This window comes from Lynx rufus, unplaced genomic scaffold, assembly GCF_022079265.1.
Source record: "Lynx rufus isolate CCGP_SWC_20201006 ecotype Redwood Valley unplaced genomic scaffold, mLynRuf1.p SCAF_5, whole genome shotgun sequence".
In the NCBI taxonomy this organism is placed as follows: domain Eukaryota; kingdom Metazoa; phylum Chordata; class Mammalia; order Carnivora; family Felidae; genus Lynx; species Lynx rufus.
This window is the reverse complement of record NW_025814867.1, coordinates 54,224,007-54,296,095: the sequence shown is the minus strand read 5'-3', so window position 1 is coordinate 54,296,095 and position 72,089 is coordinate 54,224,007. Positions and strand designations below refer to the sequence as shown.

The following is a 72,089-nucleotide window of genomic DNA, read 5'->3' as shown; positions in this document are numbered from 1 at the left end:
GCCTGGGTGGCTCAGTTGGTTAAGCATCCGACTTCAGCTCAGGTCATGATCTCGCGGTCTGTGAGTTTGAGCCCCGAGTCGGGCTCTGTGCTGACAGTTCAGAGCCGGGAGCCTGCTTTGGATTCTGTGTCTCCCTCTCTCTCTGACCCTCCCCTGTTCATGCTCTGTCTCTCTCTGTCTCAAAAATAAATAAACATTAAAAAAAATTAAGTAAAATAAAATAAAATAAAAAAATTAAAAAAAATTCACATTGTAAGAAAAAAATCGTAACTGCGTGGTGATGGATGTTAACTTATTGCAGTGATCATTTTGCAATATGTGCAAATATTAAATCATTATATTGTACACCTGAAACTAATATAATGTTCTATATCAATTATATCTCAATTTTTTGAAAGCTGATGGCTCCCAAAAGGTGGCATTTGAAATAAAATTCTTCTTTTATTTTTTAAGTTTATTTATTTTGAGAGAGAAAAAACATGAGAGGGGAAGGGTCAAAGAGAGAGGGAGAGAGAGAATCCCAAGCAGGCTCTTGATCTCACGAACCTTGAGATCATGACCTGAGCAGAAAACAGGAGTCAGACACTTAAGTGATTGGGCCACCTGGGCACCACTGAAATAAAATGATTCTTAGTGATAAAAAGTAAATGAAAGGGAGACTAATTAGGATTAATTAGAGATACAGCTGGAAAGGGCTGTGTGAAAATAAATTCTATGTCTGTCTGAGTGTTTAAAATTGCATAGGTAATATCTTTTTAGGTAGTAGTATTAAATTTGGGCTCAAACTCAGCATTAAGGCCATCATGACAACGATGCCCACATGGTTGGTAGATTTTTTTTCCTCTGAAAATGAGGTTTTGCAGCTAACGTGAACTTCTCTGGACTGTTAGGAAACCCTCCTCACTCTTGTCCTCAATGCGCTGCCGCTGCCGCTGTAATCACGGTACCAGCTGCTGCTGTGCTTTCCTTGAAGGCCTAGAGACGAACCACAGGTGCCTCCCGACGTTGGGAAATCACAGGTTGTCTTTATCATAACACTGATGAGGGCAATGCAATGGGAGACAACAGGGGGCTGTTTAAATTCTGTAGCTATTAAGATCCCAAATCAGAGAGCGTTTGAGCTCGCCTGTAGGGCACTTCTCTGTGACTGCGGCCTTCTCTTTTGGTGCTTGAGACCGAGAATGTCTGAGCAGGGAACCTTAACTTGAGCACCAAAGATTGACATAAAGTTCATGTTTCGTCGCTTCCTCTTCAGATAACCTGTTAATAATGGCACAGATTTATCATCTTTGATCCTTTTCCTGTATTCTGTCAAAAGGAGATTGATGTAAGTATATAGGCAGAGACCCAAAGAAGCTCAACTTTCTCCCTCCCTCCCTCCCTTTTTTTTGGTAGGTGAGCACTTTATCACCTCAGATTTTTCAGCTTATGGATTTTAAGTATGTACTTCTGCATCTGAATGTTTCCTTCTATCCAACCTTTCCAGGCCAACATTATCTTGTGTAGAGTGCACGGGGCACAGCTCACAAACCCAGGTATGGCAAGTTGACTGTCACTGCTGAGGCTGCCATTGTTTGGCTCCTAAAGCTCTCTGCCACTTCCCGGCCGTGCTGAGTTACAGAAATCTTTGGCAGAGTTGGGAACCCATGGGCCTCTAAGCCAGTCTCCCTGCAGAAATGGATGTAGCCCTTTTAGTTAGGTGCAATAGCTTCTTTATTAGGACCTGAGTAATCTGTAGTTTAAAGTGGCTGTCAGACTTCTTTCTGCTTCTCCCAAACATTCAGCCTCTTCCCTTATACGTTATTTTCCTCAATGGGCTGAGACTCTTTGGAAAACAGAAGCCAGTTAGGTCTAATAGGAGCTCCTTCTGCTCTCTTGCTGTAGAATTCTTTTCAGGTAAGGAGGTAGAGGGAAAGACACAGGTGGAAAATTGAGTAGCTCAAAGCACTATTTAGTCACAGTAACTAATTCTAGAGATGACACTAAAAATTAAAAAAAAAATTTGATCAAGACTGTTATCCATAGAGTTTAGATTCACAGCAGAATTGAGGGGAAGGTACAGAGATTTCTTGTATATTTCCTGAACCACACCTACCATACATAGCCTCCACCATTACCAACATCCTCCACCACAGTGTTACTGATGAGAGATAGAAGCAGAAAAACGTTCACCTTTAGCCCAGTTGGCTGACCTGTAGCCACAGGTCCTGTCCCTGTGCTACGTCAATAAACTTACTAAGTTGCACCATACAATGTCTTAAGAATTCTTTCTTGGCAGTTGTGCTCCACAATCCCACGGTATTTTTGGTGGCCTGTATGGGGACAACGGGGTGAATCCAAGAGCATCAGTGCAACTTGGTAAGTCTTCTTTACCCCCAGTCTTTGTTTCCTTCCTGTTTTTTTTTTTTTTTCTTTATCAGAGATGTCCTGAGTAGTTTGACCCTTTGGAACATGTCTTGTTTGAGTGCTCAAGAGAGAACCTCTTGCCTGTGGCCACACTGTGGGGAGGAATGGACTCTTGCTTCCTGACTATTACCTCAGCCCTAACAGCACTAAGCTCAGAAATCAGATTCTCCTTGTTTTTTTTTCTGTTCTTTTAATGCATGTATTCTTGTCAGGCACAGGACAGCCACATGTGTCATTAGGATGTCCACCTATCTCAAGACTTCTGTGTAAGGTTTCCTCCTAAATAACTCGATGAGCATAAAATCCAAGATAGGTCTGACTGCATGCTTCCCGAAAAGGATTGGCCAGAACTATTACCCAGTTGGGACACTCACCCAATAGGGGACTGCTCCCTTGGGACTGGATCATGGATAAAGCTCATGGATCGTGGATAAAGCCTGGATTAGATAGAAGTTCCATACTTTTGTTTTTTTCCATGTCTCTCATTTGTCCTTAACCCATGGGTTGTTTGGCGTTCTTGATCCTGCTCTCTAGATTGAAAGTACTTCTAGCTTAGATACAGGATAACTTAATATGATGTAAAATAGCTGCCCCTTCTTGGCAAAGTCCAGGACCTTTACCCTATCCATTAGTACTAGATCTAGAGGCTTACAAAGGGTATTATTATTGGTCATCAAATATATCAACTCCCCCAAAATGGAAAGAGGCAGCCCCAGTCTCTACATAGTTTCAGTCCATTCACTGGCACCCATGGTAGTCTAGAATGCAAAGGGGAAGTGAAGGGAGGTCGACATCCCTTCTCATGTAGTACAAAGTTATCAGAGTAGTTGAGAAAGAGGGATGCCTCCCACCACTTGGAACCCCAGGACCTTTGGCAATATTCCTAATGGGATCCAGTCAGAAGCTGAGGGGGATTTTGGTAATGGACTCCTACTTAGTTGAGGTACTCTCCTAGTTTTGTAGGAATTGACTATGGGATCAACTTCCTCAATTTCAATTCCCCTTTGGGCCGTCTCCTAACACATTGGAGTCAAGTTGGACAACAGGATTTAAAGAAGAAGTTCCCATCTTCTTTTGTAATAATGCCTGGCCTCAATATTCTCTGGAGGATGATGAAAAATGGCCCATTAATGGGTCCTTAAATTTCAATACTATTTACCAATGGGACCTTTTTTTGTAGGTGTCAGGGAAAATGGTCTGAAATCCCATATGGTCAGGCCTTTATGGCCCTGTACCAAAACCTTGATCTGTCCATAGTCCTCTAGGGGGCCTAAGGATACCCCCTTATCCTTAGGGATATGGATATGACCCTCCCACCCTGAAGCTGCCTCAGGCCCTTCTACTTCTGTTAATCTGCCACCTTCTCTGTGTTCTGTCCTGTTCTCTCTGTGTCCCACCCCCTGCCCAGGTTGCTGCTAAGATCCTGTACCTGCCTCCCTCTGTTTTTGCCGAATCACTCATCTCCTCTTTGTTTGCTTCTTTTGTGTGTCAAATCTGGAATATATCTTGAGAGGACTGGATGAATGTTGCCTGACTCTTGATATACGTGGGGTTTCCTGCCTCCTCTATTTCCCAGGCTAATGGCTATAATAATTGGAGTCGAATGTCTGGTTAGTCTACCTCGGGACAGGGACTTTAAGGAATATTCCCAAGCAGATGCTGAAACTCTGTTCGTTTCCTGGAGGTTCCCTGTCTTTTCCAGCCTGGCATGGATTGCTTATTTTCACTTTTTGTGTGTGGAAAGAAAATGTGTGTCTGTTCATCTGTCCAAGCTGACAAGCTTTAGGACCATGAGTCCTCTTTCTTGGCACCCCCCCCCCCTGCCCCCCCCCCCCCCCCCCCCCGGGCTTTTATCCACCTCCCCACCTCCAGCCTTCCTGGCCTAACCTCACTTCTTCTGCAGTCCCTCCCCTTCCCCCCATTTCTGCACCATCATGCACGGGGCTTGCATAACCTGCTCCTATACCATCCCCAGGCCTCCCGTGCCAATGGCTCCTGCTCCCCTACCCTCGCTATCAAGGAACAAAGAGCACCCCTCCCTGCACTTAAACTGCCCACTTCATTTCCCTACTGGTGCCCCAGGTGAAAATTCATAGTGAGGAACAAATTGATTAACTTTTAGCTGGCCCCAGGTGCAACATAGTAACCTAATTTAAATTTGTTAGTTTAATTAAGATAGACATGTCTTTAGAGTTACCAGCATTAAATGTAAAACTTGTATCCTACCAAGGCTTACTAAAGTGCAAATAAGCTCATGTTATGTCTGTTGCAATCTGTCAGGAAAAGATGGCTTACTACGATAGCTAAATTTGTGTGTCTCGAAGTTCTCATGGGTAATCGTTAAAATAGCTGTCAGGGGCGCCTGGGTGGCTCAGTCGGTTAAGCGTCCGACTTCAGCTCAGGTCATGATCTCGAGGTCCGTGAGTTCGAGCCCCGCGTCGGGCTCTGTGCTGACAGCTCAGAGCCTGGAGCCTGTTTCCGATTCTGTGTCTCCCTCTCTCTGCCCCTCCCCCGTTCATGCTCTGTCTCTCTCTGTCTCAAAAATAAATAAATGTTAAAAAAAAAAAAATAAAATAGCTGTCAAAATATTTGGGAAATTGGAGCTTTAAAGTTTGTCTAAGTTAGATGACAAATTGGGTTAAACTCGGATATCTAAGTCTTTTCCAAATAAGACAGAATACGAAAGTATTGGTTACTGATTGTAGGTTTGTCTGCTTTTACCTTCTTATTGCAGAGAAACTGAGGATACTTGGGTCTGTCGGTAAACGTGCTTTATGCTTTATTGAGAGATCATAGTATGGAAGAACATGTTTTAAGAAATTATGAAATAGGGGCGCCTGGGTGGCGCAGTCGGTTAAGCGTCCGACTTCAGCCAGGTCACGATCTCGCGGTCCGTGAGTTCGAGCCCCGCATCGGGCTCTGGGCTGATGGCTCAGAGCCTGGAGCCTGTTTCCGATTCTGTGTCTCCCTCTCTGTCTGCCCCTCCCCCGTTCATGCTCTGTCTCTCTCTGTCCCAAAAATAAATAAACGTTGAAAAAAAAAAATTAAAAAAAAAAAAAGAAATTATGAAATATATTTACAAATTTCATATCTAAAGAATTCTGGTATAGCAGTTTGCAATTGGTTACTACTTAATTTTCACTGGACACTAAAATTTCTAAGAGTTAAAATTCTGCTAAATGTCATGAAGACTGATGGAAGTAAGAGAAGCAACTCTGTGCAAGAAAAGATGTGTTTTTAATAAGAAAGACAAAAGGAGTGGAAATACATAGGACATAGGAAATACTTAGGACAAAATCTGAATGAAAAAGGAAGTTGTAGAAAGTTTGTAAGAGAAATCTTTGGAAAAGAATTTTATATGTGGTCAGTACTAAGGTTGAAATGAATGGATTTTAAAAGTATACTGGTGTAGGATTGAAATTCTGCTTTCCTCTCTGTTAAAATGACAGTTTTCAGAGCTCCTGGGTGGCTCAGTTGGTTAAGCATCCAGCTTCAGTTCAGGTCATGACCTTGCAGCAGTTTGTGAGTTCGAGCCCCATATCGGGCTCTGTGCTGACAGCTCAGAGCCTGGAGCCTGCTTTGGATTCTGTGTCTCCTCTCTCTCTGCTCCTCCCCTGCTCACACTCTGTCTCTCTCCCAAAAGCAAACATTAAACACATTTTTTTTTAAATAAAAAAAATAAAATGACAGTTTTCTTAGATTGTTGGACTGCTCTTGATAAGAATATGTAAACAAAGTTTTTTCTTCTCTTTACTTCATCTGCCCAGAAAACCAAACTTCTGTGTTTTGCCTTTTTAGGTCTTTGATTACTTAAGAAAGTTAAAACTTCTCAATGTTAAAGGAGTTAAGTTTTACTAACAATTGTATAATCTTTTGTAGAATCCCTTATTGCCACCTTGGTTAAATGTAAATATTGAATTTTTAATGATCTATAATCCAATTGAGGCATTCGCTTTAAAACTTTCTGAGGTTTTGGGGTGCCTGGGTGGCGCAGTCGGTTAAGCGTCCGACTTCAGCCAGATCACGATCTCGCGCTCCGTGAGTTCGAGCCCCGCGTCAGGCTCTGGGCTGATGGCTCAGAGCCTGGAGCCTGCTTCCGATTCTGTGTCTCCCTCTCTCTCTGCCCCTCCCCCGTTCATGCTCTGTCTCTCTCTGTCCCAAAAATAAATAAACGTTGAAAAAAAAATTAAAAAAAAAAATTAAAAAAAAAAACTTTCTGAGGTTTTTAACAAAATCCCCTCAGATTTGAATTGTAAATGAAGTCTTTTTTACTAAATAGGCTTGTTTATTTTGTATGTTAAGTACTTGGAAAGCACTGTCAAACCAATAATAATTAGTCTTAGGTTGTTGCTCCAACTATTCTAGAAAATATATGAAATTCCTGAAGTTTTAATATCTGCTGGTATAAGGTCATTACTTGAATTATTGAAATGTGCATTACAAAAATAACCGGATTTCCTTTTCAAATGAGCTCTCATATCAGATCTTTAACCGTGTCCATTTCTGAGTTGTTTGTGTGTTTGTTTTTTGGTCATTTATGGTTATTGTTCTGATGCACTTGCAAAATCTGTTTTGTCTTCAAGGAGATTCATAAAAAGGACTTTTGACAAATACAGGTTTTTGATACCTGTAAAATCATAAAACTGAACTGGGTAAGAATTTCCAGAAGTAATGGGAAAGTTGCATTCAAACTGAGCAAAAATTAATAACATAGGACTGAATTAACTGAGAAAGATGATAAAATATTCCATTATGGACAAATGGAAGCATTTAATTTTTTTTCCCTACCTGAACCTTCTAGAATTCAGAAACTGAGTATTCTTTCTTCCATGGCAATTATAATTATTTTTGTACATTGAATAAGCATCTATTCTTCTTGTAATAGTACACCACCGGAAACATTGGTTAGATTACCAAGGCTTTGACTGGAATGTCATATTTGAGAAAGACATGCAGAGACTGAGGTATGACCAGACAGCTCTAAGGAATTAATGCTGAGTTTATGGAGCCAATAAAGCTCCTTGAGAATGTTAGCCTGATACCTTGCTTACAGAGTTCCCAGCAACCTTAACAGGTGAGTAGAGAATGTTACTTCCTGCATGGTGCAAGAAACCTCAGGATATTTTGAGGACCTTGAGAAGAGGGATACACCCAAATCTATAGGTATTGCAGGAAAGTCTGATGGCAAATATTTAGCTTGGCTCTGGCCTCAAGAGGCTATTAAAAGTTTAATCTAAAGATTCCTTATAGGGGCACCTGGGTGGTTTAGTCAGTTAAAAGTTTGACTCTTGCTTTTGAGTCAGGTCATGATCTCACAGTTCATGGGATTGAGCCCCCCATCAGGCTCCCTGCTGACAGTGTGGAGCCTGCTTGGGATTCTCTCTCTCCCCCAATCTCTTTGCCGCTACCCCACCCATGAGCTCTCTCTGTCAAAATAAATAAATAATAATAACAAAAAAGGATTCCTTATATAAAGTCCTAGCAAAGCAGATTTTAAAGAATCTGTGTGATCAATCACTATTGTTGCTCAGCTTGTGTAAATAATCAGGCCAACCTTGTTATAACTGGACTTGTTTTACAAATGAATTAGTCTTGATTTTGCCCTCTCTAGAAATAAGGGTGAATTTAGAAATATTATCTTTCAATAATGCATCCTTATGGATGTTAGATTCTAGGTTTGATTAATTCTCTTTAAATGTTTGTTGTTTGCCTAAGCTGGACTACTTGAGGAGAATTTCAGACCGATGGCCATAATAACTCATATATAATCTTTCTGCTTATTACTCTATGGAGATAATAAAAGGGACATCATGGGCATATGACTATTTAAACAGCTGGACAATGGGATGGACTCCCCAACAAATGAGTAACTCAGCTATCACCTTGATCAATTCTATGTGGCTGGAATAACAAAATTGCTCCTTAAAAGTCAGAGCCTACCCCACTCCATGGAGTTAACTACGAACGTGCAGAGATAATGGATGGCCCCCACCTTCCTTATAATTGGATTGGAGAATGCACTTGGGGATGCCCTTAACTCCTGGGACAAGTCATCTCCCACTTGCCAGCAATTCCTTGTAATTAGGATACTAAGGCTAGACACCAGGCAAAGAAGGCTTCTTAATGGTTTTATCCCTTAGTCCTATTTGTACCAGGAGCCACCTCTATTGATGTAAAATTACAAGCAGAGCTCTTGCAAAGCATACAGTGGCCATCTTTAACCACACCCAAGAAGTCACCCCCATACCAGCACATATAGGCATGTTTCTATTACTAAAAAGAATGTTTCTTGTTGGCCTATGATAAATGTTACATGGGACTCTCTGAGCCATTGGAGGCCTTTCTCTTATTCTCAAACTCTCAAAATTTTAACTGAATATTCCAACCCACAAATAGGCTCATGGAAACAAATTTCTTGACTACATAGTCCTTCTTAGTGATACACCCTGGAAGGATTATATCAAATATGGGATAGATATATGTAGCTTACTCCTATGATAGGACAACTAAGCCAAAAGGCCCTTTTATGATGGGAACAGAAAAACCATACCCCTGATTCATGATCCAATAGTACTTGCCAAATGGAACGTCTCCCCCCCAAGAAGTCTGTGACCATACCATTATTTTATAGGCAATGTTTTGGTTTGCTACTGATTAGACAAGGCAACCAGGCATCAGATAGCTTGCACCTAATGAAACACAATGGATATCAGTGGTTATGTGACCCAAATTTGTGGCCCTGGCTTCCACCAGGCTGGACTGGAAGATGTACTATAGGTTATGCCCGGATGCACGGCCATAGCACTAGGACTGTCATAAGTCCAGCTAATCTTCCATATTTAAAGCAACGATGGAAAAGATCCATGTTCCATTGGTATGAGCATCTGACATCTATTTTTCTTCCATCAGTAGGTTTAGAAGATGGCACACAGAGGCCCTTGATAAATACACAATTAAGGCCTCAAATGATTCTCAAAATAGCATTACATTATTAAACACTAAAGTAACTCAAATATGTAAAGCAATTCTACAAAATAGAATGGTATTAAATGTCTTAAGAGCAGCACAAGGAGGAATGAATGGCATTATTAAAGTGGAATGTTGTGTCTATGTTCCAGATTTTAACAAAAATATAACAGGATTACTTACTGATATCAATAGTCAAACTATTCCTTCTGAAGACTCTACATTGCCACTTAATGACTGGTTATATTCCTGGTCAGGAAGTGGACTATGGTCTATGCCAAATGGTCTTCTCATTGCTCTTATTTTCATTATAATATTAATACTAATGCATTGTCTCATTTGCTTTGTTCTGTCCTATTGTCAAGATACAAGCAAGCAATTCCTGACTCCTTCACCCAGCTGACAGCTTACTACTGCCCGGATGTTCACTGTGGACTCTACAGCAGTGGCCTTCTGTAATCTACTTGTAGAAACAGATAGTGACCAATTTCAGTCTATAGGGACATCTCTACAACCATCTTTTTCTGTCAGCTTGAAGAAGTTCAGAAGATGAGCCCTTCACCCTTCAACAACCTTAAAGATTTAAGGACCAAAATTGTTAAGGGGAGAAATGAGGGATAGAAGCAGAAAAATGTTCACCTTTAGGCCAGTAGGCTCACCTACAGCCTGCATAGTTTTGATAAGGATCAAATACATGCTGGTTGCTACATTCTTAAAGGGTTTCATGACTGCCTGTACATCTCACCATTAGTTAATATTGAGCTGAATGATAAGTACCAGAGAAATCTTGGGAAAGTAGTTTTAGGAGTAGAAATTTAAAGAAAACATTTATTTAAAAATTTTTTTTTAATCTTTATTTTTGAGACACACACACACACACACACACACACACACACACACACACACTGTGCGAGTGGGGGAGGGGCAGAGAGAGAGACACACACACAGAATCTGAAGCAGGCTCCAGGCTTTGAGCCGTCAGCACAGAGCCCAATGTGGGGCTCGAACTCACAAACCGCGAGATCGTGACCTGAGCTGAAGTCGGACGCTTAACCGACTGAACCATCCAGGCGCCCCTCAAAGAAAACATTTATGATTTAACACTCTATGTACATCCCCTCCCCCTTGAGCACTAAGCATATAACCACCAACTTCATAGAGCAAAAGTGCAGATTTTTCTGCCCATGGGTCCTGACCCCCAGCTACTTAAATAAACTTACTAAATTGTACCACACAATGTTTCAAGAATTCTTTCTTGGACTTTGCATTCCAAGTTCCCACAATAGTACATTTGTTACAAATGATGAATCTACATTGACTCATCATAATCACCCCAAATCCATAGTTAATATTACTGGTTCAGTTCTTTTAAAGAGAATAATTTTTATAGAAGTATAGTGCATTTATTGCTAAGGAAAGATATCCATATTATTTTGACAGAAAACTAAAAATCTATCAATGACACCAGTGTTTAGATGGAAAATGTATATGCATAATGAAGCTGAAATGAATATATACCATCATGTAACGGTGGGAATCTTGGGATACTGGCAGAATCTATACGTCATAAGCAAAACTTTCAGTAACTGGATTGGTGAAGACATCTGAAATTTGGGACTCACGTTATTATCTTGTTTTATGTTATGTTTAATATTTTTCTATAATTTAATGTATGAGAGCCTAATACCTGAATGTATTGGCAATATACAGTATACCAAGGCTGTTTTATTTGGCAGAGCGGTAAATGACTTCTCAGTACAGTTAAAGAGATGGAAGCTGTGATGAGTCTTGAGCTACAGCTGGATAAAGTTTCTCAAGAAAAAAGGGAAGAGGACTACTGAACTGTATGTTTTTTGAGTCTAGGGGCTTAAGAAGATGAAATAGGGTGAAGAGATTGAATCAGAAATCAGGAATTCTGAGCAACAGTCATCTTTAGTCGATTAATTTCATGAAGTTGGAAAAGGAGGTGGGGGAGACTAGGGAGACGGTCTTTGATGAGTCCTGTAGTCCCACTAGCTGTCACAGAGTAAGTTCTCTTTAAGAAAACTGTAGGTAATCAGAAGACCCCTCCCCTAGGCTCAGCCAAGTACTCAGGGTCCAGGTCCGACTGGAGGGCGGGGGGACGGAACTTGCGCACCGGTGTGCGTGTGCCCTCAGGGTCGGTGACGTCCCGCTACCGGGCACTTGTGAGGTAACAAAGGGAGACGCTGCGCGTCAAAGTCCAGAATCTGGACGTGCCGGATTAGCTCCAAGTAAAACACAGTCCTATGAAACGTTCTTGTAGAAACTGTCAGCCACCGCCAGGCCCCAACTCTCCCGGAGCCGCGGACATCTCACCGCCCCAAGAGGGAGCCCAGACCACGACTTTGGCCGCTAGAAGCGCCCGCACGCACTAAAGCGCCTCCTACCGCGTGCCTCCAGAGCTTCTGAGAGGCGGGCCCGCGCCCACTGCGCAGGTGCAGGAAGCTGGCCCAGAGTTTGGAGCCAGGCCCTCGCAATTACGTCTCTGCCTCCGCAGGCGCTGCAAGCAGTTTACTTTTGAACAGGGGCCCCGCGCTCTTTCCCATTGGCGGATGCTACGCAGTTGAATGTTGCCAGGAGACTGCGCCTGCGCCCTGAGGCTCCGCGAGGCCCCGCCCCATCTGGGCACCTGAAATCCCTCAGGGCGGAGGAGGGCGGGGACGCAGAGCATCTCGGGGACGCCTAGCCTGGAGGCCGTAGAGCTGTTTCTGCCTGTGGAGTAGCTCTGTCTCTTCCTCCCCGGGGTGAGTCTAAGGAGCGTGCCTTTGGGTCCGAGAATGCGACTTTGGGTCTCTGTTCTTTCCCTGTAGCACAGGCTGGTATACTGGGTGTATTTGGAGGAGAGTCCAGGGGCTTGCTGATGGAGATGGTGGGCATGAGTACTGCGTTTATTCTCTCTTGTCCCAGGTGGGGAGTTTGGGGAATCTCGTGTTCCTCCCTCCGGTATGGAACTGCATTTCTCTGTGAGGGAGCAGCCCTTTGTGGTGGAGGGTGAGAAGAGCGGCACTCCACAGAACTGGTCTGCCTTGCGTGGTTGGGGGGCGAAGGGCGCCGGGGCGGTGGAAGTGCGTTAGGAGGGAGGCTCGGGAGGATTTGTCGTTAACCTTCGAGAAAGAGAAGGCTGTTATTTTGAGGCCCTTCGTTGTGAGAGGTTCTCCTGAGACTTAACAGAGTGGGTGTAATTATGCCCATTTTACAAGTGTGAAACCTCAGTTCTGAGAGGCATTGGGAAAAACTGACCCAGGGTCGCACAACATTTAAATGGCAGAACTGAGATGTACGGACGTAATAATGATGGGATACCCTAAATCAGAGTTTATTATTTTAAGCTGGCAAGATCTTTCAGTCCCATGGATGTTTCTTGTCTTCAAGTTAACTTTAAGCAGTCTAAAATGAGCGTGAATGTTTGCTCCGTCATCACCATTGTTGGCTAACATTTTTAAGAGCTCGTAAGATACTTGACGTTACAAAAAGAAGTCCTTTGTGACAATTTATTTGGTCACAGAATTGTTGGGCTTTTCAAGGTACAGGTGATACCTCTCCTGCACCAACTGTTGATATTTGTCACTATTTTTATAAAAACACAATGAGGCATAGAGGAGATAAACAGTAGAGTGAAATAACCATTCATATGATGTCATATTTAATACATTTTTTGAGAATGTAAATTGAAAACATTCAGATAAAATTATTTTAATTTTAGAATACGAATAAAAGAATCTGAAAAAGTTGGAGAAGATAAAGTATATTCAGTCGCTAAGCCAGAAGATCAACAAAGTAGGTAAGCTCTGAACCAGTAAGTGAATACAAAATAAATTTTCAGTAAATTTTTACTAAGTGTATGATTTCAAGTGTAAGTTGAGATTCTTTAATTTTTTAAAAAAAGACGTGTTGTATAAAATTCAAGCCGTCTAGGAGGAGCATAAAATGAAAAGTAAACAACTCCTTCATTTGACTTATAACTTGAAGTTAGTCACTTTTGTATACTCTTTCAGAAATTTTACAAGAATTTGTGTACATCTAAACACACAAATGGTATCATCTTATGTATGCATACAGATCTGCAGGTTGCATTTATTGTTACCTGGACACCATTTTACTATCCATTTACATACTGGTTTGCATTTTTTTTGATGATTATATAGCTATCCTTTGAAGTAAGGTACCATAATTTACCTAGTCTGGCAAGGTGAAATTTTGATTTTAGGTAATGTTCAACATTGCCTTTCAGCAGACATATTGCTGCTGGATGTTTTCCACCAAATAGATTTTCACTGTGAAAAGTATTATGGAATAAGCAATGAAAACCTTAATTTCTCATTTCAGTTCCTGGTTAAATTGCATATATATATATATATATAAATTGCATATATATATATATATATATATATAAAATATATATATATATTTTAGGTTGGGGAAATAGGTTAATGTGAAAATACAAGAACAGTGCAAATGGGCAGAGTTAAAGTCCTGTCTGACCATAGGATTTTTTTTTTTAATTTGAAAGTGTTATGGGAATCCTTCATTATTTTTGTATGTTTATGTGTATAAAAGTATTTTTAAAATCTTGCCCGATGTATATAGATGGCGCAATTGTAGTATTTCTAAAGTAATCTTTTTTTTTTTTTAAAGCATTTATTTATTTTTTAGTTTGGAGAGAGAAGCTGGGGAGAGGGGCAGAGAGAGAATCTTAAGCAGGCTGCACGTTTAGTACCGAGCCCAATGTGGGGCTTGATCCCACAACCCTGGGATCATGACATGAGCTGAAATCAAGAGTCGGATGCTGAACCAACTGAGCCACCTAGGCACCTCTAAAGTAATCTTAAATTGCATTACATATGCATAGTATCAGGGCCAAAATATGTGAGAACCAATCAAAATTTTTCCAGACTTATAGCTGACTCACACTGTAAGTTCTAGAGCAAGTCACTTAACTCTATAATGTGGTAAACATAATTTCTCTTCAGAGGTTGTAAAATGTAATGGATGTTTTATTACTGTTCATGTGTAGAGATGAAAGGCATTATTAGTGAATTAAAACTTAAAAAGTAGTTTACACACTAAACTGTTAATAGAATGGAAAATATTTTTTTTTGTATTGCTTAATTCTCCATAATCTATTATGTGTACTGACCATCCATAATATGCTAGTTGGACATTGTGGAGGCTCCATAGGAAATCAGCTTTCTGGAGAAAGACTGCATAAAAAGTTTAGAAATTCAGAAGTGTGTTTATTTTTGACACTGAAACACAAGAAATTTGTGAAATGACTTTTAAGTAGATGATTTAGCCTCAAATTTTTTTCTGAAAAAGATTTATTATATTTATTTCTTGGTGACTTTAAAAAGGGAAGCAGGAAATCTGGAAATAAGTTATTAGTGTTTTGGGGGTTTTAGTACTCACTGGAGGAAAAGAACATTTTACATGGGTTACTTTTATTTTACTTCTTTGCTTTCTAAAAGTGTAAAATAATATAGATTCTACAATTAATTTGGCAGAGGAAAGACTAGATAATAGGCAAAAACTTGAAAGTTTTTATTGTGTTGAAAATATGCATAAAATTTACCATTATAACCATTTTTAAGTATACAGTTTAGTGGCATTCAGTACATTCACATTTTTGTTCAACTTGTCATGATCCATTGGCGTCAAACTTCTTCCATCTTCCCAAACTGGAACTAAACAATAACTCTCCATCTTGTCTCCCTCTAGCACTATTTCACTTTCTATCTTTGTGAATTGTTTACTATCTTCTATTATGCGTATTTTCCACATCCTTTATGATCATACAGTTTTTCTCCTTTGACTTAATAATTTCCTTTTTATTAAATTAATTTTACATTTCTGGGAAGAACCTCATTTTGGTCATTGTTCTGTATTCTTTTAATGTACTCTGGATTTGTTTTTGCTAATACTGTGTTTGGGATTTTAGAACAGTATCCATTTTTGAAATTAGTTGATTTTTAGTTTGTGTTAGTTAGGTTTTGGAGTCTTGTTATATTATCTATCTTCAGAACAAATGGCAAACTTTTTTTTTCTTTATTTTGAGAGAGATGGTGGGGTGGGAGGCAGAGAGAGAGAATCTGAAGCAGGCTCAAGTAACGTGGGGTCTTGATTCTACAAACCATGAGATCATGACCCAAGCCAAAACCAAGAGTCAGGTGCTCAGTTGACTTAGCCACATAGGTGCCCCATGTAATTCAGTCACTTTTCCCAAAATTTAGTTTTGTCATTACCTCTATGTTCAGATGAGATAGTCTGTCAGTTCCATTTCTCAAAGACCTTCCTTTTGGATCTGTCATCTTCTTCCAGATGACTTGTTCCCTATACTTGCTGCACAGTTGTCCTGGATTTAATTTCACCATTAACGGAGTGAGAATTCTTGCTTTTCTTATTTCCCTGAGGTAGATTCTTTAGAAAGGGTGGATGAGTGTTCATTTTTAGGCCTCTCATGTCAACTGTCTTCAGTCTACCCTCAAAATTTATTCTTCTGGGTATAGAATTTTAGGTTGGAAGCCATTTTTTCCTGAGAACTTTGAGGCCATTCCTTCACTGCCTTCTAGTTTCCAGTGTTGTATCATACATACAGCATAGCTAAATCTAAGATACTCATCCTAGAAAATATACATAGGTGAAGTTTTTTTCTCCTCTCCACCCTCCCCAAAAGTCTGGGCTGGATATGGAAAACTTCTGGTGCATAAAATGCTGTACTAGTTTTTGGAAGAATTAGCTTCTAAGCATGATAACCACCCATATCTTATGTTTCTCAGGCAATAACCAGTTATTTTACAGAGTTATTTTCAGCAAGGCTTGCTTCTGTTAACCAGTTCTGACTTGTCATAAATTTATTGCCTAAAACCCGTTTTTAATAACTCAGCAAGAGGGTAGTCTTCCAGATTCCAAGAGTGGAATTTGATTTATGTATCTTCAAGTTATCCACAAATTTCTAATTATATGAAAGTTAACTTTTGAGACCATATTTGCTTTCTATGTGAACTCAAGAGCTGACATTTTCTTTCAATAATGTTGTGAATATCTTCATTCTAAACGAAGTTGAGCTTTTGGGGTCCCCAGATGGGTTCTCAGGGAAAATGTTTTCTAGCTTTTGACAAATAGGGGACTTTGGAGGGAAGGGTTAGATTCTGTTTTAGGCCTAATTTTGGTACTTAAAACATTAAATAATATTAAATCTAAATTGAATATGTGTCTACTGCTCAAATGTTATTTTTTCCCTGCAAAGTGCTGTTTTGTTTATTCCTTCATTATGAATTCTGACATCACTAAAGTCCTCTGAGAACAGGTTTGTTTTTCATGGATCGTTTTTGTGTGATCAGAGCTGTCACGAAGGCTTCCCAACATGCATTCACTTGCATTTACCTGCAGTGAATGTCATCTTCTGTACTGTTGCCCAGTTACTTTAGTTTCCTGGAATGCTTCACAGTTTAAGCTTACTATCTATGTGACACATCTTGGCCCATTAGGGTTCTGAATATTGTCAATCTGAATGGAGTATTTTTTGATAGACTTGTAGACTCTCCTATTATAGCTCTTCCTAAACAAAATAGAGATTTTGCTATTTAAAAAACAAAACTAAGATCTGACATTTCATTAACATTGCTGTCTTAAGAGGGAGTATTTATTCAACCAATATTGAGTAATACCTACTATGTGTCAGGTTCTGTGTTTAGACATAATTCCTGCCCTTATTGCAGGCTTACATCTTAATATATAGGTAAATGTTACAAAATTCTCTTAAATAAACTCCAGTTAAGTGCTGTAAATTGGCAGTACAGCATTCAGTGAGATTAATACGGGATCTAATTTGGGGAGGAGGCTGGGCCCAATGAGACTTGAATAAGAGTTTGATTTCCAAAATGATGAAAGAGCATAGAGCCAAAAAATCTAAAGAGGTTTTTAATAATTAAAAGTACAGAATTATTTGTAGATGTCTTCTTAAACTTTTAAAAGTTAGTTTTGTAGGGGATGATTTGGTGTAACCTTTATATTTTACATGAATGGGACTTGGATTTTTTTGTTTTGCTCTTTAAGGTTCTCTAAATGGTGGTGTAACTTGATCTTTCTCTATCAGGGCTAAGTAGGTCCTGAAGATGGTGGCTTGCATTTGAAAACCGGTACAAATTAAGACTTTAAGAGGAGGTAGGGTGCAAAATTTCAGGCTTCTGTTGTTGGAAATGTCAAAAATATCTTGCCAAGAGGTTACCACTGCTGGGTTTCTTTCACTAAGGAAAGAGGACTGAGGATGTTCTTTACCACTAACACTCTACTGGTAATTCATAGTTAACCCCAATCAACACTTCATCTTGAAAACTGATTTTTATTGGAAGGACTGAGGGTTCAAGCCCTGAATCGGGCTTTGTGCTGACAGCTCAGAACTTGGAGCCTGCTTCAGATTCTGTCTCCTTCTCTCTCTGCCCATCCCCCACTTGCACTGTCTCTCTCCAAAATAAATAAACATTAAAAAAATTTTTTTCCCCTTCCAAATATTCAAATTACTACTTTGGAATATTACACTATGCTGATTCTGGGCTTTAAGCATACTAGTATTTCAATTCAAGAAGCTAGGAAATTTATAGTAGCAGTAATTAGAGAAATTATTAATACTTTTTTTTTTAGAAACTTGTTGAGCCAACTGGGAATATGAATTCTCTTGAATTAAAGACTATAATTTTGCTAATGCCAATTTGTTATTTAGGCGAAATGTTTAATCTTGCTTGTATTTGCATCATTAAAAAAAATCCTAACCTTTAAGTATAATTGATGCATATTACATTAGTTTCAGGTGTACAATACAGTGTTTCAACAACTCTATATATTATGCTATGCTCACACAAGTGCAGCTACCATGCTAATACATGTAATATGCTATTACAATACCAGTGAGTGTATTCGCGATGCTGTATCTTTCATCTTTGTGACTTATCCTACAACTGTAAGGCTCCTAACCTTCCAAGCCCCTTCACCCATTTCACCATCCCACCCACCCCTGCCCTGCAACCACCAGTTCTCTGTATTTGTGAGTCTGTTTTGGTGTTTTTGTTTGCTTATTTGTTTTTTTGGATTTCCACATGTAAGTGAAATCATATGGTATTTAGTCTCATTTCACTTAGCATAATACCTTCTAGGTCCATCCATGTTGTTTGTTGCAGATGGCCAGATCTGATTTTTCTATGGCTGATTGTTATTCCATTGTGTATCTATATATATTATACACATACATATATAAATACATGTATCTATATATACATATGCACATACCCACCAGATCTTATCCATTAACTTATTGATAGACACTTGTGTTACTTCCATATCTTGTCTATTGCAAATAATGCAGTGAACATGGGGAATATATATCTTTTTTAAACTTTTTTTTTTTTAATGTTTATTTTTTGAGACAGAGAGAGACAGAGCATGAACGGGGGAGGGTCAGAGAGAGGGAGGCACAGAATCTGAAACAGGCTCTAGGCTCTGAGCTGTCAGCACAGAGCCCGACACGGGGCTTGAACTCACGGACCGCGAGATCATGACCTGAGCCGAAGTCGGCTGCTTAACCAACTGAGCCACCCAGGCGCCCCGGGGTATATGTATCTTTTTGAATTAGTGTTTTTATTTTCTTTGGATAAATACCTAGTAGTGGAATTACTGGGTTGTATTGGATTTCAATTTTTAGTGTTTTGAGGAACCTCCATTCTGGTTTCCAGTGATTGCACCAGTTTACACTCCACCAACAATGCAGGATTCCTTTTTCCACATCCTCAACACTTATTTCTTGTCTGATACTAGCCATTCTGACAAACTTAAGGTCTCGTGGTTTTTGAGGTGCGTTTCCCTGATGAGCAGTGATGTTGAACATTGTGTCTGTTGGCCATCTGGATGTCTTTGGAAAACTGTTAATTCAGATCCTCTGCCCATTTCTTAATTGGATTGTTTTTTGGTGTTGGGTTAAAGAAGTTCCTGATATATTTTGGATATTAACCTCTTATCAGGTATCATTTGCAAATGTCTTCTTCCATTGCCTTTTCATTTGCTGGGCAGAGACTTTTTATTTTGGTGTAGTTTTAATTTGTTTTGGTTTCTCTTGAGACCTATTGAGTAAAACGTTGCCAAGGCTGATGTCCCAGAGACTATTTTCTGTTTTCTTTAAGGGAGTTTTCAGGTTTTATGTTTAGGTCTTTAATCCACTTTATTTTTGTATATGGTGTAAAGAAAGTGGTTTCATTCTTTTGCACATAGCTGTTCAGTTTTCCTAATATAATTAAAGAGATGATCTTTTCCTTATCATATGTACTTGTCTCCTTTGTCCATAGATTGCCCATGTCAGTGTCCTTTGTGTCTGGTTTTATACTAGTATCATACTGATTACTACAGCTTTGTAGTTGTTTGAAATCTGGGATTGCGGATTATTTTGGCACTCAGGGACCTTTGTGGTTTCATACAAGTTTTAGGCTTGTTCTAGTTCTATGGAAAGTACTGTTGGTATTTTGATAGAGATTACATTGAAGCTATAGATTGATTTAGGTAGTATAGACATTTTAACAATATTCTTCCTATCCAGGAGTATGGCATGTTTTTCAATTTATGTCATCTTCAGTTTCTTCAATTGGTGTTGAATAGTTTTCAGAGTACAGGTCTTTTACCTCCTTGGCTTATTCCTAGGCATTTTATTCTGGTAAATGTGGGTGTTAATTTCTTTCTACTACTTTAATAAACGTATAGAAATACATTAATTTTGTATCCTGCAACTTTACTGAATCTTCATTTATTCTAACAGTTTTTGGGGGAGTCTTTAGGGTTTTCTATATAAAGTATTGTGTCATTTTAACTTTTTCTACCAATATGGATGCTTTTTATTCCTGTCTGCTATGGCTAGGACTTCCAGTTATTTGTGCAGTTTTGATTTTAGCACTTAGGATGTAAAAAGTTGCACAGATTATCATTAAGTAGACTTCAGTAGAACACTGAATTTTACTTTTGCATAGCAACAAACTTAAATAACTTTAATTTGAAGAATTATAAATTAGAATTGTTTAGCATGTTTTTTTGTCCCAAGGTGAGTAAATTTTAAAAAATGATCAGTCTGTTACATATTACGAGTTGTATTACTCAGAAAGCTGCATTTAAAAAATCTTAAACATCTTATTGTCTTTCAAATGACAAGCACAATATATTAATAGTTTTGAGGTTAACACCTGAAACTTTACATAGTATGTACAGGCATCTTTGTTGTAAGTAGGCTTAAAATATTTTTTTCTCTTGACAGGAAATGCACAATTTTGAGGACGAGTTAACATGTCCCATTTGTTACAGTATTTTTGAAGATCCTCGTGTACTACCATGCTCTCATACGTTTTGTAGAAATTGCTTGGAAAATGTTCTTCAAGCATCTGGGAACTTTTATATATGGAGACCTTTACGAATTCCACTCAAGTGCCCCAATTGCAGAAGTATTATTGAAATTGCTCCAAGTGGTATTGAATCTTTACCTGTTAATTTTGCATTAAGGGCTATAATTGAAAAGTACCAGCAAGAAGACCATCCAGATATCGTTACCTGTCCTGAACATTATAGACAACCATTAAATGTTTACTGTCTCCTAGATAAAAAATTAGTTTGTGGTCATTGCCTTACCATAGGTCAACATCATGGTCATCCCATAGATGATCTTCAGAGTGCCTATCTGAAAGAAAAGGATACACCTCAAAAACTGCTTGAACAGTTAACTGACACACACTGGACAGATCTTACTCGTCTTATTGAAAAGCTGGAAGAACAGAAATCTCATTCAGAGAAGATGGTCCAAAGTGATAAGGAAGTTGTTCTCCAGTATTTTAAGGAGCTTAGTGATACATTAGAACAGAAAAAAAAAACCTTCCTAGCTGCTCTTGGTAATGTTAGCAATCTGATTAATCAAGAATACACTCCACAAATTGAAAGAATGAAAGAAATAAGAGAGCAGCAGCTTGAATTAATGACACTGACAACATCTTTACAGGAAGAGTCTCCACTGAAATTTCTTGAAAAAGTTGATGATATCCGCCAACATGTACAGATTTTGAAACAAAGACCACTTCCTGAGGTTTACCCTGTTGAAATTTATCCTCGAGTAAGCCAAATACTGAAAGAAGATTGGAGCAGGACAGAAATTGGACAAATTAAGAAACTTCTCATTCCTGAAATGAAAATTTCTTCAAAGAGGATGCCATGTTCCTGGCCTGATAAGGATGAAAAAGAAGTCGAATTTTTTAAGATTTTAAACATCGTTATAGTTACATTAATTTCAATGATACTGATGTTGATCCTTTTTTTTAACCAACACATAATCACCTTTTTAAATGAAATCACTTCAATATGTTTTTCTGAAGTCTCTCTATCTGTTTACCAAAGTTTATCTAACAATTTGCATGATTTAAAGAATATGCTATGTCACACTTTATATTTACTGAAGGAATGCATGTGGAAAATATTTTCTCATTGAAAATTCAAATCTGAATTGCTTAAATAGGCTTATTCTGTACAGCAGAGACCAACAATTGCTAAAGGGAGAAATAGAGTAGCATGGATAAATAGCAAACTAAATTATCAGAGTTGCAAATACAAATACATAGAAATGTTAAACCATCCATGTGTCTTAGATGGAAATATGTCAGAAATGACACAGAATGTGTCTAAACTAGAATATCTGGTAACTAATACATTATCCTATTTTATTTTGCTTGATGCTGACTTTATTGCTGTGACATTGAAATATTTCTGTACCAATCCTGTCTTTTAGCATTATTATTTCTTTTACATCATCATATGCTGCAGTGGTTGGTGTTGCAGTTCTTTATGTATACATAGCTTTTAGGTTAAAAGATGGCAAAATCCCTCAAGTGTATATATACCTGTATTTTGATGTGGCCCCGGAGCCTTTGGGCAAAACCAGGAGGGTGAGTAGAGGTTTTAATTCAAGCAGCAGTCTAAAAGTGGTAAGGGATTGCTTACATTAAGGTTATTTCTGATCAAACATACATGATACATTAATGTATTTTAGATAAACATTGCATTAAATCTATCAACATTCATTCCTAACAAACTGCTGATTTTGGAAATGTGTTAGGGAACAGTGACCTTTCAAATAATGGTCTTTACTTTATGGTTTGTGTAAATGACTTTTGGTTAGTGCTTTATTTAGTCTTACCAATTTTTGGATAAAAGCTCTAAAAACATGTTATTAGAATAGTATATTGTTGATATATTCCATCCTCATTAGAGTTAGGTGGCATCATGTTAACTATATTCGTCTTAAAAATGGTCTTAAGTTTTCTGCGATTTGCTTATGTGAATATCACAGTACCAATAATTTAATCTTTTCTTGAATTTTGCTTAAATGGGAGTCTGTAGTTATTAAGTCAAATCCCTTTAATTAGTTCCGTTATTAACAGGGACTGGAATTGTGCTTGTGGTAGGACTTTTGGCTCTTTTGTCCATGGAACTGTAAATATAAGGTTATTTGCTTTCCAGAAATCCTAAATCAGCTCCCTAGGAGTCCTACCTAGCTCAGACTTTCAGGTCATATTAGGGAATGCTCCTGGTCCTAGGTTACATATAAAATGTCATGAATTAATATGACTATAGTTCTAAATTACTCCTATTTAAGTTTTGAGAGAGAACATGAGCAGGCTCCAGGCTCTCAGCTATCAGCATAGGGCTCGACGTACGGCTCGAATTCCCTAGCTGTGAAATCACAACCTGAGCTGAAGTCGGATGCTCAACTGAACCATTCAGGTGCCCCTACTGAGAAGAAGTCTTAACACAAAAATGGCTGGCTGTATTAAATTTATGATCAGAATTATCTAGCACAATAAACAGTCATGTGGGCAAAAAACATTTGCAGGGTATTAATGGAAGTGGAGGGGAGAGAGATTGAAGTATCGAAATATACAACATAGTAACTTTACGCTGAAGTTGCATTAAATTTTAGTCACAACACAAAAATGCCATGTATTTTTTGAGTACATGTATTAATTAGTAAGCACTGATATTTGTTAGCTATTATGGGTCAAGCACTTACTGAAGTAGGTATTCTACTTTTTAAAGATAAGGAAACCCCAAAGTAATTTGTCCAAGGCCATACAGCCAGCATATGTGAGAACCCATGTATTATTTTGATAATTATTTTGAAAGTCCTGCTGTCATGGTATCAAAACTTTAAGCCAGTAGTTTTATTTTTATTAAATTAAGGCTTCTAATTTATATCTAAGAATCATTTATAACTAAAAATTGAAGCATATACCTATGAACATTTTAGGTTTGACATTTTGTAACTTGCCAGTTCTTAGACAAAACTACAAATTTTATGTAGTATGCATGAACATAGTCCCGAATACAAATAACTGATTCTTACACATGCTGCCTCTGTTTTGTAATTTTTACCAGGAGTATGAAATTATAAAATTTAAAGTATATAATCTTGATATATTTCTAAGTTTTATGTATAACAAAATATTTTAATAAACTTATTTTGCTACTTTACTTGCACTGAGTGTCATAATAAGGTGCTCAAACTCAGGAGTGGTATCTTTGGAATTCATATAGGTTATGGGAATTAACTCTACATGTAGTAAGAGTTAAATTCCATTTACCACTACTCTCACCCACTGAAAAAGCATGATTATAGTTTTACTTTTCCCTTCTATATAATCTTGATTTAAAACAAATGACCATACTGGAGTTTCAGATTTTACTTTATTTAAGTACATGCTAATGTATTTACATATTTAATGACTGTTATGATACAAACCATCTTTGTTGGATCTTTTTAGTACCTAAACAATCATCATTGAATAGAGAGCTTTTAGTTTTAATTCCTTAGGATCAATATCTAGAAATCAAATAGGGCAAAGACTTTTTAATCAATATCAAGAAATTCCTCTTGAAAACCAAGTGGTTGCCAACTTTCAGTAGCACTATAACACTGAGCTAATGCAGTGTAGAAAATTAAAGGGGGGGGGAACCCCTGGTAATTGGACAAACAGCATATAATTTCCATTTATACTAAGGAAGCTGTTAACCCCTACATATTTTTATGAGGCAAAGATAGTGGGTATTCATTCCTTTTCAACTGATGAGTTACCTCAGATACTGTCTCAGTTTGATGGTTCTCTTGGAAGTTTTAAACACAAGTTTTAGAAAAGCACATAAAATATTTAACTTCTCATCATGCAGAATTCACAACGGTTTAAAAAACAAAACATTCCCAGTGTTTGGGTTGTAGATACAATGATTGTCTAAATTAGTAAATTAAATAGAATACCTTAAGAATTTATTCAATTAAGTAGGTGGTAGGCTTTTCCCGTGTAGGTCAAAGATACATGATGGTATGCTTGCTGCCTCTTGGTTAATACGCTCTAGTTCAGAACTTTATTGCTCATCAATGAACTTCCTTTTAACTCTGCTGGCAACAACTTGGGAATAAGGACAAATCACCTCACCCTGCAGGCATCTTACTTTCTCCATAGCCTGCTGCTGTTTACCAAACTGTTAGATTCTTACAGCCTAAGAAGCAGGTACAGAGAATATTTTATTAGACTTATAACATGTCTCCTAATAGCATAAAAACCAGTTACATGATCCAGTTTAGGAGTATGTACTTCATATTATAATCCTTTACAAAGAGAAAATCTCAATAGGCTGAATCTATGTGAATTCAGTTTGAGGAATCCTGGATATAAACGAGTTCAACAAAGTCCTTTAGATGCGATTTGTTTTGGGTTTACTGCAACACTTTTTGTTATGTTGTATGTCTTGTAAATTCCAATAAGTCTGTCTGAGATCTCAAACATATTATTTCGAAGAGAAATTATTATGAACTGGGCATTTTTTGTTTGTTCCTAAAGAGGAAAAAAAAAAAAATAGGTTAGAAGTGTTCAGTAATAACAAGTATTCCTGTAATCAACATCTAGATTTGACTTCCCTGAAATGGTTTTTTTTTGCAATTCAACAAATCTTTGATAATTAACATGAACATGAGTGATGGCATGGATAATTCATGACACAGTAGTTAAGAGAAGCATTTGGGTTATTTTTGGAAGCATGGTTGCCAGAAGTCTAGTGGAGATAATATCTAGGCAGAAGATCAGAGATTCTAGTTGTGTTTTTTGCTACTTTACATTATCAATTTATATTTGTCCAAAAAGGAAGTACTTGGTTCAAATAAAGGACCTGGTCTCTGATATCATAGGACATGGAATTAAAGTATAGGGGAAAAGCTCAAAAGTAAGAAGTAAGTCCATGAATTCCATGTGTATTGTTACGGAACCTAATAAAATTCTCAGAACAAAAACCTCCAAATGATTACTTACATATATATAAAATGCAACAATGGACACATTTTTAAAATCCAGGGCTGCATCAATTTCGTCCATGAAGTACAGGGGAGTGGGTTTGTAGTGGTGAAGAGCAAATACTAAAGCCAATGAACTAAGTGTTTTCTCTCCTCCTGAAAGATTGAAGATCTTCTTCCAACTTTTCTTAGGTGGTCGAACACTGAATTAAAAAAATCTCTTATTAGTCAAATTACTTGCACAGGTAACGACTTCATGGTCGGTTTTCCATAAATGGCTTCTACCACCTTCCTCGGGGATCTCTAATTTGCTTTTCACAAATCTAAACTTTTTGGGGTTATTTTATAAAAATGTTATTGGAGGATGAATACACAGGAACACCTATCAAAATCTTAAGATTTAAATAGCAAGTCAGTAAATATTTCTTGCTATTCTTCCATTTCCAGCACATATTTTTTTGCTTTGCAATTTTAAAATCTTGATGTTAAGTTGAAATGGCTCAAAAATTAAAAGATGAGGGGCGCCTGGGTGGCGCAGTTGGTTAAGCGTCCGACGTCAGCCAGGTCACGATCTCGCGGTCCGTGAGTTCGAGCCCCGCGTCAGGCTCTGGGCTGATGGCTCAGAGCCTGGAGCCTGTTTCCCATTCTGTGTCTCCCTCTCTCTCTGCCCCTCCCCTGTTCATGCTCTGTCTCTCTGTGTCCCAAAAATAAATAAACGTTGAAAAAAAAAAAATTAAAAAAAAAAAATTAAAAGATGAACTAGACAAATATTGTGTAAAATTAAATATTTGCCGCTTGCCCAAGATTTATGCTAACAAACTGCCAGTATGTAAATGAATTAGTATTTATCATCAAATAAAACACTCAAGCTGTAGCTCTAACCTTCACATCCCACCCCTAAAATATAGAGTCTGGAGAATACGTAGAGATATGTTAACAAGAGGATCCAAAACTCAGTACAAATTACAAACCTGAACATGATTCCTTCAGAGAAAGGATCCAAGCTGTCTACAAGCTCCAGTTCAGCATCACCTCCCAAAGTAAGCATTTGGTAATTTTCCTTTAATTTATTTGTTATTATATAAAAACCTGCCATGAATTCATTAAGCCTTTGTTTCCGAAGATCTTCATATGCCTGTCTAAAATGATCTCTTTCACAAGTAATTTTGTCCAATTCTGCTACCCGCTGTAAATATAATTCTTCCTATGAAAAAAATATCATGAGAAAAATACCTATTCAGTTATTCATTTGAGATGAGAGCTAATGCTGCTAATTATATAAAATTAAAGTTGACAATTTAGGCTAAGGACTAAAAAGAATCTGACTAAATCATTAACAGTTTATTCATACCTTCTTTTTATACTCTGCAATGGCACCAAGGTTTGGTTTCATTTCATGACACTGGGCTTCTAAAAGTGCAATTTGATTTGTTATAGAATCTGGATTCTTGATTGCTTCAAGATCCTGTGGGCTCAGAACTGCAATTTCTTCAAGAGGATTATCTTCTATGGGATGCAATGATATTCTTGAAATCTAAAAGTTCAGTGTAGATGAGCATTAGGGATGTCACAGAACTGTAAGTTATTGTTTAAAAAAATATCAATATGACAAATTACCTATCTACTAAAACAATATATTCTAAGGAATTGTGGCTAATTTCTGTAGCAATTATTTTTCAAAAGACTTCAAGAAAAATATTTCTAGTGTTCCGAAGTGTTCACGAAGTCTTCTGTTAAATCTCTGAATCAGCCTTGGGGTGAAGATGGTGAGTAATGTACCCATTATTCAGATTTTTCTGTATATAACAATTACTATATGTTATTATGTTCTCTATAAATCTAGTGATTTTCTCTCAGAATTAAGAATCATAACGTCTCAAAAGTACACACACACAAAACAAAAAACCGCTCTTTTTCATAAAGGATATTTTAAAGTTACATTTAACTAAATGATAACAATCTTACCTCTTTTTGCCAATATTTTATTTTAGAATTATGTTCAGCAATGTGACCATCTATTTGTTCAAGTTTCAACTTAATACTAAGTGCATCTTTTTGAAGTGCATGTTCATTTTCTTGAATTATTTTTAGTTCTTGAAGTAGATTACGATGTTCTTTCTGGATCTCTGGTAAGGATTCCTAGAAACCAAGAAGAACTACTATAGGTAGGACCCTCCCAAATGGAAAGAACAGGTATTTTCACATTAGAGATGAAGTTAGCAATCTCTTCCTATGTCCCATGCATTTTACAGTTTATTTACAGAAAAGTTACAGTACTCATTTTTATTGTACAATACAGCTATAAAAGTTTTGACCTATTGTGTGCTTATTACTGTGTAAGCTGATGTCACATATCCCAACCCTTTAAATTGTTTCAAATACCATTCACTCCTGTCTTCAAATCTTACCTCTGCAGCATTTGTATTTTTCACAACCTCTGCTGCTTTGTCCTCAAGACTTTTTAGTTCTGCTGTTAAATCATCTACTTCTTTCTCAGTATCTTTTATTTCTTTCTCTGTGCGAAAGACGGAGTCTTGTGCTTTTTTAAGATTTCTAAACAAGCAAAATGATATATTAAAGATGTAGTAACGTGTGATTTATCTTGCTTCTGACAACTTACCAACAAATGCCATATTAATGAGACATTTTTCTATCACAGATGTTAAAATTTATGATTTACTAAAACCATCCTTGAATTGGTTTTTGTTATACATAACACTTCTGAGATGTTGTATATTAACCTCTCAGTATAAGGTGATGAAACTTAGATCATGAAGCAAAGTTGTCCATTGAATTATTATTTTGTCTTGTCTTATCAGACTGGAGATTCTTAAATCTCTACACCCATGAAGTTATACACTCAAATAAAAAAATACCTCCCAGTTAGGGCAACATGTGCTTCCCAAGGAGGGCAACAAGGACTATTTTTTCCCTTAAAAAAGTTACTTCTACTTTGACAAATGTGTTTAGGCAAACTTCTGCTCCTAACATAAACAAATGGCTTATTAGTGCTTTATCTCTGAACCAAATACACAAATAAACCAGATAATCAATATGCAATCTGTTATAATTTTAAGATAAAAGAAACAGTTGTTTACATTTCAACATTTTGTATACCTAAATTTAGCTCTAATTCTTTAGAAACAACAATAAATATTCTAAAAATTAATTTAAAAACATGATCTATGAGGGGCGCCTGAGTGGCTCAGTCGTTTAAACTTCTGACTTTGGCTCAGGTCATGATCACTCAGTTCATGGGTTTGAGCCCTGCATCTGGCACTGTGTTGACAGCTCAGAGCCTGGAACCTGCTTGATTCTGTGTTTTCCTCTCTCTCTGCTCCTCCCTCCACTCGCATTCTCTCCCAAACATTTTAAAAAATTAAAAAAAATAAAAACAAAATCTATGAATGGTTAATAACTTTTTGTTGAATTGGGACAATGGAATAATCAAGTAAACTAGAAAGTTACCAAGACAATTTTGCCAAGAGGTCTCGTTTTTACCTCTTATTTTCCTAAGATCTATATCTATTTAAATTAACAACCATCTATTCCTCTAAGACAGAGAAACAAAACTCTAATTTTTATGTGCACACAATAACTGGGGAGTTCTGTATGTCATGGCATACCTGTTTACCACTTAAAACATACACAAAAATGGTCATAAAATAAATGTTTATAGGCTTCCCTTTACTAAAGTCCTGTTAGGTAAAAACATGTCAGACAGGCTTAGTAAATAACAGTGGAAATGTTTGAAGGGCATTACATTTAAATATAAACCCCTTTTCCACAGTGGAGGTAGCAAGATGACAAGTTAGGTAGTACACATACTCTACCTGTCAGCAGTCTTGATTGCTACTTGGGCTTTAGTAATAGCAGAAGCACATTCATCTAATTGCTTATTTATTTTATCAAGTTTGTCTTGTTGGGCCTTGAGTTTATGGTTATTGATTTCCACGATGATATTGTGTAATCTTTTAACCTCAGCTTCTACTTTACCAGCTCTTTCAGCCACACTGTCATATTCTGAAATAAAAAGAAAGAACTCCATGTTTCTAGGTTCACACACATCACTTGTTAGATGTAAACTTATTCAGTCATATGACTTAACCTGATGCATGCAAAAGAAATTTTACAAATCTGGGCAAAGTGAATCTCAAAAAACCCACTAGAATACTTCCCCCCAAAGTAAACTAGAATACCCCATGTCAGAACAAATGGTATTATAACACATGGTTAAATTACCTGGCTTAGCCATAAGCACAACCTGTTTAATGGCTTCATGCCCTCAGGCATTTTCCAAAAATCTCTCCAACTTTTTCTTACGTACTTCCTTGACTGACTACTGGTCTCATAATGATTTCTGCCCTCAGACTATGTGCCTATTAACTTGTCTGTGATAAAAAAGAACCGTGGTTGTTTTATTTTGCTAACCTAACTTAAAGTACTCCCTCACATGTTGTAACAAAGTGGGGGAGGGAGGATGAACTGGCAGTTTTCTCTATGGCACAGAAAACTAAAATTTGATTTCCCAGATTCCCTCATATCTAGGCTTCAGACATAATTAGGGTCCATTCAATTGAAAAAATTCACATAATTTGGAAGGCATACGTGATGAACAAGTTTCTGCTGGCAAGCAGTGACAGAAATTTGTGTTTTCTTGGTGGCATTAGAAATTCTGGTGTTCAGTCAAAAGCTCTGTGAATACTGACAGGCAATAGCACTAACTTTGATGGCGTGAATTGGAACGGATGCAATGTGCTTCTATTGTTGGTAGTTGCAGTGCCATCTTCCCAATTTGAGAGATGACTTTCCAATTATAAAAGAGGCAGTATAGTTCCTTTGATGGTTCTACAGAATGGCTCTAGATATCATTCTTAGATGTTCAACCTAGAATTTCCTTCTTTAGTTATCCCACCCAGTGATTCTGTAAACAGTCTAATACTCTCTTACACACATACACTACACAGATCCCGATTACACTAGCCAGAGTGGAATCTCTTCTCCATATTTGAATTCTGATCACTATACAATATAGAAAGAATGACAGGTGGCAAAAAGATGAGTTCAAGCTATCTTATGTCTAGAAAGGTAAACAGAAATGCTAACTTATGGAAAGAATCCCACAAAGCTCCTACAGGAGGAATATGGGCATTTGGCATAGGAGGCAAGCAGGATTTGCTGAAAACAGGATTGCATGAGGACTTAATGACTGCTCCCCCTCCACTGTCTCTTCTTCGTCAGGTAGGCTGTTAATCCAACAAGTCTACATATCTCATTAATTTACCATTTCCCCCTTTTGTCCTACATTATCAGAGTTGGATTCCAACAACTCATTTTTTACATTTCTGAAATCACCACTTGGCTCCTGAAACAAAAAACAATTCTTGTCTTCTTTTTGGCCTTCTGTAGCGTCTTTTTGGCCTTCTGTAGCGTCTTTTTATCCTAAGGTTATTAAATACACACATTTAAAAGTTCTATATTGCTAAGACTCGTAATCCCTCTCCACCCCCCAAAATACTCTATTTAATGAATTATTTTGCTCACAGTGGCAATGTTCTCTGAAGTTAAAACTCCATTAAGCTACTTGCGTGCCCTGCTCATTTATGGGTCAAAACACCAGCTACTATGTGTGCTGGCACCACAACTTATACTGGGGGTGGGCCAGAATGCCCCCGGAAAGAGTCCAACTTGCAGAACATTTTCTTAAGTATGTATCTACCATGCATTTCTTTTTTAATATCTATAGTAGCATGTCTACTAGAAGTAGAAGGAAAAACTATGTGGCATATATCATCTATAAGTTTGAAGCCTTTATTCTATAACCACCTCCCCCCCATTCTCTATAAACAGCTATTCTAAAAAATTTTTAATTCTAAATTAATTTTAAATTCTAAAATGAAATTTAATTTTAAAGAGATACTTGCAGAGATGAGTACTTCACAGAAGATATTAACAGTATTGATATTACCCAATAGTGTTAGTCTATTAATAATAGCCAGTATTTCCATGAGAGGAGCTATATATATATAGGGCTCCTAATAAAGTCAAAGCTTCCTTTTCAAGTAAGAATGAAATACAGATTCCAGTAGTCTCTGTGAAAATGTTGTTATAAATGACACACATACGTTTTTGGCTGCTCATCTGACAATCAGGTACCACCAAACCAGTCACAACAAATACTGTGTGGAGAGAGTTAAGCTAATGTGTCTGCAAGAACAAAATACAGATCCAAAATAAATGCAAGGGGGGGAAAAAAAAACCTGTCACATGATGCCACTTCCACCGTACATCACTCTGGTGGCTATTTCTCTCAGAGACATGGCCTATAAGGCCCTACATTATCTGGATTCTTCCGCTAGCCACTTTGGCTTCCTTGTGTTCCTGGAGACTCCTAGCATACTCCTGCCTCACGGCCTATGTACCTCTACGATCTTAAAATGCTCTTCTCCCAAGTATCACATAGCATTCATACTTCTGTTGTGTCTCTGCTTAAGTCTCTCTAGTAGAGGCCTGTCTAACCACTGTGATTCCCTATCTCCACCCTGTCCTGTGAACCCTGATTTTATTATCACTCAGCACCACCCAATACAAAAAGCAATGTATTTGTTTAGCTTCCTAATCTGAAGCGTGAGATCCTTAAAAAGAGGGACTTCATTTTGTTCACTGCTCAATCACCGGCACTTAAACAAACCTGGTCATGGCCAGCAGCAGATGCTGAGTGAATGTTTTATTTTTAATTAAAAAAAAAAACAATTTTTTTTAACGTTTATTTATTTTTGAGAGACAGAGCGTGAGCAGGGGACGGGCAGAGAGAGAGGGAGACAGAATCTGAAGCAGGCTCTCCAGAATCTGACGCAGGGCTCAAACTCACAGACCGTGAGATGATGACCTGAGCTGAAGTCGGGACGCTTAACCAACTGAGCCATCCAGGCACCCCATGAATGTCTTAATATTAAAAATGTAGACAGGGGTACCTGTGTGGCTCAGTCGGTTGATTGTCTGACACTTGGTTTTGGCTTAGGTCATGATCTTGCGGTTTATGAGTTTGAGCCCCGTGTCAGGCTCTGCACTGGCAGTGCGGAGCTTGCTTGGGATTCTCTTTCTCTCTCTCTGACCCACCTAGCCTGTCTCTCAAAATAAATAAACTTAAAAAAGAAAGATCTGGGAAAAAAAAAATAAAGTTAATACGGGTACTGGTGAATATTCAATGTGCAAAGTAGGTCTACTTAATATCTTTTTATCTCTTTTTCTGTTGGAAGAAAACTCATTTTTGGAGCATTTGAATAATTACTACAAGTCCGCCCCAACTAGTTCTTCTTTTCTTTGCTTAATATTTATTTTTGAGAGTCAGACAGAGAGGAAGACAGGATCTAAAGCAGGACCTGTGCTGCCAGCCCAGAGACTGATATGGGGCTTGAACTCACATACTGTGAGATCATGACCTGAGCTGAAGTCGGATGCTTAGCTTAACTGAGCCATCCAAACGCCCTAGCCCCCAACTAGTTCTTTGGTTGGACAATCAGTATGTGCCCTCCTGGGTTCACAAACTGAACTGTAACAGGGGTCTTTCCTGAGGATGTGACAAAAGGCTGTGTTTGCTGTTCACTAGCTAAAATACTGTAAGCCAGGAAGGGATCTAATTATAACCTATCATTCCCCCCTCCTGCAATAAGATGCACATCTGTTTGATTGAAGCTAACATGAAAAGAGAAGCAGGGCTGTTCAAGTGCATGATCAGGGGATTTAAATTTCAAAGCCAATTTTGGCTATAAGCTTATGAATTCCCTTTCTTGCTTTATGTATACTGGTAGAACACTTACAATATTTACATGTACAAAAGAAAAAAGTTCTGGAAGGAAAACATGTTTTTTAAGTTTTCAAAGACTGTTTTTCTTCACGTGTATACCACTTATTTCTTGTGTGCTTTAAAGTGATTTAGCTTCCCCAGATACTCAGTTTCCTAAATCCATAAAATAACTATTATCTTGAAGGGTAAGACTGAGACAAACTACACAAAGTATAAAATTAAGAGCACTGGTTCTGGAATCAGATTGCTCTGGTGTCCTCAATTCCTCTACAAGCTATATATATGACGACTTTGGGCAAATTATATAAACCATTCTGTGCCTTAAGTTTTCTTATTGGCTAAATGAAGTACTTAATAGTACTTACTTTATAACCTTTTAAGATTGAGATCATAGAGGGTGCCTGGTGGCTCAGTTGGTTAAAGCTTCCAATGCTTGATTTTGGCTCACGTCATAGTCTCATGGTTCGTGGGGTCACACTCCGTGTTGGAGCTGCCTGGGATTCTCTCCCTCTCCCTCTGTCCCTCCCCAAATTGTGCGTTCTCTCTCTCAAAAAGAAATTATTAAAAAAAAAAAAAAAAAGAAATAATAGAAACTATAAAACAGAGCAGCTGACTTGCACATAAGTACACAACTGCTATTTTTATTCTACAAACTATTTTAAACATTTCAAATATTAAAAACCTATTTTTGGCAATCTCAAAAAAAAAAAAAAGAAGGAAGTGTGTACCCTTAAACACATACACATACCTTTTTTGAAAACACTAACATTTTCTTCTAGTAACTTCTGCTTTTTCTTGTCAGGGGCTGTAGCAAGCACATTAGCTTCGAGTTCCTTAACTTGGACATTCAAATATTCTTCTTGCTCCCTTAAACGCTACAGAAATGTTTTAACAGTACAGATCATTATTTTAACTTACTATAACAATGATATTTGCCTTAAACACTTTGAATAAAAAAAGACACTTAAAATCTTTAAGAAGAAGACAAATACTAATAGGAAAAGAGCAGAAAACATGAATAGTTAACATAAAACATGAAAATGGCCAACAAACACATGAAATTTGTAATTCATCACAAATACAAGTTAAAATGCCACTTTTAGGTACAGAGTAGCAAACTCACAACACAGTGAAGACTGCCTAGTTTTCAAAGACTTGGAAAAATAATTATTTACATATGCTACTAAAAGTAAATTAATTGGAACCATCTATTTGAAGACAATTTGGCATCATACAACAATACCTTTAACACTGTACACATAGTGGATAATAACCATAATTTTAGTAATCTAACCTAAGGAAATAATTGGGTGCATAAAGATATACCAAACAAGGATATTTTATTTATTTTAAAGATTTTATTTTTAAGTAATCTCTACACCCAATGTGGGGCTCGAAATCACAAGAGTGAGATCAAGAGTTGCATGCTCCACTGACTGAGCCAGCCAGAAGCCTCTAACTAGGATATTTTAAACATAGCAGTATTCATAATAACATAGAAAAGCATTTATCAAATTGTGACATAAAGAACACACTCAAATGCAGCTGTAAAAGTAAATTTACATTGGCTTGGAAAGAAAACCACAATTTACTAAGAAAAATTAACATGACTCAGTAAAAATCTATACACATATCTGTATAAATATAGGACATAAACACAGACTAGGTATTTATATCAGAAAGTTGAAGAATATACATAAACTGTAAGGGCAATCATCTTTTGGATATTTCCGGCAAATTGTTTTTTGTTTTTTAAATCAGTGGGATATGCACTGCTTTTTCATAATTAAGAAACATTCTACTTTGAAAAGAGAATGAAATTAAAGGGTTACACAGATATTAAGGGAAGACACATTTCCAAGGTGTATAAATGCAAACAAAGAATAGCCGTGGCTGGAGGAAAACTGCAACAGGGACTTTAACACTCAGGGAAATGAAATCAAGAGACAGGCCTTCCACCTAGAGAACCATTCTTCTCCCTTATTTTCTAAAATTATAAGCAAACAACAAAACGCTTCTGCCAAATGCTACTGAATTCCAATAGCTTTAGCTAATATTAATAAAAGAGTACCTGGATGCTTGCAGTAAACTTTTCTAATGTATTCTTCATTTCTCGTTCATTATGCCTTAACTTAACTACTGCTTCTTCCAGTTGTACTTTCTGTTCCTGGATTTGCACTGCTTTTTCAGAGTCTTTCTGCAACTGTAATTCCATTCTATTTACCTACAAAGAGTACCAGTGAAATAAGTTTTCTCTAAGAGTCATTTCAGATTAATAGCGAAATCAATTTAGGAATGAAGAAAACCCCAACTTCTGATTTTAAAGCCTAGAACAAAACCAAAATCCCCATTCCAAACCCCAATCCTAAAGCTTAGGAGATGGTCAAACTAATTTCTGTATCACAGAATCAGATGGAAAGACAATTTTAAGTGTTGCACAGTCACCTATTTATACCATTCAAAATTTTAAGTGGAAGGATATAAACTATTTCAAAATATGGGGGAAAAAATCAAGGTACACCTCTTTGGAAAAAGCTCAGTATCCAAGGAAAAAGTATAGTGTTCTGATAACGGAACACAGTAATTTTTTCTAGGCATCTTGACGTTCTCATACTTGTGGGCATGTAAAATATTTTGAAATAAAACTTGGAAATGCATATCAGAAATCTTTGCTATACTTATTTTGAAATAGAAAAAACAATCATGGACTATACCAATTATATGTGAAAAACATTAAATGTTAAATAATGATTGATTAAATTATGAAATGTCCATATGATCCAAATGTAATATTAGAAAGATACATATGTTGAGCACATACTTTCTAAATTAACATGTTTTATTTTTAGAAGTTTAAAGGATTTTACATTTAAAAAATCCCACAGCTTACATATATCATTTATACAAAATCCAATCTGTTAATTTAAAATCTGAGTATCCTTAAAAAGGCTTAATTTTATAGTATGTATGTTACACATCAGAAGGCTTTAAAAAAAGTCTGACTCTAATTTTATATATGCTCACCTCTTCTTCTGAGATTTCAACAACAACTGATGAACCCATCCTTCCTTTCATTACTCTGCTTCCACCACCAGTCATTGTACCTATAAAACAGAGAAGTCAGACTTAGCTGTATTCCAACAAGATTAAATAAACTCAATGTCAGGGAAAGAACTAAAAAATTTTTTTAAAAAATGATGTTTATTTATTTTTGAGAGGCAAAGAGAGAAAGAGCAGAAGCTGGGGAGGGACAGAAGAGAGAGGGAGACACAAAATCCGAAGCAGGCTCCAGGCTCTGAACTGTCAGCACAGAGCCCGATGCAGGGCTAGAACCCACAAACCGCGAGTCCATGACCTGAGTCAAAGCTGGATGTTTAACTGACTGAGCCACCCAGGCGCCCCAGGAAAAACACTTTCATTACCTGATTGTTCTATGATTTGCCCCTGTAATGTCACCACTCTCCATCTTCTATCTTTTTGATATGCTACTCTTGTGGCTTGATCTAAGTTGTCAGCAACTAAGGTATCCCGTAAAGCAAAGTAAAAAGCTTGGCGAATTTTCTCATCTTTTACTTTTACTAAATCAAATAACCGAGGAGTATTTTCAGGAGTTTGAATTTTGGTCATTTTATTCGCCCATACGGTCATCTAAAAGTTAAAAAAAGAAAAAAAAAAAAAAAAAAAGAAAGAAAAACAGAATGTATCATTTCTTCAGGGTATTACTTACATAATATACATATGTAACATGTAAGAACATGTATACAAGGTTCTGAATATCTGCATAATTATTTTACTGTTATTTAAAAAGTATAAAATTCTATTCACAGATGACATGATCTTATATATACAAAATCCTAGGGAATGCACACACACAAAACTATTAAACCTAATATGAATTCAGCAAATTGGTAGGATACAAGATCAATGTACAAAAATTAATTGTATTTGTACACACTAGTAATGAATAACTTAAAAGTGGGATTAAAAAATTCCAATTATAATATCATATTAAACAAGACAGAAAACCCCAAAAAACTTAGAAATACATTTAACAACAAAAGACCTATACACTAAATGCTGTAAAATATTATAGTATGAATTTAGACCTAAATAAATGGAAGACAGCCCCAGTTCCTGGATTGTTAAGGTTTAGAATTGTTAAGATGGCAACCCAAATTGATCTATAGATTCAATTCAACCTGCATCAAAAATCCCAGTTGCCTTCCCTCTCCCCCCCAAACTGACCCACTAATCTTTAATTTTTTTTTTTTAAAGTTTATTTACTTTGAGAGTGTGCATAAGCTGGGGAGGAACAGAGAAGAGAGACAGAATCCCAAGGTTGTTCCACACCATCAGTGTATAGCCCAAAGGGGTGCTCGATCTCAAGAACCATGAGATCATGACCTGAGCAGAGATCAAGAGTTACATGCTTAACTGACTGTGCCACCTAGGTACCCCTGACCAGCTAATCTTAAAATTCATATGGAAATTAGAACAATCTTGATATAAAAGAATAAAATTAGGAGCGCCTGGGCGGCTCAGTTGGTTAAGCGTCCAACTCTTGATTTCAGCTCACATCATGATCTCATGGTTTGTGAGACTGAGCCCTTCATCGGGCTCTGTGCTGACAGAACAAAGCCTACTTGGGATTCTCTCTCTCCCTCTCTCTCTGCCCCTCCCTGCTCACACGCTCTCTCAAAATTAATAAACATACATACATTAAAAAAAGAACAACAAAATTAGAGAACTACTGATTTCAAACCTTATTACAAAGCTATAGTAATTAAGACTGTGGTACTCATGATCCTCACAATAGATGCAGAGAAAGCATTTGACAAAATACAGCATCCTTTCTTGATAAAAACCCTCAAGAAAGTAGGGATTGAAGGAGCATACCTCAAGATCATAAAAGCCATATATGAAAGACCCACTGCTAACATCATCCTCAATGAGGAAAAACTGAGAGCTTTCCCCCTAGGTCAGGAACAAGACAGGGATGTCCACTCTCGCCACTGTTATTCAACATAGTATTGGAAGTCTTAGCCTCTGCAATCAGACAACATAAAGAAATAAAAGGCATCCAATTGACCAGTAGGAGGTCAAACATTTGCTCTTCGCAGATGACATGATGTTCTATATAGAAAACCCTAAAGATTCCACCAAAACACTGCTAGAACTGATTCATGAAGTCAGCAAAGTTTCAGGATATAAAAATCAATGCATAGAAATCGGTTGCATTCCTATACACCAACAATGAAGTAATAGAAGGAGAAATCAAGGAATCAGTCCCATTTACAATAGCACCAAAACCCATAAAATACCTAGGAATAAATCTAACCAAAGAGGTGAAAAATCTATACACTGAAAACTATAGAAAGCTTATGAAGGAAAATGAAGAAGACATAAAAAATGGAAAAAATATTCCATGTTCCTGGATAGGAAGAACAAATACTGTTAAAATGTCAATAACTACCCAAAACAATCTACATGTTCCATGCAATCCCTATCAAAATAACACCAGCATTCTTCACAGAGCTAGAACAGATAATCCTAAAATTTGTATGGAACCAGAAAAGACCCCCAATAGCCAAAGCAATCTTGAAAAAGAAAACCAAAGCAGGAGGCATCACAATCCCGGGCTTCAAGCTATACTACAAAGCTGTAATCATCAAGACACAAGAAGAGACACTCCGACCAATGGAACAGAATAGGGAACCCAGAAATGGACCCACAAATGTATGGCCAACTTATCTTTGACAAAGCAGGAAAGACTATCCAATGGAATAAAGACAGTCTCTTCAGCAAGTGGCGCTGGGAAAACTGGACAGCAGCATGCGGAAGAATGAACCTGGACCACTTTCTTACACCATACACAAAAATAAACTCAAAATGGATGAACGACCTCAATGTAAGGCAAGAAGCCATCAAAATCCTCGAGGAGAAAGCAGGCAAAAACCTCTTTGATCTTGGCCGCAGCAACTTCTTACTCAACACGTCTCCAGAGGGAAGAGAAACAAAAGCAAAAATGAACTACTGGGACCTCATCAAAATAAAAAGCTTCTGCACAGCAAAGGAAACAACCAGCAAAACTAAAAGGCAACTGACAGAATGGGAGAAGATATTTGCAAATGACATATCAGATAAAGGGTCAGTATCCAAAATCTATAAAGACCTTATCACACTCAACACCCAAAAACCAAATAATCCAGTGAAGAAATGGGCAAAAGACATGAATAGACACTTCTCCAAGAAAACATCCAGATGGCCAACCGACACATGAAAAAATGCTCCACATCACTTGTCATCAGGGAAATACAAATCAAAACCACAATGAGATACCACCTTACACCTGTCAGAACGGCTAACATTAACAACTCAGGCAACAACAGATGTTGGCGAGGATGTGGAGAAAGAGGATCTCTTTTGCATTGTTGGTGGCAATGCAAGCTGGTGCAGCCACTCTGGAAAACAGTATGGAGGTTCCTCAAAAAACTAAAAATAGAACTACCCTACAGCCCAGCAATTGCACTACTAGGCATTTATCCACGGGATACAGGTGTGCTGTTTTGAAGGGACACATGCACCCCCATGTTTATAGCAGCACTATCAACAATAGCCAAAGTATGGAAAGAGCCCAAATTTGGTCCACTGATGGACAGAATGGACAAAGGAGACATGGTATATATATACAATACAGTATTACTCAGCAATCAAAAAGAATGAAATCTTGCTATTTGCAACTAAACGGATGGAACGAGAGGGTATTATGCTAAGTGAAATTAGTCAGAGAAAGACAAAAATCATATGACTTCACTCATATGAGGACTTTAAGATAAAAAACAGATGAACATAAGGCAAGGGAAGCAAAAATAATATAAAAACGGAAGGGGATGAAACATAAGAGATGCTTAAATATGGAGAACAAACAGGGTTACTGGAGGGACTGTGGGAGGGGGGATGGGCTAAATGGCTAAGGGGCAATAAGGAATCTACTGAACTCATTATTGCACTGTATGCTAACTTGGATATAAATTAAAAAATAAATAATTTAAAATAAACAGTGTGGTACTCATAAGAATAGATATATAGACAAATGGAGAATTCAGAAATAAACCTTCAGATTTATGGTCAGTTGATCTTTGACACAGATGCCAAGAAAATTCAATGGGGAAAGAATAGTCTTCTCAACAAGTGGTGCTGAAACAACTGATATCTACATCTAAGAGTAGAGGTACACTTTACTCTGTGTTATAAAATTAACTGAAAATGCACTAAAAACCAAAATGTAAAAGCTAAAGCCACAAAACTCAGAAGAAAACAGGAGGTAAATCACCATGTGCTTGGATTATGCATTAGTTTCTTAGATATGACACACAAAACATAAGAACATTTAAACAAAACATTTAAAACAAAATTCGACAAAATGATTAAAATTTTAAACAACTGTGCTTCAGAGGACACTGTCAAGGAAGTGAAGACAATGCACAGAATGGGAGAAAACATCTGCAAACATATATCTGACAAGAGACTTGCACCCAAAATATATGAAAAAACTCTTAAAACTTACTAGTAAGACAAATAAAGCAATGAACAAATAGGCAAAAGATTTGAATAGATACTTCTTCAAAGAAGATAAACAAATGCCCAATAAGCACATGAAAAAATATTCAACACTAGTAATCAGGAAATGCAAATCAAAACCACAGTAAGAGACCACTACATACCCAACACTAAGATGGTTATAATAAAATAGATGTAGAAACAAGTGTTGGTGAGGATGTAAAGATACTGGAAACTATACATTACAGGTAGGATATTGTATAGCCACAATGGGAAAGAGTTTGGCAGTTCCTCAAAATGTTAGTTAACAGGTAACCCAGCAATTCTACTCCTAGATATTAACCAAAGAGAGCTGAAAACAGGTATGCACAAAAACCTGTGTATGAATGTTCATAACAGCAATTAGCCATAATAGCCCAAACATGGAAACAACACAAATGTTCATCACTGTTGAATGGATAAACAAAATGTGGTATATTCACACAAGGAGCATCATTTGGCAATAAAGAGGAATGAGCTGCTGATACATGCTACAACATGGATAAACTTTGAAAACCTAAGACAATATACACAAAAACCTACATACTGTATGATTCCATTTATATAAAATATCCACAACAGGTAAATCAAAAAGCAGATTACAAACTGCAGGTGGCAGGAGATAGGTTTTGACTGGGAATGAGTATGAGATTTCTTTTTGGGGTGATGAAAACATTCTGAAATTAGTGGTCATAATTTAACAATCTTATAAATACACTAAAACCAATGAACTCTACACTTTAAAATAGTTAATTTTATGGTACGTGAATTCTATCTCTGTAAAGGTTTTTGTTTTATTAAAAGCAGTTACTGATGATGGAAGTTAGAAGCGCCAAGCTATCAGTCACTCTAATATCAGAATGTATATTCCTTTAAGGGAGGCATTGCAAGGTTTTTTCTTACAACTATATAACCCCACAGCCTAAAATATCCTCAAAACCTACCAGCTGTTCACTAAATAACTATAAAGAAAAAAGCTAGAGTTCAAATGCAGAAAACAATTTAGTACTTTAAAATTAAATTAGAGGTAGATTATGAATACCTACCTTATCCAAACCTATAAAGGTTGCAACTCCAATATTTTGTCTTTTAAGGAAGTTCACACAATCTTGAGCTGTATCAATAGAATCAACAACAATGTAGTCTAATGCATGGCAACAGGATGAAATAGCAACATCGTATTTTTCATCAATTGCTCCTAAGTCTCCCTAATAATAAGAGGCAGGGGGAAAAAAAATCATTGCACAATCAATAATTAGGCACAGGATCATTTCATTATAATTCCTACATATTTTTCAAGTTACTTTTACTTGAAAAACTATACTTACACATGGTTTTTATTTTTTTTTATTAAAAAAAATTTTTTTAACGTTTTATTTATTTTTGAGACAGAGAGAGACAGAGCATGAACAGGGGAGGGTCAGCGAAAGGGAGACACAGAATCTGAAACAGGCTCCAGGCTCTGAGCCGTCAGCACAGAGCCCGGCGCGGGGCTCGAACTCAAGGACCGCGAGATCATGGACCTGAGCCGAAGTCGGCCACTTAACTGACTGAGCCACCCAGGCGCCCCTACACATGGTTTTTAAAAACACAAAAGGTACTCAATGAAAAATATGTGTTCCTCTCACTCAACCTTCCCCCTTTTTTTTTCAATCACTGCTAGTTTTTAATGCACCTTTAAAAAAATTTGTAAGATATGCAAAGTTTGGATTTTTAATGAGCACAAAATAAACTGTTTCATGAAAACGAAAACATACAATGTAAAGATTTTCAAATCTGTCAACCTTAAAAGCACTACAGCATAAGCAAAATAATAACTTCCTAAAATAATGAAATTTGGGGGCTCCTGGGTGGTTCAACTGCTCAGCATTTGAGTCGATTTCGGCTTGGGTCACGATCCTGGGGTCGTGGGATCAAACTCTGCATTGGGCTCCACACTCGGTGTGAAGCCTGTTTAGGATTCCCTCTCTCCCTCCCTTGCTCTTGCTTGCTTTCTAAAAAATAACAAAATAAATAAATTGGAGCGCCTGCGTGGCTCAATTGGTCAAGTGGCCAGCTCAGGTTGTGATCTCACAGTGGGGAGATCAAATCCTGTGCTGAGCATGGAGCCTGTTAGGGGATTTTCTCCCTCTCTTTGCCTCTCCCCAGCTTGTGTGCACTCTTTCTCAAAATAAGTAAACAGAAAAAAAATTTTTTTTGAACTATTGAAAGCCAGCTAAGATTATGTAAGTCCCCATAAAACATATTTGCCTGTTTATCAACCTATTAATTAGCCATGAAGCAGCATTCATACAGACTAGCTTTTTCTTTGAAAGCAAAAGAATAGATTCAAATTATATCTCCCAAGTAAATAAAGTGTAAGTCACACGGCCTGGAGACATGGAAGCAACTCTGCTCGGTAATTTTCATTTGCACTTACAAATCATTCTCTTTTCTCCTTCTTTCTCTGGAAGGCTGACTCAGGGACTGCACTAACTGGTTCCTTGGTTTTCTAAGCTTTAGAAAATGTGAAGTAACAGCTAGAGATGGCAGGGTAGGAGTTGAAGGGGGTTGAAATATTTTCTCCATTTCCTTCTAGCCACCCTGTAGCCATGGCTACAGCTCCCTTCCCTCTTCAAATTCAAGAGCAGTAATGGTCTCCACTATTGCTAGCCTTGGGTTTCTGCCTTATCCCGATTTCCCTAAACTCTAGCCACAATCTTCAGTATAATGGTATAAAATCCAGAATTTATCAAATTCTTTATTTTTTAAAAAAAGAATAAAGTGGTTTTGTTAAATCTCCTTATCATTGCTAGTTTTTTTTTTTCTTCTTGGTACTAAATGGTAGTTATCTAAAACTAAAAAATTAAAACTACGTTTAATATGAGATAATCCATACCACAAAGAATTTTACCATGACTGAGTACTAAGAGCAAAAAGGTCTTTTAAACAAAAATGAATGTTACAGCAACTCAGTATTATAGTTAAGTCAAAGAAAGAAAATTATTTACAGTATCTTGAGCCATTTCCGAATAAATCTACTTTACCAATCTTCCATATATTCCTGGAATCCTGCCAGATTTTTTTTCTTGAATTATTGCATCAAGGACTTTCCCTCTACTTCGATTCATTGCTACGGAACTCTTTGCTTCTTCAACTTTTTGGAAAAGATCACGAACCAAACTTTTCAATTTTAATTCTTCTTGTGTAAGTTTTTCAAGTTCTTTTTCTTTCTAAAAGTGAGAAAAAAAAATGAATCCCAGAAACATACGCCCAACCTAATTCTAATAGCATAGAATTAGTTGTAATGCCTCAAAAAAGACGACCAATAAAAAACACTTGAACCAGAACTAAACTTCCAAACTGCTGGGTGTGGGTTTCTAAATATGGATGGGTTTTCTATTTTAAAGGAATATAAATTATTTGGGTCAATAACAAGGGCCCTAAGTGCAATATGGTTCTAGTAGTAAACTGATTGATAGAACAAGTAGAGCTAGTGTGCGGAAATCTCAGTTCCATACCACAAAGTTATGCGTAAGTGTGTTCCAATTCCTAAGGTCTGCACTAATCAAAAACAGACATTGGTATAGGACCCAGAATTTAAGGGACTGGGCAGGACTATGGTTATAGTGTGCTTTGCATTCTAAATAATGAAAGATATTTATTATATATGTAATTTTCTTTTTAAAAAATCATAGCTTTGAAATGAAAGGGAATATGGTAGGTGAATAGCACTATTGCTATACAAAAATGCCAGGCTGTCAACAAAAGGAATCATACACACGTACATAAACCCCCAAACTCTCAGTTTCTCAATCTCTTAAGTTAGACCAGCCACTTTTCCTGACATTCTTCCCCCCTCCTGGCTTTAAATTATTACCTCTATTACCAGTCAAGAGTATAAAGTAAAAGCTCAAGTTACAAATATAATTTACCCCCAAAATAAACTGAGTTACCAACAAGACAGAAGTGGTCACTGAATACAATTTAAGTTTACGTTAAAATTCTAATTGGTCATGAAATTCCCTGATGACTTCCATAAATTCAATATCAGAAAAAAATACACTAATTGGTTTATATATTCATTCTTACACATTTATGCCAGTTCAGATGTTTAGATTAAAAAATATATAAATACAAACATATAAATTGAAAACTTGGATTGATAAACAATATTCAGAAAAAATACAGAAGCAAAGATTTACCTCTTTTAATTCCAGTTCAGATTGAGGGAGTTTTGCCTCTATATCTCTGATCGCAGTTTTCCTTTCTTTGAGAGTCTCAGATGCTGCAGTTAGAGCTTCCTTGGCCTTACTTAATTGAGACACTGCAGTATTATGACGACTGAGATAGATATCAAGTTCTGACTGAGCTACATCCATCTTTGAACGTGCTTCATTTACTGATTTGCTGAAACCCATAAGTTCTTTCTCTCGACTCTGTTAAAATATGATGGACTCCATTAAATCTGAAATACATGTTTTCAAACCTAAGCTGAAACGGAAACCATACATCTTGAATTCAACTTTAAAGATTCTACAAACATAATACATAAAAATAAATAATTCTTACAAGCTGAACACACTAATAGTTTTTGCCGGGTTGCCAATGTTCACTGTACATAGTCTCTTCCCAATTGATTTCACAAGCACTTAATGAACTAGATGTAAATATGCTTTTTGGAAATTAAAACACCAACAAAAATGAGTGTTCAAAGAACAAAAATTTGAGTGTAAACTCTAGATCCATGGTATTCCACATTACCTTACCTGAAATGGCAAAGTGTAAAGACTATTCAGCAGAAAGTTTCCTCAAGTATATTTATGTTGAGAATCTTTGTAAATTTTATTTTTTTTAATTAAAAAAATTTTTTTTAATGTTTATTTTTGAAGGAGAGAGAGACAGAGCATGAGTGGGGGAAGAGCAGAGAGAGAGGGAGACACAGAATCCAAAGCAGGCTCCAGGCTCCGAGCTGTCAGCACAGAGTCCAGTGCGGGGCTCGAACTCACAAACTGTAGGATCATGACCTGAGCCAAAGTTGACGCTTAAATGACTGAGCCAGCTAGGCACCCCTGTAAATTTTACTTTTTAAAGTTTATATATTTATTTTGAGACAGAGAAGAGGAGAGGAACAGAGAGAGGGGGAGAGAGAGAATTCTAAGCAGGCTTTGCACTGTCAGCACAGAGCCAACGAGGGGCTTGATCTCACAAACTGTGACATCATGACCTGAAATCAAGAGTCACATGGTCAACTGACTGAGCTGCCCAGGCAGCCCATGAACCTTTGTAAATTTTAGAGGTAAGGCCAGGTAATACTCGAAACTGGTTATATTTGACAAGTGGGCAGAAATTTGGGGCTACCATAACTGACTATGTAGAAAGGATCTATTTATTAGAATAATGACATAAGAGAAGCACTTACAAAAGCTTAATCCTTTTGTTTTGCACATAAGGGAACAGACCCAGGACCATGGGGTTATGTGCAAAATCATCAGATAATCAGTTTAAATGTCAAATGGTAAAAATCATGAACACTAACACATGTACACACTGCTCACAATGTTCTAGGCCTATTACGAATGTTCTATATGAGTTCTTGAAGATAACAATTTCATGAGGTAAATATCATAATTATGCTCATTTTGAGGAAACAGGCTACAGTTTAAGTAACTTGCTCAAAGTCATGCAATCACTCAAGTGGCAGAACCTCTCTTTTTAGCTACTATATTGAGGAATGAAGACACTTGGATGGGTGTCCTGGCTTTGTCATTAATACACGTTGCCAAGACACACAGAAGTACTCAATATGTATTAGATGAGCAAATGTGAAAATCTGTATCCATATATACTATTCATGAAAGCTATTGCATTACCTATTGCCATTTTATCACATTGGGCATGTTACTTATAAAGTTCTGTAGTATGGCACTAGAACATGCCCCATTCCAAAACAGAATCTATTAAATCTGTAGCTTAAAAAGCCCACAAACCCAATATAACTTTACTGAAGTACAATTAACAAAGTTTGTATATAAGTCTATAACTTAGGTACTTAAGTCTTACATAACTTATAGAACGTAAATCAATTCAACTCATTAGTATTATCTATTACAATTTCTTTTTTAAAATATATTTATTTTGATATAGAGGGAGAATACACAGGAGGGTCAGAGAGAGGAGGAGAGAGAATCCCAAGAGGCTCTACCCTGTCAGCGCAGAGGCCAATGTGCGGCTTGAACTCACAAACCGTGAGATCACAACCTGAGCCCAAATCAAGTCAGACATAACCAACTGAGCCACCCAGGTTCACCTTTTACAATTTCTACTCAGCATACTCAGTTCTGTCAAAAAGGCTGTGAATATAAACAAAGACAGCTAAGCTTCATGCTTTATACTCTCATTGGGTTGATAAGACATATCAATATGACAACCTCATACTCCTATTAATGAAGTGCTAAAATAGCTAACATTTTTATTAATTTCTTACTTTCTAGGCACTTTATGTAAGAGTATGTACATTTTATTTTTAAAAAGATTCACAAGATGGGTAATATTTTCTTCCATTTTGAGAAAGAGGACTTTGAGACCTAACAGCCTATACAGAGAGATAATGACTGATGTAGGATTTCAAACCAAGAACTGACTCAAGAGCCATAAACTATTATACAAGTGCTACAGGAGAAAAGAAAGGTACTTATCAACTTGTGGTTAGTGTGGTTCCATGTTTTTACAGGTGTTAACTAATTAAGAGAAGACAAAAAGCTATTTGATGAAATCAAATAAGGGCATTTCCTGCCTCCACCATAAATTCTCATTTAGTTAACTTTTTTTTTTACAACGGGAAAGTAGAAAACAAAAAGAATTTAAGCTATTTTTATGAATGCTAGATATTGTAAGTCCAAAATTTTTCTAACAGTTGAGTTTTTACTATTACCACACAAAAACATTCTTCAAGTTAAAAAAAAAAGTCACCTAGACACCAACTGATAAAGAATCTTACTTCTTTTTCTTTTTGAAGCCCTTGTGTTTCCTGTTTAAGGCTATCCATAACTTCTTTCAATTTTTCTTCTTCTTTCTCTTTTTCCTTCTCAAGGGCACTATTTCGAGTTGTTGTCTCATTTATGATTTTCTCACTCTTGGCAGGTATACTTTTAAATTCTTCAACCTAAGATTGTAAAACAAATTAAACTTGGAGGAGCATGTACCTTTAGGCTATCCAGTATCATCAGTATTTGGCTTATTTAAAAGCATTTCTCAGTATCCTCTAAGTCTTTGTGGTTTCCTTTGTAATTTGACTTGAACTAGCTGGCTTTAGCAAATACTTTCTTAACCATTTACTGAAATTTCTGTGCTCTTAATTTAACAGTAAATTCTATGAATTCCTCATTTGTTATGGAAGAGAATTCTCCCCGGCTGGCGTTCAGGTCTTTCTTCCTTCTGTTCTACTTTCAGGCTATAACTATCCTTCTTCACCAATTAATATACTCTGGCTATGTGGAATTTCCTAAACTGTCCTTCATGGTATATTGAAACTTACCATGGATGACTTTTACACCCCGTGGCCTCCCCGAAATCCTAAAATCTTTCACAACATTACCCTTCCAGAGTCACCATGTAGGAGTAATATCTTATTCCATTAATACCTTTGGTAATAACCACTTATTGACATTTGATGCCTAAAGACTAATACCTCTATAATAGTTACAGCTGGCTTAGTCTGTTCAATTTAAGCATTACCCTCAAATCCACATTGATTTGTTCAGATTATCCAGCACCAGAGTTCAACATTTCCCAAAAATGATGACCCTCAAACACTGATTTGCACAAGATTTATTCCCATACTGAGTGGAAAGTATTTTGTAAACAAATGCATTTGGAAAAATACAACATAAAGGAGAGCCTATAACTAACATGTAATTATATGGTACAAAGCCTTTTTTGGGAGAAGGGACTTAGATGTCATATCTATTAATATCTGTTAAGAAAATAGTTTGAAAGACTGCCAATTGATCATTAGGGACTGATTCCTAGGAAATAATGCATTCTGTTCCAAACTTAATCGTTTTTAAAACCTCAGAATAGCTAATCCACCCTCTGTAGATTTTTGAGTTTTCCCTTCCCTCCTTTCCAAGAGAGAACTCTTATTCTGATACTCTCTAGGAGGCAGGTAATGTTTTTAAAATTTCAGAATACATAACCAAAAACATCTCTTTAAACCATTACATTAAGAAAAGGAAAACTATGTTGTTTACTATCAAACAGAATTGGTGACTTGATAAGTATTTTCCCGACAATATATGCCACAGAAACATAAACTCTAAATCTCAAAGCCAATGAATGCAAAATTTACCTTTGGAGAAAAAAAAAAGTCACAATCAGAGATAAATCCTAGAACACTTAATATTCAGAATCCCAACTCATTTTCTTAAAAAATGAGGGAGTGGCACATCCATGAAAAATAATGAAAATTAAATCTGATATTCAGATATGAAATTTGTAAGATTTCTTTCAAAACCTACCTTCTCTTTATCTTTTTGAAGTTGTTTCTCCAGTTTTTTGGCTTTACTTGAAGCATGTTTTAATTTTTCCCTAACTTGAACATCTTCTAAATCTAGCTGTGTAAATTTTTCTTTGTTTTCCTCAATAAATTTTGTAATTTTATTCAGTTTCCTAACAAATAAAGAGAATTATTAGTCACTATTTTAGATATTCATTTATTTCAAAGTCATGCTACATGTTCTGCCTGGGACACTGCCTCTGTAAATGTGTCCAAGCTCTTACAACGTAAGATTCTAGAGCTAACCATTTTCAAACTGGTCCTCTCCTTCCACTAAATTTGAGGGAGCCATTAAAATATGATTACAAGAGTTGCTTTGCCTTTCTAAACTGGATGGGAAATACTACATTTCCTGGTTACTATAGAGTCAAGGTATAGAAATACATTACCACAATGTAAAACTCATTTTAAAGAAAAAAAAATCACATAGGTAAGAGATATTGGTGTCAACAAATACTGTGAGAAGGCATAGAGAAGGGTCATGATGAAACTTAAAAAAAAAAAAAAAGTAACCTAATTACTAATTAAGAATTAGAGTAACCTAATTCTTAAGATGTATGGACTGTTTATTCTTAAGACAACTAAGCTGCCAGGTTAAAATTTTTTTTTGCCGTGCATTATTGTGTTCTGCCACTAGGAGGCAGCATCTTCTGTTAATTTAGGACCAGTGTTGTGCACTGAATCTGTGATATCAACTGGATGCAGGGCAATTAAGTTTTTTATTCTTTTTCTGAAAAAGGAGACCATTTTATAAGTTGGCAAATTACAGTTGGCATTACATTTATGTGCTGGCAGAAAGTTTATATATATATGTATGTGTGTGTGTATATATATATATATATATATATATATATATATATATATATATAAACTACACACACGTAAAAACAACTCAACCTAAACACTTTAGTACTTTCCAAGAGATTATTACTTTTCTACATCTTTTACAGCTTTATTCTTAGCTTTCATTTCATTTGACAGTATATTGCTCTTCTCATTAATTTCTTTGGTATCTTCATGAATTTTTTCCTTTTGAGTTTCCATTTCAGCAATTCGTTTCTGCAGATCATAACTAGAAAAAGGAAAAGAAAAAGCAGAGATCCTAAAATGCCATTTCTAAAATTGTGTAATAACTTAGTAAAATTAGTGTTTTCTACAGTATTCTTAACTACAACCAATTTACAATTAACTACCTAGGGCTACAGGGTGAAGCACAGGGGGTACTGCAGTACAGACCTAATTCAGGGTCAAAGCTAGAATTAGGAACAAAATTGGTTCCATACAAACAAAATTAGATCAGCTATTACATGCATTATAGAGAATGTATGTGTAGAACTATTAAGTACATTAATAAACACTTGTGAACCCACCTCCCAACTTAAAGTAGAATACTTAAAAGTCAACTTTGAGGACTTCAGGGAAGGGTGGCAGGTAGGATGATCTTAAGTTCTCCTTGTCCCAAGGCTACAACTAGATTAACACCCTTATCAGTGTAAACCCAGAAAATGAGGAAGACTGGCAGAACACTCTCCACAGCTACATGTAGAGAAGAGGCCACACTAAAGAGGGTGGGAAGGGTGGAGAAGGTGGTTGGGGCTAAAGGGAACTGTTCTTGGGAGGGAGGAATGCTATGAGCATGAAAAAGGGAGAAAAACAGACCCTCACTACAAGAATCTCAGGCATGGGGAAGACAACTCCCCATTTGGCTTTAAAAACTAGAGGGAACTAATTTTGAGAGTTCTTATAATCAGTGGGATGTCACACCTGGAAAAATCAGATGGGAGGTTGAGAGGAAACAGAGACTGCGACCCTTAAAGAGACAGCACAACAAAAAGTCCCATGGAGACAGAGCATAGAAACAACAGTTTGAAAGACTGAAGTATATGTGAAAGAAATTTATTTACTAATCTCAGAGCATGTAACGGAGGGCAGATATATTAAGGAGAAACAAGAGAGCTGGCAGGCACCATTTTCTCCCCTATCTCCCAGCCTAGATACAGAGACACCTTCGGGAACCAGTGCAGTGCCAATACTCTCCATCTATCTTGTGAAGAGCTTCCTCAACCCCCACCCCCACCCCAATTCTCCTCCAGTCCTGCCCCCTCCAGCATGCCCTTGGCCAAAGCCTATCCAAAGTGGTGCCACAAGCCTGGCAATGTGCAAGGAGCACAGACAGGAGCCAGCACCACACCAAAGTGCCACCTGTCCTGAGGAGAGGGGAAGGTAACTACACACACCAGTTTGACTTGAGCCTCAGCAGTGGGCTGGGAGCAGTCATTTGGTCTGGCTGCAGGCCCTGCCCACCAATGAAAACTTCTCAAGGGACAACAGGGAAAGTGTCCTGCAGTTTGGTGCTACTGCATCTCTGGCAAATGCCTGTCTGACTCAAGTGGCCCCAGATTGGCCCACTAACAACACAGGGAACAAACCTTGCCCAACAGGCAGAGTGAGCCATTGCACATGACTGGACTGAAGGCACATGCAGCTCAGACCCACAGTGGGGTTACATGCAACACATATGAGACACCCCTGAAGTGCCAAGTTCTGGTGAACAGGGGACATTGCATTGCAGGGCACTATAGGACCTTTTCTTCATAAAGCCACTACTTCCAAAAGCAGAAGACGTAGCTGACTATCCTAACACATAGGAAAACCTAGAGAGTTGGACAAAATGAGGTGACACAGAAATAGGTCCCAAATGAAAGGACAGGACAAAATCACAAGAGAGCTAAACAAAACCGAGAGAAGCAATATACCTGATAATTTAAAGTAATGCTCACAAAGATCCTAATTGGACTTGAGGAAAAGAGGGGAGAATCTCACTGAGACCCTCAATACAAAGAGACAGAAAACCTAAAAAAGCACCAATCAGAGATGAAGAGCTCAACAACTGAAACTAAAAATGCACTAAAGAGAATATACAGTAGAATAGAGGAAGCAGAAGGATCACTGACCTGGAAGACAGAGTAATGGAAAACATCAAACTGAAAAGGAGAAAAAAATAGTAAATGAAGAGACTTAGGGAACTCAGTAACAGCATCAAATGAAATAACATTCACATCATAGGGGTCTCAGGAGAAGAGACAGAAAAGGGGGCAGAAATTGCACTGGAAGAATAGTGAAAACTCGCCAAACTTGGGGAAACAGAAATCTAGATCAAGGAAGCACAGAGAGCCCCTCAAAAATAAACCCAAGGGGATCCCCACCAAGACAGATAGTAATTAAAATAGAAAAAAGTAGTGATAAAGAAAGACTTTTAAAATCAGCAAGAGAAAAGAAAAGTTACATAAAATGGAAACCCCATAAAGCTATTAGCAGATTTTTCAGCAGAAACTGCAGGCCAGAATGGAGTGGCATGATATACTCAAAAAATGCTGACGGAAAAAACCTGCAGCCAAGAAAACTCTATCCAGCAAGGCTATCGTTTAGAACAGAAGAATAGTTTCCCAAACTTGATTAAAGGAATTCATGACCACTAAACCAGCCTGACAAGAAATGTAAAAAAAGTATGAAGTACAAAAGCAGGAAATTAAGTACATCTATGAAAACCAGTCAAAGCATTCACAAAATAAAAGGATGTAAAGTATGGCACCATATACCCAAAATGTGGCAGGAAAGGAGTAAAGAATGTGTGCACTGAAGTGACCATTAACTTAATGCACGAGAAAGGAATCCAAGTATATTACTAACGAAAGCTGGCAAGCTTTCTTGAGAAGAGCAAGAATAGAAAAGAACTACAGAAAAAACCATAAAACAAGTACATATCTGTCAATAAGTACTTTGAATGTAAATGGACTGCAGGCTCCCATAGGGGAGACACAGGGGGACAGAATGGATAAAAAAGCAAGACCATCTAGATGCTGCTACAAGAGACTCATTTCAAACCTAAAGATGCAGATTGAACCTGAAGGGATAGAAAAGCAATTATCATTCAAATGGAAGTGAAAAGAAAGCGTAGCAATACTTGTATCAAACAAAATAGACTTTAAAACAAAGACTGTAACAAGAGACAAAGAAGGACACTATATAATCCTACTGAAGGGAACAATCCAAGGAGAAGATAAAAACAATTGGAAATATTTATGCATCCAACAGCAAGCACCCAAATACATAAAGCAACTGTTAACAGACATAAAGGAAGTAATAATGGTAATACAACAACAGTAGGAGATTTTTAACACCCCACTTACATCTATCCATTGATGTACAAAAATCCACAAGGAAACAGTGGCTTCAAAAGATACATTGGACCAGATGGATCTAACAGATGTATTCCTAACATTCCATCCTAAAATAGCAGAAAACACTTTTCAAGTGCACACAGATCATTCTCCAAAACACATCACATTTTAGGTCACAAAACAATCCTCAAGAAGTTAAAAAAGATACAAGTCAGACCATGCATCTTTTCTGACCACAGCACTATGAAACAGAAACCAACCACAAGAAAAAATGTGGAAAGAACACAAACACGTGGAAGTTAAACAGCATTCATTAAACAATGAATGGGGTTGACCAAGAAATCAGAGAGAATTAAAAAAAAAAAAAATACATGAAGACAAATGAAAACACAGTGTTTTCAAAATCTTTGGGATGCAGCAAAAGCTGTTCTAAGAGGAAACTTTAGAGCAATACAGACCCAGCTCAAGAAGCAAAACCAATCTCAAATAAACAATGTAACCTTACACTTAAAAGAGCCAGAAAAGAACAAAATCAAAATCAGTAGAAGGAAATGATCAAGATTAGAGTGAAAATAAAATAGATCAATGTAAAAACAGATCAATGAAATCAGGAGCTGGTTCTTTGAAAAGATCAATGAAATTGATAAGCCTTTAGCGAGAATTATCAAAGAGAGAGGGGATTCAAACATAATCAGAAATGAAAGAGAAATAACCGACACCATACAAAGGATTATTAAGATAATGTTATGAAAAAAATTATATGCCAACAAATTGGACAACCTAGCATAGATAAATTCCTAGAAACATAATCTCCTAAAACTGAAGTATGAAGAATTAGGAAATTTGAAGCAGACTGATTATCAGCCATGAAAATGAATCAGTAATCAAAAAACTCCCACAAATGCAAGTCCAGGACCAGTTTCATAGGTGAATTCTACCAAACACTTAAAAGAATAGTTAATACTTATTCTTCTCAAACTATTCCAAAAACAGAAGAGGAAGGAAAAATTCCAAATACATTCTATGTATGAGACCAGCATTACCCTGATACTAAAACCAGGTAAAGACACTACAAAGAACTACAGGCTAAGATCTCTGATGAACATAGGTGCAAAAATGTACAACATAATATTAAGCAAACCAAATCCAACAATATATTTTAAAAAGTCATTCACTATGATCAAGTGGGATTTATTCCCATGATGCAAGGGTGGTTTAACATTTGCAAATCAATCAACACAATACATTACATGAATAAGAGAAAGGATAAAAACCACATGATCATTTCAACAGATGCAAAAAAAGCACGTGACAAAGTACAACATCCATTCATGATAAAAATCCTCAAGAAAGTAGGTCTACAAGGAACAAGACTCAACATAACAAAGGACTTATATGAAAAACCCATAGCAAACATCTTAGTGGGGAAAACTGGAGGGCTTTTCTCCTAAGTTCAGGATGTCCACTCTCACCACTTTTATTCAACATAGTACTGGAAGTCCTAGTCATAGCAATCAGACAAGAAAAAGAAGTAAAAGGCATCCAAATTGGTAAGGAAGAAGTATAATTTTCACTATCTGCAGATGACATGATATTATATACGGAAACCTTAACAGACTCTAAACAAGAAACTACTAGACGTGATAAAAGAATTCATTAAGATCATAAGATCAAAATCAATATACAGAAATCCATTGCATTTCTACGCACTAATAATGAAGCAGCAGGAAGAGAAACTAAAAAAAAATAATCTCATTTACAACTGCACCACAAACTAAAATACCTGGAATTAAACTATCAAGGAAGTGAAAGACCTGTACTCTGAAAACTATAAAACTAAAAAACTGAAGATGACACAAACAAATGGAAAGATATCCCATGCCCATGGACTGAAAGCAAATACTGTTAAAATGTCCATAATACCGAAAGCAATCTACAGATTTAATGCAATTCCTATCAAAACACCCACAGCATTTTTCAGAGCAGAATACTCCCTAAAATTTGTATGGAACCACAAAAGACTCCGAATAGCCAATGCAATCTTGAAAAAGAACAAAACGGGAGGTATCACAATCCCAGATTTCAAGACATATTACAGAGCTGTAGCAATCAAATCAGTATGGTACTGGCACAAAAATAGCCATATCCATCAATGGAACAGAACAGAGAGCCCAGATATAAATGCCTGCTTATATGGTCAATTAATCTCTGACAAAGTAGGGGAAAACATGCAATGGGAAAAAGACAGTATCAACAAATGGTATTGGAAAAACTGGACAGCTATATGCAAAAGAATGAAACTGGATCACTGTCTTATACCACACACAAAAATAAACTCAAAGTGGATTAAAGCCCTAAAACCACAGAAGTTCTAGATGAGAGCACAGGCAGTAATTTTTATGACTTTGGCAGTAGCAACATTTTTCTAGGTATGTCTCCTGAGGGGAGGGAAGCAAAAACAGAATTAAATTATTGCGAAGACATAAAAAGCTTCCTCACAAAAAATGAAACAATCAACAAAACTAAAAGAGAAGCTACTGAATATGAGAAGATATTTGTGAATGACGTATCTGATCAAGGGTTAGTATCCAAATAAAGAACTTATGCAAGTACTTCTACCAATCAACACTAAAAAACCAAATAGACATAACAGATATTTCTCAAAAGACGACATCCAGATGACCAAAAGACACGTGAAAAGATGTTCAACATCATTCATCATGAGGGGAATGAAAATCAAAACCACAAGAAATAACAATGTTGGCATAGATGTGGGGTAAAAAGGAACACTCATGCATTATTGGTAGGAATGCAAACTGGTGCAGCCCCTGTGGAAAACAGTATGTAGATTCCTCAAAAAATTGAAAACCAGAATTACCATATGACCCAGTAATTCCACTACTGCAATTTACCCAAAGTATCTGAAAACACCAATTTGAAATGATATATGCACTCCTATGTTTATTGCAGCGTTATTTACAAGTGTCAAACTATGGAAGCAGCCCAAGTGTGTCCATTAATAGATGGATAGAAAAGATGTGATATACTCACACACACACACACACACACACACACACAGGAATATTAGCCACAAAAGAATGAAATCTTGCCATTTATAATAACATGGATGGGTCTAGAGAATATAACATTAAATGAAATAAGTCAGAGAAAGACAACTATCATATGATTTCATGCATATGTGGAATTTAAGAAGCAAACACAGAAAAAAAAGATAAACCAAAAAAGTCATTCTTAACTAAAGAGGACTGATGGTTACCCAAAGGGGAGGTGGGTGGAGGATGAAAGAGGTGAAGAGGATTAAAAGTATACAGATCATGACGAGTACAGGGTATAAAATTGTTCAATCGAGTATAAAATTGTTGAATCACTACAGTGTACGCCTGAAGCCAATATAATGGCATGTTAATTATACTGGAATTAAAATTATAAAAATTAAAACAATTAAAAATTAAACCAATTACCATTAGTACTATGGTAAAAAATTAATTTAACATATTCATTACAAAACAATTTTTAGTTTTTTTTCTACTTCAGTCTTTATTTTTCTGTAATACAGAAAAAAGGGCTTAATGTCAGAAACTAATAAAAATTGATAAATTAATGTACTTACATGTAATATTGACAGACATGATTCTTTTTTCTAAATATTTCATTTTCCAAGGTAAGAAATTTAATGGCTATGTTTTTCTCTCCTTCTAAGGCATCCTTTTCCTTTTCTACCAGCTTAACTCTGTTTAACTACAAAAATTTAAAGTGTATGGATTATTCAAATATATTACACATGTATATACCTGAATTTCAAATATACCAACATGAGGCAAAAATATCTACCATATTAATAAAACACTGCTCAATTAAAGGTAAATAAGAAATATAAAATTCAATCTAAAACAGTAAAGATTTTTTCAATAAATATGATCTATTATAAACTTAATATTTGACTCAGTAGAATATGTTCAATAAGCAAAACAGTCTGATTTACAAGAACAATCTATAGAAGATTCACCTTCTCTCCTCGATGTTCATTTAATATTTCAACTCTCCGACACAAGACTTTAATAGGCTCATTTAGCCGTCCGCAACCAATTATATCTTCTAAATATTCAAGCATACCCTCATCATGTTCAGTCTGGCCTTTTGGCTTCATCATAGCGATTTGTTCAACTTCACCCTTAAAAAAAAAAAAGTTGTATTACACATTCACTTCATGTTTAGCTACAACAATCTTAAGTGAGAATTAGGAACAATTAACAAACCCAATACTAATGAACAAATAAATGATAGAAACCAGTAGCTTAAAGAAATTTAATAAGATATAAACAAAAATGTTTTTGATAGTTTTCATTTTCCCTGATGGTAAGAAATGTATGTTTATACTCCCTTACATAAACTCTTACCAAATTGTAATATACATTCACATACATGTATACAGCCAAAGAAAGATTCCCTAGCTTAAAATTTCATTCAATATATATATAAAAAAAAGTATTAACTTTTGTATAAGGCAAAACTGAGCAAGGTATTCATATAATCTATAATTACTTTGGCAACATTACCAATTGTTAGTTAACATAATTAGAGCTCCTGTGCTAAAACAAAGAATTTTCAAGATCCTTCATGGCTTAACTGCAGTAGGAATCCTGTCCCAAGATGGTTTATTATTAAACTTTCTCTATAAACCTGGGGTTATGAGCTCCTCAAGAAGTGCTAAGATTTATAAGGATGTCTCAAACTTAATGTTCTAAAACTTTCTAAAAACAAGACCATTAAATAAAAAAGGAAATTACCTATTCCTCATGGTAATAAGAGAAGATAACCAACTGACTGAAAACTAACGAAAGCTCCTGGTACATATGAAATTGGAAAACTTTTATTTGCAATCATTAACATAACAGCTTTGAAGTGTGATTAAAATTCTTAGATTAACATTATATATTTGTATTTATGCAACTCAATTACAAACAGAAAAGAAAAAAAACCCCACAATCAGTAACCTTCAAGGCTGACTGCCAGGCAGCCATTTAGTTTCATGGTGGAGAAAATTTTGTCTGAACATGCTCAGGCAAAATGCTGCTACTTTACTTCACAGGAGTAGTTGCCTGTGCTATTACAACACAAGAAAAGGAAGAGGCAAGTAGAAAAAAAATACAGGCCTTTATTTCAGCAAATAGCAAAGGTGAAAAAAAATCAAGAAAAACACACAAAAAACCTATTACTTCCTCAATTTAAATATTCAAAATATTTAAATATGAATAAACCTCAAAAACCTGGGGTGTATCTTGTTAATGTAATGACAAAGAGTCAAAGTTACCAAAAGCTCCCACATAAATATAAAGTAAACAAAAACAAACCACACAAAACCTTGGGGCTCCTGGCAGGCTCCGTTGGTAGAGCATGCAACTCTCTATCTGAGAGTTTTGAGTTCAAGCCCCATGTTGGTCATGAAGTATACTTAAAAACAAAAACAACAAAACACAAACAGGGGCACCTGACTTTGACTCAGGTTATGCTCTTATGGCTTGTGAGTTCAAGCCCCACATCAGGCTCTCTCCTGTTGGCACAGAGCCCACTTCAGATCCTGACTCCTTCTCTCTCTGTCCCTCCCCCCACCTCAAAAATAAACATTAAAAATCCCACACACAACAAAACCCCAAACCCAAAACAAAAAACCCAACCTTAAAAATAAAACAGCTCACCTTAAATTTAGTCATTGAAAGGCATAACTTTTAATATTTTTATATACTGTCACTCTTCTGTAGTCTGACAACACAACGAACATGATTATCAAACACGAAGTAAAACACTATCCAAAGAGCTTGTTTTTTTTCTCTATAACCTTCAGTTATGTATAAATTACTGCTTTAAACTAAGTTAGTGTTTAAACTAAACTATGTATTTATATAAAACATTTTATTCTTTCAATTATCAGGTCCTTCCAAATGTATGCAGTATTAGTTTCAAGTCGTAGAGAGGATTTAAGCCTAGAATTATGTCCAAAGTTTTGGATTACAACAGGGCAAATGCCAGCCATTGAAGAAGAGTCTTACTCAGTTTTTAACTAGGCAGGGTTAATCAACAGCAACGCTGACATTTAGGGCTGGATATTCTTTGTTGCAGGGGTCTATGGTGGGCATCACAGGATGTTTAATAGCATCTCCGACCTCTTACACACCAGATCCTAATAGCATTCCCCCATACCCTCAGCTGTAACAACCCAAAATGTCTCCAGACAACAATCAATGTCCCAGGGACAGAGATGCAAAACTACCCCCAGCCGAGAACCACTCATGTTGAGGTAGTGGTTTAACTCTTTTGGGTTTACTATCCAAACAACAAAAATTATCTGACACTTGATATTCTAATATATTGCCCTAATTCAATTTGAACATCTGTTTTAAGATGAATGAAAAACTATGCCGTGAACACAGTCAAATGGGCATAAAGTATTACTTAAGTATACATTTTTCAGGTAGCCAGAAGTTAGGACTCAGTGTAGCAGTTTACACTGACAAAAATATTCCTAAAGGCATCACACTTCCTGGCTGAATTACTTGCTCAAGGATGGAATAACACTATTAGGAAACTGCCTAGCTTTGGGTAAAGGAGAGTGGCTGCCTCTTTTGAGTTACTTATTCCTCCCTAGTTAAAATGGCGGATATACAATTACGATTTCTTTTCATTCTAACAAGGTTGCACAGTTGGTTGAAGATAAAAATGCTTAAGGACATATCTGAACCAAAATAGTTCCATTACAAGTGCCACATAACATTCAGTTTTAGATTGTTATAATGGCACTCATTTTTTTTCAACCAGTAATTGTCAGATTCACATTACTGGTATTCCAATTACAGCCTGGAACCTTTCTTATGGCTCTGTTCCTTGATGTCCTTTGCCTGCCTTACCACCTGCTACTATTTGCTTTCTAAGTTTTAACTTAGGGCAATAAGCTCCATACATTTCAAAAAAATTTTTAAAGCATCAACCTGAATTTAAAGTTTAAGGCTCTAAATCACAAATAATGGTAGCATGAAGACACAAAGTCTCAAGTTACTATCATGCTAGCATCTGAAGCCTGCAAAGTTTTATAGGTCTCCATAGTTATCTCTAGTTTCTTAGCTTCAGTAGACCTGAATAAGGTTTTACTTTTTTTGTTATTTACTACAAACTTCCTATGGTTTTAAGTTATATTCATATTGTATTAGAGACATTACACAACCCTGTAAAATATCAACTATCATTTTTAAGAGTAACATAAAAACTGCAAACATATTTCAATATTTGTAATACCAAGGGCTTATATCTTAACTTCTCACAGTGTGACAAATCAGGATACTGTGATTCAGTTACACCATTTCTTTGATAATCTATTTTACAAAATATAGGTTAAAAATCTGAGAAATAGTGATGCTCTTCTTATACAAATGGAATCCAAATTTTAGCAAGCATGAACCATAAGAAATTCAAGTACACAGCTATCAAACTTTTTTTCCTAACAGTGCCTGAAGGATTCTTCTCATATGGGTATTTGCATTAAAACTAAAAGGCCCCAAATTACTAGGCTTTGAGTTTTTATTTTCTCTTGATAATCTTTTTATTTTCTCCATTTTCCACTGTACTATTATTGTCCTTTACCTTCTGCTAATAAATTTTTATTCTAATTTGCTCTTTGTGAGCTACCAGAGGCCAACAAACCAAATGACCAAGGTAGTATCTGCCTCAAATAAGTACATCAACAGAAAGGGTAACGCTTTAGTGGGTGGGCTGCTTGATATCCTGGTTGCTTAGGAGTAGCTTCCTACTTTTTTTCAAGCTGAGGCTATTAAATCAAACACTTGGATAACTTAGGTGCTACGGATAGAGCTAAAAATTCTTTTGATATAGCACAAATTTATTTGTACAGGCTAAAAGACCACAACCCAAAAAATTTGTATGACATGCCAGCCTTAGAAGTATACAGGAAAGAAAAAGGAAGAAGAAATATAAGTAAAAATTAATCCAACTTCCAAATTACTAATTTGGAAAATTACTAACAGGGGTATAGGTTCCCTTCTACTGTTGTACTTAATTTTAGGCACATACTAACCTTGGTGATTTGGTTTGTTGGCCTCTGGTAGCTCACAAAGAGCAAATGAGAATAAAAATTTATTAGCAGAATGTAGAATAAAAAAAAATCTTGGTTCCTATTTAAAGTTCTAATTCAGGTTTTATAATAATAAAGACAAAAACCATATGAAGTTGAAAACTGACAAAACTAAAATTGCCTTAACAGTTGTAGCTTTTAGGGGTTTACAAAACCACTCCTGAAACAGCAATCTTTAATGTAATTTTGAACCATAATAAAAGCATGAAGGTTGTCATTCTTTTAACTTTTAACATTTGAAAGTTAACGTTCTTTTAATTTTTAACATTTGGTGCAAATGCACCAAAACCAATTAAAACTCATTTATAAATCATAGTTACCATGAAATGCCATGGAGAGCTAATAAAATCCTACTTATTTTCACCAATAGTTATTACAATGTGACAAAGGCTCTCAAATTAAGGTATATATAAATGCGGACATGTATAAACATGAAAAGTACCATGGCCAGTTATAATCTTAACACTTTCTGAAGGCACGTGTAAGTGCTTTCAAGAACAAGAAACAGGGTTTTAACTATCTCTAACATTCACAGCATCTTAGCATAGTGCCCCATTAGGTATTCGTTTGAATAGTCAACTAATGAAATTTAAAATGAATTCAAATACTAGAAATGCCTACTTCAAGAAACCACTAAACCAACTAAACACTGTAAAAAATTTTACCCTTATGGGCTTCTAAAATTTAGTGTTTTTTTTGTTTGTTTGTTTTTTTTAACTTTTAGAGACAGGATGAGAGATTGTGTGCATGGGGAGAGGGAGACGGGGGAGAGAGAGGAAGGGGAGGGGGAGGGAGAGAAAAAGAGAGAATCTTAAGCAAGCTGCATGCCCAGAGCAGAGCCCAACACAGGGCTTGATTCCATGACCCTGGGATCATGACCTGCGCTGATATTCAACCAAACTGAGCCACTCAGGTGCCCCAAATTTAGTGGTGTTTCATCTTAAAAATAAATTTTCACTTTACTTTAGATTACTTAAGCTGTTAATTACTACCACTGGCCAAACATCTATACATTTTATTCAAACTAATCATTTATGTTCTTGATATTATGATGACTCCAAGTTTCCAGCCTTCCAATCCCAGCTAGTTTTTTAAATTTTTTTTTTAATGTTTATTTATTTTTGAGACAGAGAGAGATAGAGCATGAACGGGGGAGGGTCAGAGAGAGGGAAACACAGAATCTGAAACAGGCTCCAGGCTCTGAGCTGTCAGCACAGAGCCCAACGCGGGGCTTGAACTCACGGACCGTGAGATCATGACCTGAGCCAAAGTCGGCCGCTTAACCAACTGAGCCACGTAGGTGCCTCACCAGCTAGTTTTTTAAGAGAGATGTAGGAGAGAACTAATAAAAAACCATATTCTTACTTACCTCCAACTGCTTTAAACTAGTGCAAGAGTCTAAGTTTTTGATAAGGAACTAAATAAAAATCTATAGATTTTGCCACTTTCCCTCAAGCTTTTAAATAGGGCATCATTAGTTCTACTGGTCCAATCCCTGTTTCTTTTTCCTAACAGGTGAACTCCTAAGGTTCCTATCTGTAAAGTTAATCAAACGGAAATGAATCTATTACATGGGAAGTAAGTTTACCTTGACATTAAAAATGTTTCAAATAATTTGTTAAAATGACACAAAAAGGGTGAAATTATTACGAGGACAAATGGTTTAAGCATCCTACGTGCTTCAGAGGCACATATTTAATATAAAGTTGACAATTTAAAAATTACTGTTTTTTACTTCTTCAAGAAATTGTGACTTTATTTAGTTTTCTTTATTACTGAATTATGTACAGAAAGGCTGCACCAAGGGGAAAAAAATTTACCCTTGCAAGGGTTAAAATGCAGTCCACTTTAAGGAGTCTTGGCACAGGTGTAAAATTTTGACCGATTATCCCAGGATAGTAAATAGCAAATAAAAAATAAACAGGAGTATAGGTTGCTGCAAAATGGTAGTATCAAATACAGTATTACAGAATGAAATAACTTTTAATCCATAGTTAACCAAACCAAATCCCATAATATGAAGGTCCATAAAACAGTTCAATTTGATTAAACACACACACACACACACACACACACCTTTAATTCCACATTTATGTAAATTCAATTGTTTAGAATTGTATCTGCAGCTGATTTCCCCTAACATTCATTTTCAAATAAGTCTGGGTTACAGAAGTATTACAAATGCACTGTGCCTGGTAACAAAAGATAGCAATATAAGTCATTCCAGAATAATGAGAACCAATTGAGAACACTCAGTTATCCTAATGAAACTTTTAGTATCAAAATTCCCAACTTACTTTAAAATCAGTCACAAGACTTATTAAATAATATCAGCAACTATTTTAAATCACAATATAGGTTTGCTTTTATTATTATGCTCTTGAGAGATTCTGGATAGAACACAGGAAAAGAAAGTAGCTTCCAATCAAAAAGGAATTTTAATGTACCTGATAAAGTCATGTTTTACATTGACAACTTTTTTTTAAAGGTAAGATAGGGAAGAAAAGGTATTTTTCTTACCAAGCAAGGCTGGTAAAACATATCTTTACTCTAATAAAGAAGACAGGGTTTCTAATAAAATTCAACCTAAGACCAGGTACTTAGTTTTATAGCCCTTAAAAAGACTTCAAGAGTTGTAATACTTCAGAATGAAATGTCAGTTACTTTCTGATCTTTCAGTATTTAGTGGTTCAAACAGGCCATTCTAACCAAAACAAAAACCAGCTTGGGTAAGCTTTTAGTTAACCATTGTAGTGTTAAAAAAAAAAAAAAAAATTAGTAAGGTGCTCAAGTAAAATTGTCAAACACTAAGTGTACAGAGTTCTTTTCATGTTTTTGCTATTTAATATTAGTAGAGATAAAAATAAAATTAAAGGACTATAAAAAGATAATGAATCTCATTTAAAATGTTATCTTAAAGGAAAATACAATCAGTAATAACAAATAGCTGTTATATCCCTGTCACGCTAAAGCAGCACAATAATATTGGTGTTTAATACTTATTTCACTACGCCAATATTTACGTGCTGCTAGAGCGGAACAAGTATGTCAGTCCATCCAAACATAAAATGTGCATCTCACAGTGAAAAAATAATTTTGAATGAATTTCCTTAAATTTCTAGAGCAGCAAATAATGATTCGCATCTTGACTGTAGTATGTAAACCATGATGTGCTGCTACAGTACTTTAAGGCCTCAAAAAGTACAGGATGCATCCAACAGGGGGATACCCCTCTAAACTTTATAGAAAAAAAAGTAACGAGTAAGAAGATGTCTAAAATCTTTAATAAACTTACCTGTAAGATTAAAAATCTATTATGGTCCAAGTCAATTCCATGACTTCGAAGAAGATTTCCAACATCCTTAAACGTTGTCTTCTTCCCACTTATGTGATAGACAGAAGTATTGTCTCTGTAGGCAGTTCTGGATACATAGAAATTACTGTTAGGAATGACTTCATAATCATCCCCTTCCTGTTTTGTGGAAAAACAAAACCAGAAAACAATTGTTGGTATTAAGTCACAGATCTGCACCAAATTTCACTCTTCATATTGAAACTAATTCTATGGATTAAAAACTTCAATTGAACATGCACATAAACTGGCAATATTTCTCAGAAATAACCCTCTTAGCAAAGAATAGTTTCCAAGTTGTTTGATCCCTTTCCTCATAGATCACAAAAACCAAAAAGCCAAACAAACAGAAACAAAACAAAAAACCCACTTCCAAACAAGCCTAAAACTCTACTGACTGAAAAAGAGTATTTGAAGGGGTACAAGAATCTCACCATATCTGAAATAAACTCACTCCAACTATTAAACCATGTTGACAGATTAAATTACTAGTCCACTTAGAAAAGCTGCAAGAAATGATCCAAAGAAAGGAAGGTAGGAATGGCGTAACTTGGCTTAGCTTTTGTCTTTTTTTTTTGGTAAACAATATGCCACTGGAAGGTATAAACAGTTGCAAAGAATTGACAACTACATTCCCCCAATTTTTAAAAAAATCAACTGGATTTTAAAAAATGATGTGCAAATCTACTTTAATAGTAAAACTTGCTTTCCTTTAAAAGCTTTGTCATTTTGACAAATGGCTTTTAAAATTTACACAAATCGAACATAATTATAATACGCAATGAAATCAAACCTGATTTAGTGGCAATCTAATTTTCCAACCTAAATTGTACAATAGAAAAGCACTAAAAAACAAAATTAATATAGATACCATGTAAATTTAACTAAAGCCCTTTATATAAAAAAAAAAAATCTAAAGTACATAACTTAGAATCCAAATCACATTCTTGCTTCATTATGGAGTTTTCTGTATTTTTAGGTTCCAACTAGTCATTTTTAAGCCATGAATTTCCAAAGTTAATTATTAGATGAGAAAAAAACCAATACCAACCGAACCAGAATCACGTAGATAATATAGACACTTTAGCTAAAATTGTTTCCTTTTCTAGAAAACACATGTATTAACCCTTCCCCTGTTTTAAAAGTGTAAACTGAAGTAGAGTTCTTTCACATTACAGACACACAAGACTACTAATATTAATTAAAATGGAGATGATAAAATTAGTCATCGGTTACATTTTCAAGTTTAGGTAATTTATCTGAAAGCAATAAAAACGTAACTTTATACTGAAAGAATGCCTGTGTTGGCACTCAAGATACTAAAACTGCTCAATGTTTTATTCTAAAGTAGCTATCATGAGCTACTTATAATTCATTGCCCTGGCTAAAAATTTTAATATTTTAATGGCTGCCACCACCACTACTCAAAGAAAATACGATCTTGGAAGTAACGAAATCAGTATCCATCCATTCTGCTTTAACCATACACTAATTTTTAAAAGCCTATTTAAGCCAAAAATAATAAATGTGCAATGTATGGAAATCCTGTGTTCCACACTTGAGGCTGTAAATAACTAAAACAGTCAGAAGTCCCTTACCTTATCAATTATCTTCTGAAAATGAACTTCTACAGTACAACTCTGAATATCCTTGTGTTCATCAGAATTGTGAATAAGCACTGAAAGTTTTTTAGATCTTATTTTTTGTGCTCGATAGCCAAACACAAAAAGCATAGAATCAATAACATTGGATTTGCCACTGCCATTTGGCCCAATAATACAGGAAAAGCGCTGCATAAAAAGAACAGTAAAAAAATTAAACTGAAGTTAAAGAAAAGGTCATACCATACTGATTTTAATTTAAAACGCTTGCGCTTTTTACTTGCAGCGAAACTATTAAGTAAAAGTTTTCATTTCAACTTGTTTACTTATATTCTCGATAACAAGCTTCAACGCTTTAAAGAACACCTAATTCTAGCTTATTTTCTTTATAAAATTCATTCTAATAAAGAAAATAGTGCCTTCAAACAAAAAACTCACCAATTCTACTCAGTGAGGAAAACTTAACAGCCAAAGAGGTACCAAACATAACCACCAGGATAAACAAAAACCAATTTCAGTTGTTAAAAAACACAGGAAACATACCATGTGTTATCAAGCAGGATATACATGATAAAAATTGAAATATACACATTACCCTATTAATAGTTATTTAAAATGGTCAAATACCTTATGAAAAGGTCCCAGAATTTTTTCCCCAGCATAGGATTTGAAGTTCTGGTTTACGATATGAGTTATCATTAGCCGAGGAGCTCCGGCTTCATTGGCCATTGCTGGAGGCGGGGGAGGAGGGATGCTATTCAAAATCTCTTCTAAACTTCTATTATCAATTTCCTCACTTGGTGTCTCTAAGTCAGTCAAAGGAAAAGGAGGGCAAGGGGGGAAAAAAAGCCTGCATTAGTGCAATTAGTTCGGAGGACTACTGCCTGCTAATCTTTGGGGAAATATTATTTATGAACCCTAGGAATCTGTATTTTCCACTTGAAATGTAGTATTATCCTAAATTCAGGAGAAATGAGAATTGCAGCTTAGTTTCATATAAAAAGAAATTCTTAAAAGAAACGCCACCAGTCACAAAATCCCACAAAAATGTATCTTAAGAGTCAAAACACTACAACATAAAGCAAATCTGGGAAAACCACAACAACCCGATTCTCTGTTCCACGTCTAAACAGGTGGTTAAATCCTAAGGTTCTAGATCCAACTTTCTCCGTATCTCTGAGCACCAGGAACCCTCACTTTGGACACTCAAAGAGCTCCAGCGGCACTGTCACAGGGGCTGCCTAATGTCATCCAATTCCTGTACTCAAAAAGCTACAGTAGTTTCGAGTAAATTATCATCTCTTTAAAAACAATTTAAGACCTGGGAGGTTGTTAGCGTCAAACAACTTTAACATACAATAAAGTTAATTCTGTCTGGAACAAAGTCCACTAGCTATTGGCTGACCATGTCGATTTCCGCGGAAATAAAAGGCCACAAACAGAAATTCATAACTGCAGCCACGAACTTGCCCCAATCCCCTCCGGCACCGTTACAAGCGAAATTGCACGACCACTCCATCTCTGAAAATCCCACCAGCTTCTTGAGCTGCTCCTCTTGACCTACAGACGTCAACTCCGCAGCCCCTCACCTCCGCGCCCCCAAACACCAGCCAGTCCCGAGTTGGGCGCTGACCCACCCGGGTCTACCAGCGCGCTTTCCTGCCGAGTCGCGGCGGGGTACTCACCTGCGGTAGCAGGGGCCGGGCTGCCCGCGCGGCCAGGCGGGGGTTCCGGCTCCGCGTCGCTACTGGTGCCGTCCGGGGAGTGCGGCGGCTCTTCTCTTCTGCGCCGGGCGGTGGAAGGCTGGGTGCCTTTACGGGGCATGGTCGCTGGGGCAGGGGGAGAGCCGGGAGCAAGTCAGCCCGCCGGGCTGCAGGACAAGGCCGGTACACTTCCCGCCGGCCCCCGCGTTGCAACCGACTAAGCCCCTACCCCACCCGACTCGGGAGGAAACTCCGTCCATCCGTTTCCGAGAGCCCCTTTTTAATAATCCCCGCTCGACGCCAGCGGGTGCTCGTTAAACAAGGCACATAAAACCCAAGTGCCAAAAAGGCGGGATTCGTCTTAAGTCCGAATCAAGTGGGAAAACCTAGACGTGCTCGGTAATCAAGCAAGGATAGAACTGCTTAAGTTCTTTATATTTTCCTAATGGCTCCTCACCCTCATCCTCCCACAGTATAAGGGTGTAAGAATATTTTCCTTTGATTTCCTAACGAAATAATTCCCATAAGCCGGCATTTACTGACATTCCCACGCTCTCGGGCTAGGGAAGCAAGCGCACAGACTTTGTTGAGAGTTCTATTACCTTCAGGTTTGAGGGACCATCAACTCTTCCTAAGGTACCTAAGACTAACGGGCGACTCGCCGCCCACTTTCCCCGCCATTTAGCTCTTGGCGCCGTTGACGGCCCGAGGGCTTCCAAGTCTCCTCGCCACCGTCCGACCCGGAAAGGCGGCCGGAGACTGGGGTGGACCACTCTCGACTTCTAAATCGGACACAGGCAGCGCCTGCTCCAGTTCAATCGTCTTGGGGTGGTGGGGTTTGTCTCTCCGGGGCCCGCTGCGGAGTCTCGTTGGACAATAAACTACAAAAGGTCACCAGTAAGGGCTCAGACCCGGTGATTAGTCCCCTGAGAGAAGAGAGGTCAGGGGGCCGGGGCACGGGAGACGCCCTTTCCCCGAGAGACCAGCATTTCTGAGAGGAGATCCGCAAGGCTTAGAGTCCGCGTAGTCCCGCACCCCCGCCGACAGACGCTTAAGTAGCTCAGGGAAGTGGCGCCCGCGCGAAGCGCGCGGGAGTCCCGACTGCCGGGAGGCGGCCGAGGGGGGAGGGGTGACAGCGAGAGAAATCTCCCGGCGGCAGCCTTAGCCCAGACTTCGGCTGCTCCAGCTCAAGGCCTCTACTTTCCAGGCGCCCGCAGACGGGGCAGGAAGTAAGAGTGTGACAACCTGATCAGGAAAAGAAGTACTTTACCTGCGGGGCAGCCCAGGCAGATCAAAGCTGGAAACCGTTGTACAGCACCCCCGCTCCTACCGGTGTTTCGGCTCCGGGTCCTTCACTCGAAAATGGCGCCTAAAATACAAACTCGAACGGAAATTCGTTACAAATGCGCGCAGTGCTTTCTGGGAATCACTAATTTGAAAAAAATGCGGCGACTACCACCGCCATCTTCTGGTCGCATACACGCCTGCGTGAATCCTTGGCGGGACCCTGGCGGCCGGAGACGTTTCTAAGTGAAAACGCGGAGCGAAACAGTTTTGCCTGAGGCCTACGGCGACAGTACTCCTATAAAAATATTAAAAAACAAAACAAAACACCTCGAACTGTAGAGGTTTGAACAAGAGGGAAAAAAATGTAGGGCTCCACCCCCTAGGTGGAGGGGGGGCTCAGTCGTCCCCTAACGTCCCTTAAAGAGAGAGCGGGCTTGGGTGATCCCGGGCGCGGTAGTATCGCGAGAAGAAGGAGTGTGCGTAGCTCTTAGAAATCACTATGGTGACAGGGAGGTTGGGAGGCTTCTTGGTAACTGGTCCCAGCTCTGTGGGAATAATCGCCACTGCTTTCCTGCAACTTAAGGTAAATCTCTTTACCTCTGGACTTAGTGAGGAAAGGGTTTGGAAATTGTGGCCATCAGTGGATCCCACCATACCTGTTTTAATAGTGCATGCGGCATAGGGCATCAGTTATTTTCCGTCTCCCTGGAAGCAGTGGGGCTCTGGACGTAGCTTTTGGGATCCGAAGCAGGAAGCCCAGAGTTTGGAGGGAGTAGAGGGACAAGAAGAACAGAAAACCTGGATTGGCGAATAATAGTATAGTCTACATGTGAATAGCAAAGTAATTTCGAATTTATTGGTGTTAGGTCATTAGTGTCACTAGTGAAAGGAGATTTCGGGCTTTCAAAATCATTTGAAAGATTTCGTAATGGAAGAAATGATTTGTCGGTGTCATCTGATTGTCTTTATGAGAAAATTATCAGTGGGCAAATATTTCTCAAGCAACTTGAATGCGTTACACTGTACAAGGTATAATAAGGATTATTAAGCAAATATTCCTGTTCCTAGAGAATTTAGTTTTGTTAGTCAATTTTTAACCTGGAGTCTGTAGTCCGGCTGGTAAGGTGGTTGAGATTCAGTGGAGTTCCTGACACTCCCACGGTCCCCCGCTAAGTTGTATGCGGAATTCCGTGTGTTTGTGCATTTTTCTGGGGAGCTAGTTTTCCCAGCACTTTGATCAGATTCCCAAATCCTAATCCGCCGTTATGTTAACCACTGGTTGATTTGACTATCTCCTATAAGTATTTATTCAGCGACGCTTATGTAGTTGACATTGAGAACTGGGAGCCGTTTTACCCCCCTTAACCTTTGCATATCTAGGGCTGACATACTGAATCACTGATAAGTCTGCTTTATGAATGAATTTGCATTAACATTCTAAGTAAGTATTGTTAAGTCTGACCCCAGGAGCATTATGTCAGGTTCAGTGATTCTCAAGAGGGGTGTAGAGGACACTCCCTGCCAACTGTAAGAATTTGGTGAGGTTCAGAGAGACTGGTGTGGTTTGCAGGAGCATTGACTCCATACTATACTATTCCTTTAAAATTGAAAAAAATAATTATTGTTTTCATATGACAAAGTATGGACAATAAAACTCAATGAAAAAAAATTTGACTGTTGGTTATATCAAGAAAATGTAGTGATTCTCTTTGAAAGTTTCTGGAATCATTTGGATTTTTGAAGTTTGTAAAATACTACAAAACCTGAGTTGGAGAGATCAACCATGAAAAAAAAGCAAAAACTAGACCAAACTGAGTGGTGTATAAGGGTCACAGATCACAATGTAGTAGAAGGATGTAACATAACAAAATCCCAAATCCCATCATTTTTTTTAACCATATGCTTGGATAATTTACAAAATTTATCAATTTTTCTGAGACTATTTATCATGAAATCAGGATATAATGCCTACCTCATAGGACTATTTATAATTTTCTCTAACACATATGCTGTAAGCATTTGATATTACTGTGTTTACAACACTGACCTTATTAGGGCATGTGCTAAGGATGAATAATGGGATGTCAAGTTAAAAGATCAGCTTATGAAGGGTCTTGACAGCCA

At 36.9% G+C, this 72,089-nt stretch overlaps 2 protein-coding genes across 6 annotated transcripts; one reads left to right on the top strand and one right to left on the bottom strand.

Annotated features, from left to right (window-relative positions):
* The first annotated feature begins 12,051 nt into the window (after nucleotides 1-12,051).
* On the top strand, nucleotides 12,052-22,927 carry TRIM59 (tripartite motif containing 59). 3 transcript variants are annotated; one of them, XM_047098849.1, is made up of 3 exons: nucleotides 12,052-12,137; nucleotides 13,097-13,170; nucleotides 20,675-22,927. In XM_047098849.1, the coding sequence occupies exon 3, from the start codon at nucleotides 20,678-20,680 to the stop codon at nucleotides 21,887-21,889; it is 1,212 nt and encodes a 403-aa protein (XP_046954805.1). In that variant the 5' UTR covers nucleotides 12,052-12,137; nucleotides 13,097-13,170; nucleotides 20,675-20,677; the 3' UTR covers nucleotides 21,890-22,927. The 3 variants fall into 3 exon arrangements, with proteins under 3 accessions (XP_046954805.1, XP_046954803.1, XP_046954804.1); XM_047098847.1 differs by having other exon boundaries at nucleotides 13,097-13,174; XM_047098848.1 differs by lacking the exon at nucleotides 12,052-12,137 and adding an exon at nucleotides 12,150-12,384 and having other exon boundaries at nucleotides 13,097-13,174.
* Nucleotides 22,928-24,122: 1,195 nt separating this feature from the next.
* Nucleotides 24,123-70,052, bottom strand: SMC4 (structural maintenance of chromosomes 4). 3 transcript variants are annotated; one of them, XM_047098844.1, is made up of 24 exons: nucleotides 69,949-70,052; nucleotides 68,661-68,804; nucleotides 67,603-67,781; nucleotides 66,973-67,164; nucleotides 65,318-65,494; nucleotides 57,889-58,053; nucleotides 57,493-57,620; nucleotides 50,612-50,752; nucleotides 49,643-49,793; nucleotides 48,124-48,288; nucleotides 45,329-45,562; nucleotides 44,171-44,356; nucleotides 42,191-42,352; nucleotides 36,968-37,193; nucleotides 36,570-36,649; nucleotides 35,617-35,769; nucleotides 34,294-34,420; nucleotides 29,572-29,761; nucleotides 28,147-28,291; nucleotides 27,704-27,877; nucleotides 27,090-27,272; nucleotides 26,710-26,942; nucleotides 25,758-25,941; nucleotides 24,123-25,286 (listed from the first exon to the last, which is right to left on the bottom strand). In XM_047098844.1, exons 2-24 carry the CDS (start codon nucleotides 68,797-68,799, stop codon nucleotides 25,134-25,136), a joined length of 3,867 nt encoding a protein of 1,288 aa, XP_046954800.1. In that variant the 5' UTR covers nucleotides 68,800-68,804; nucleotides 69,949-70,052; the 3' UTR covers nucleotides 24,123-25,133. The 3 variants fall into 3 exon arrangements, with proteins under 3 accessions (XP_046954800.1, XP_046954801.1, XP_046954802.1); XM_047098845.1 differs by lacking the exon at nucleotides 66,973-67,164; XM_047098846.1 differs by lacking the exons at nucleotides 66,973-67,164; nucleotides 67,603-67,781; nucleotides 68,661-68,804; nucleotides 69,949-70,052 and adding an exon at nucleotides 59,579-59,642 and having other exon boundaries at nucleotides 65,318-65,332.
* Between the last annotated feature and the right edge of the window lie 2,037 nt (nucleotides 70,053-72,089).

Excerpts from the sequence above, each read along its gene's own strand:
- SMC4 (XM_047098844.1), bottom strand. The coding sequence starts at position 68,799 with ATGCCCCGTAAAGGCACCCAGCCTTCCACCGCCCGGCGCAGAAGAGAA. Across the intron at positions 50,753-57,492 it reads CATGTCTGTCAATATTACAT|TTATGATCTGCAGAAACGAA; the intron begins GTAAGTACATTA and ends TCCTTTTTCTAG. Across the intron at positions 36,650-36,967 it reads GCAAATCATAGAACAATCAG|GTACAATGACTGGTGGTGGA; the intron begins GTAATGAAAGTG and ends TCTGTTTTATAG.
- TRIM59 (XM_047098849.1), top strand. The coding sequence starts at position 20,678 with ATGCACAATTTTGAGGACGAGTTAACATGTCCCATTTGTTACAGTATT.